The sequence below is a fragment of the Apodemus sylvaticus genome, chromosome X, assembly GCF_947179515.1.
Source record: "Apodemus sylvaticus chromosome X, mApoSyl1.1, whole genome shotgun sequence".
NCBI lineage: Eukaryota > Metazoa > Chordata > Mammalia > Rodentia > Muridae > Apodemus > Apodemus sylvaticus.
This window is the reverse complement of record NC_067495.1, coordinates 28,301,892-28,373,980: the sequence shown is the minus strand read 5'-3', so window position 1 is coordinate 28,373,980 and position 72,089 is coordinate 28,301,892. Positions and strand designations below refer to the sequence as shown.

Sequence of the window (72,089 nt, the reverse complement as noted above, 5' to 3'; positions counted from 1 at the left end):
AGAAGTTGAGGCCTGGCACCATGAGCCAGGGTTTGAGACTGAAGAGAGTCTAGTAGATACTGCTGCTGAAGGCATAGCTCAGTTGCAACAGAGACCACCACATTTTAGAGATGCTAGTATCATTGTTAGAGACAGCAGCTGCTGTGGATTGAAGCTGGCCTGAACCTAGGAGGTGAACTTTGAGTGGTGACAATGGTAGTAGAGCTGGAGAAAGGGAACCCTTTGAAGCCCAGGAGATGGTGATTTCCAGATATTTGGCATGAAGCGTTATACTATTGGACTTTGGTCCTGCTTTGATTTGAATCTAACTCTGCCCAGGTTCTTCCCGAATTCAGTAAGATAGTATATAATGTTAAAACAAACAAACAAACAAACAAACAAACAAACAAAAACAGGAGCTCTCAATTGTGAGACTTTGGAATTTTACAGAGACCTTGAAATTTTGGACAGACTTTGGATATTTTAGAAAGACTTTAGAATTTTAGAGATACTTAGAACTTTGAAAAGGACTTTGCATGTTTTGAAGAGACTATATTTTTAAAGTGTTTGGAGTTTTAAAGACTGTGGGGCTTTGGAATGTTTTATATTGTGATATTAATATTCCTATGAGAACTTGGGGTATAAACAAGAAATGAAGGGTTATAGCCTTATAGTAATGTGTTAATGTGACAAATTAACAAAAGGTCAGTTGTCCTAGTTGTTGTTTTTAACATGGTATAAGCTATAATTATCTGGGTAAAGGAACTTCAATTGAGGCAATGCCTCATCAGATTGCCTAAAGGTAAGGCATTTTCTCTATTAATGGTTGATGTCAATGGTCCCAGCCCATGAGAGGGGAGATGATGCTACTCCTGGGCAGATGGTTCTGACTTGTATAAGAAAGTAGGCTGAGCAATCCACTATGCAGAACTCTGCCATGGCCTCTGCCTGCCTCTAGGTTCCTGCTCTGATTGAGTTTCTACTGACTTCCCTCAGTGATTAACTGTTATCTGGAAGTGAAAGATAAAACAATTTGGGGGGAGGAGTTTGTTTTAAGGATGCTTACAATGTGGGTAAGCAGATATAAAAGTAGGAAAATGGTAATAATTTAGTCATGGTACAAGAACAGTCCACTGGAAGAGCCTAATTTAGCCTAGATCTCTGCTCTGGAGGACCAACCTTTTACTTTCTGCCTGATGAAGAAATAGAAATACAGGGTCCTAGAGAAGTTGAGACTATAGGGAACTCTTGGACCTTTTAACCAACATCTCATTTTTGAATGTAGCCCTTGGGAGTTAAGCTTTTTGTTTGACATGTTTTAGAAGGACATTTGTAGATCTTGGGGCTGGTTGATGTGTGTGATCAAAGTGGAAGGAATCAGAAATGATGATAAACTCCAGAGATTTGGGACTGAGGACATCTTGACAGCCTTTAGAAGGCAAAGCACAGAAAACAAAGCAGTGAAGGATCTTAAGGGACAGTGATACTTATTTTGAACATAATCAGGTTGGACATCAGTGTAGGATTGGATTTTATTATTGAGTACCTGCAGAATTGAGAGAAACTTTCATGTTGTCTTAAAATATGCAACAAGGAAGATGTTTTAAGACACCATGACACCTAGAGATCATTAAGGGACTTTTTGCCTTTCTTCTTCTGACAGAATTCAGATAGAATCTAACTCGCTTTAGTTCTTGGCTTGTGAGATATTTCTCTTTTTTAAGTGTCAAAGCAGAATAGTATCCTCCCACTTTAAGGACACAGCAAAGAAAGAGAGATATAGTAGAGGTGTTTCCTCCAGGCCTGACAGCAACATTGGCTATTGTGGAGGCAAAATTCCTATGCTGACCTCCAGAATACTTTGGTCCAGCAGTAAAATCATATAGCAGTAGCTAGATGCATGGTAATAGTAATGGGACTTCCTAGTATTCCTGCAAAGGAGGAAAGGGGACAATCCCAAGGCCCTTTCCTGAGATTCCATTTACCACTTTACTACTTCCTTCTGTTTCCCAAATACGTATTGTCTTGAAGGGATACTAGAGAATACAGGAGATGAATAGTTGACTTAAGGGTGAGACTTCATCTAAGCAGATTTTTGAGAGGTTGTCACTCGTGCTAGAGTAGGACTTTTTAATTATGTAGCTGATTCTGGGTCACTCAAACTCCTGTAAGTGATCTCAGTCAGTTCCTTGGTTCACCAACACGAGCTTGGATGAAATTGTTTCTTTAGCTTATTAATGACCTATCTGAAGCTTGGTCACACATCCTTAGGAAAAGAGACACAATAAAAGGGTTGGCTGGAATCAGGAATTTGTTTGTGAGCAGATAGGTACAGTAGGCCTCTAAACAATCTGCTCTGATTTAAAGAAAATTGGGGTGACAGGGTCTAATCAGAAGGCCAGTACTTCCTTTGAAGTCAGGTTAATAGTCAGGTAGCCATGTGGGTGCAGGGAATTGAATCCTGGTCCTCTAGAAGAGCTCTTAATTACAGAGAGAGCCTTCTCTCCAGCCTCCAGATACAAGGTTGTTTGCTTGAATTTAATTGTCTTTTATTTATTCACTTTACCCGCTCACTGTGCCCTTCCCGGTCACCCCCGCCCACAATCCTTCCCTCATCCTTTCCTCCCATTCTCCTCTGAGTGAGCAGGGGTCTCCTGGGTATTCCCCCACCCTAGCACTTCAAGTTTCTTTGAGGCTAGGTGATCCCTCTCCTACAAGGCAGCCAAGCTAGAAGAACATATCCCATGTACAGGCAACAGCTTTTAGAATAACCCCTGCTCCAGTTGTTCGGGACCCACATGAAGTCCAAGCTGCACAGTGGCTACATATGTGCGAGGAGGCCTAGGTCTTGCCCATGTATGCTTTTTGGTTCATGGTTCAGACTCTGAGAACCCCAAGGATCTGTGATAGTTGACTCTGTTGGTCTTCCTGTGGAGTTCCTATCCCCTTCAGGGCCTGCAATCCTTCCTCCTATTCTTCCCTAAGAATCCCTAAGCTCCATCAACAGATACATGCTTTTATTATTGTTTCCTCAAAAGGTTCTCATGGGAACTTTGGATATGTATCTCAATTAGCTGCTATCTTAGGGTCAAGAGATACCCCTGACCAAGGCAATTCTTATAAAGGAAAACATTTAACTGGGGCTGGCTTAGAGTTTCAGATGTCTAATCTAGTATCATTATGGTGGAAAGCAGGCAGCCTGCGGGCACACTTGGTGCTGGAGGAGTTGAGAGTTCTATATCTTGACCTGCAAGCAGCAGAAATGGACTGGGTACCACACTGGTATACCACGGGCATGCATGACCTCAAAGTCCTACCTCCACAGGGACATACTTCCTCAATAAGGCCACACCTAATAGTGCCAGTCCCTGAGCCAAACATTCACACACACGAGTCTATGGGGGCCATGTCTATTCAAACCACCACAGCTTCTATTAGAGAAAAGTGGATTTTGAGAGCAAAGTGTGACTTGGGTTCAGTAGACAATAACCATTGTACATTGGCATCATTTACATTCCACAGGAAAGAAAAATACTGATAAGTCAATAGCTACCAGATGTATGATGTTCAACACATATTTCTTCATGGTAAGTGATATTCTTGGGTAGAGTGACCATGAATTTAATATACATAGGAACTTGTAACTTACATTGATAGTCATGTGCTGTTTGAAATCACCAAGAGGCTGGCACTTGAAGTAGGGTTGCCACCGTCCATTTCAAACCCAAGCATGTTTGTTTCAAAGTGTCCTCCAAAGTCCCTCTTCAAGGGTTGGACAGCCTCTTCCTAACACTGTGACAGGGAGGAGAGAACAGTAAAACAGGCCCAACTGTGTTCTTGAGAAAAGCCAGAAGGTCCAGCATCTCCAACAAAGGTCACTATTATTTTATCCCGTGATATAACAGCACTTATCATGGAAATAAGAAACTAGAAGCCCATCAATGGGAAGCTCAATCATGGAGACACTAATCTGTTGGAAACTCCACCTGACTTCCTCAGCTCCCTCCCTTGGTTTCTGCTGGATGTTGCCCAGTGCCTGATTCGTTGATGTTATCTCTATGTGGTCCTATTCTTTCACTTGGAAACCTCACCCGAGGGGACATTTTGTTCTGGGAACTCCAGATGACTGTCTCAATGGGGCTTCTCCAGTAAATTTCTGCTGGATATTTGTAGTCCTTGATTTGGTGGTGCTACATTTTACTTGTGCTCTCATTTACTTGACTCTCCTAGATGTTTGTTTGTTGTTTGTTGTTGTTGTTTTTGAGACAGGGACTCTCTTTGTAGCCTTGACTGTCCTGGAACTCTTTACAAACAAGGTAGCCTTGAAATATTAAAGATCCTCCTTCCATTGCTTCTCAAGTTCTGGGATTAAAGGCACTCACCATCATGGTCCAGTTTCTACTGGATGCTTTACATATCCATTTGGTAATGTCTTACCATCGATCAGTTGTTTGCTACTTATTCTTTTATTTTTGCATGTTATATACTACATAAATTTATTCATTCCAAACTTAAAATAGAGCTATCCTAGATCATTTCCTGGAACCACAAAGAAGGAAAGTGGTCAAAAATTTATTAAAAAGCTAATTTGGATTCAATAGCTCTGAGGTAGGGTGTGCTTTTTAATCAGTTCCTAGGTGATGGTTCCTAAAGCATACACCAGCTTCCACTGTCCAGGGTGAACACCTAAAACTTGACTATCCCTAGTAAAGAAAGCACTGGTTAGAACTATTGCACCCCTTTGAAAAGCCCAGAAGGTCTTGGAGAAGTTAAAGTTGTCCTGACTTCAATTCTAAAAAAGGGTTGTAGTTTCAGAAATTCATTTTTTATAATAGAAGGCACAGTTCTGTCCATATGCAAAGGATAGGTGTTATGCTTTTGTGTTTTTTCCTTGAGAAATTATCCCATCTTTCTTGGAGTAGACACGATGGCTTGTCAGTGTTGAACCTAATGAATAAGCTTGATGTGTTACAATGTAGTCCTGTACAGATTTGCCTTTCTCCAGCTAAAAGGGACTGATGAAACTTTGCCCGCTTCATCTACAGCATCTCCAAACCCATTAGTTTTCATTTTCCAAAACCCCAATGACTAAGTGAAGCATAAATTGTGACACTTTTCTTTAACTTCTTCATTTGTAAAATTAGGGGCTATATATATGGCATTCTCTGAGGTGTCCTCCAATGTTAATATTCCATGCTCCTGAGAGAGTATTACCCTATCCATATTATAATCTGTGGATTAGTAAAATTTTCTTTTCTGACATGGTAGTAGAATGGTTACAAAGAGTTCAGAGTTTCTTTTTCTTTTCTTTTTAAATGTATTCTTTCCTCTTATATTACATCCCAATTACAGTTTCCCTTCTCTCCCATCCCCCAATTTCTCCCCTTCACACCCCCTTACCCCCATTCACCCTCCTCATGCCCCCTCAGAAAAGAGCAGGTCTTCCAGTGATCAACAAAATCTGGCATAACAAGCTATAATAAAACTAGGCACATAATCTCACATCAAGGCTGAATGAGGAAACCCAGTAGGAGGAAAAGGGTCCTAAAGGCAGGGAAAAGAGTCAGAGAAAACCCCTACTCCCACTGTTACAAGAGTGGCCCCCTGTTCTGGAAAGACTCAGTGAAGCAGTATTTGGCAAAACCAAAACGGGGAAGTAGGAAGGGGTGGGTGGGAGGACAGGGGAAGAGAAGGAGGCTTGCGGGACTTTCGGGGAGTGGGGGGTTAGAAAAGGGGAAATCATTTGAAATGTAAATAAAAAATATATCGAATTAAAAAAAAAAAAAAGAACACTGAGCTACACAACCATAACTGGTTTAAAGTAGTCAGACCCATACAGGCTCCCTGGTCTCTTTGAGCCCTCCTATTTTCCCTTCAATAGATTTTTTGGATCATGTTCTCATGGTGTCTCTGACCCCTCTGGTTCTTGAAATCCTTCCTCTCCCTCCTCTGATCTCTACCTATTATTTGGCTGTAGGATTCTGCATTTTTTCCCATCAGTTGCTGAATGAAATCTCTCTGATCTCTCTGATGACTATTATGATAAACTCTGGTTCCAAGACATCTGCAGACATGAAAAATTATAGGTTAGAATTTTTGTGGCTGGGTTGGTGTTCCAATCCTTCCACTCGAGCCCTTGCCTGGTTACAGAGGATGGCCAGTTCAGGCTCCCTGTCCTCATTACTAGGTGTCTTCACTAGTGTTAGTTCATAGAATCCACAGAGTTTCCATTGCTTTGGATGAAGCCCTGAGTGATTAAAGTGGAACAATCTTACTTTCAGTTAACATTGCATTGTCTGAATATTCCAAAAGATTTTAGCTTGGCTACCTTCCTGTATAACCCATAGAACCCACAGATTCTAGCACTCCTTTAGGTACAGTTATGATATGGAAGTATTGACACTTCCATAAAGCGTTTACAACTTAATTGTGGACTGTACACACTACAAATCAAGAGGGTGGAGTGCGTGGCAATCGAATGTGGGAGATGAAGATGAATTCCTTCATCCTTTCAAATGAATTTAAAGGCCACACTCTGGAAGACGCTTGGCATGGTGACCAATGTTTCCTTCAAGACATTTGCTGACTACAACTGATAGGCAACCCCTAGAATGACCTCTGTTCAGCAAGGCTCGGGGCTTGGGTATTTATACCCACTGTGAGTGTGCCATTGCTCTGCAGTCAACCTTCATGCAACAGCCATTTTCTGTTACCAAGAACATAGATTTATTCCATCTGTAGAGGTCCAAGATCAAGGACGCAGGACTGTTGATCATTTTTTGTCTTTTTTGTTTGTATGTTTGTTATTGTGTGCGTGTGTTTGTTTTGAAACATAATCACACTCTGTAGTCCTGGCTGACCTGGAACTCATTAAGAAGCTGAGGCTGACCTCAAATTTTCAATTAGCTTCTTGTCTCTGACTTTCAAGTGCTGACATTACATGCATTCTTGTGCCACCAAAACCAGATGACTTTCTTTACGACATGTCAAGAGCAGGTATAGTGTGTGTGTGTGTGTTTGTTTTCCTTTTATATTCTGTTTTAAATTTTATTTTTAAATGTTCCTATAGATTTATACTATACACAAAGCATATTGCCTCCAATCATGCCCTCCTTGTTCTTACCCCTCCCTCCTCTCTTTTGTTCTTCTTGTATCCCTAGACCCTTTCACTTCCACTTTCATTTTACATATACATACATGTTTTTGTATACGACTTAAAAACCAGAAACTGCAAATGAGAGAAAATATATGATAGTTTGCTTTCTGATTTCTTTCCCTCTTTCTATAAAGCCATAAGGATTTAATCATGGAGGCCTTATTTAATTCTCATCATCTGAAGGGCCCACCTCTAAATATCATAGTTGGATTAAATTTGATCCTCTTGTTACCTCACACCAGGAACTGCAGCTCAAGAATGAAGCCCTGGGAGATAATCAAACCATATCCAGCCATAGCTATTGTTGACTCTTTTAAATATTTCAAAAGACTTTATTGCTGTGGAAGCCATTGTAGACACACATTTCATGTGAATTGGTGACAAAAGATGAAAGAATTAGGTTTTTGATTATTGGCTCTGTATAAGTGAATGAAATAGTCATGAACTGCATGTTAGATAGCCTCATTATCTTTTGAAATACCACCTTATCTGTTCATTTTTCTACATAACCAGCTATTGGCTAGATGGAAAGAAAGAAGAGTAAAATCCAGGAGGGCAATATGTTAACTATGTTGGATCTTTAGCTAGATTTCCTCCCTTTGATTCACAAGGATACCCCTGCCCACCCCCACACACTTCAATTGTAATCTCTTGCATACTTTTACATATTCATTATTCAAAATAATAGGAGACATTCTCATCACATTTGCTTTTTCTTTTTAATGTAGGTTTTAAAATATTATTTGAGAATTTTGCATAACAATTTTTGACTGCTTTCATTCCCCTCTCAACTTTTCCAAGATCTGCACCCCTAAGATAAATTTGTGTTCTTTTAAAAATAAATCCCATAAAGTCCAGTTTAGGCTGACTAAATATTCTTAGATGTGTGGTCTTCCACTGGAATTCTTTAGTGGAATCACCAGGGGCTATACTCCTGGAGAAAACTGGCTCTCCTTCTTCTAGCAGTTAATAAGTGCCAGTACCTCCTTGGTAGGACTTCATGACCACCTCCCCTCTCCATGTTTTGGTCTGGTTTAAGACATAAATTTGAAGAGTTCTTCAATCCCATATTATCTGGGATAATTCTAGAAAGCTAAGATCCTTAAAACTGAGCATCCAAGTCTTAAGGAGATCAATTTGGAATAATTGTCACAATTATAAAGGCATCCAATCTTTGTTTCTGTAAGTCTATATTCTAGACTTTTTCCTACACAAACCCTTGTACATGCATGAAATTTCACTTATGTTTGTTATTTATCATGTGATTGAGATGATAGCAAAATATTGTTCATGACACTGGGTAAACAAATGTGACTGGGCTATGTAGGTGTAATGAAGGATGAGGAACCATTTTAGGCACTGGTGGAGAAAGAACTGCAAGATATGGTGTGTCATGTGTAGACAAGTGGACACAGCAACCAATAGGATACCATTTCTGTATACTGAGGATGGAAAAATTGAAAACATTTTGTTATTTCTCTGTATATATATATATATATATATATATATATATATATATATATATATATATATATATATATATATATATATGTGTGTGTGTGTGTGTGTGTGTGTGTGTGTGTGTGTGTGTGTGTGTAAACACTGCAGGGAACATACAACAAAGAAACTAGTAACAGCTCAACAATGATCACCAACTTCAGGGTTTGGGAGATAGATGTTGAGCATAATAAAGAAAAAGTACATTGATAGTTGGATAACTTTGCACTGGGTACCATTTTCCATGCATTTAGAGTTCTGAACCATGAGACAGAGATTGGGGAGCATCAGAGCAAACCAATGTCCTCTAGACATGAGGGGACCACTGTACTCACAAATTCATAGCAGTGGTGATTGCCAAATAAGACCTATATAAGGCCAAGACATTTGAGCATGGAAGGGGTAAAGGTTCGCAAGCTCCCACCCTTAACTGAAGAGCTATAGACACTTGATGGTTTCTGGGAGAGGAAGAATTGATTTTCTTTAAGGGTGTAATTCCTGGTAGGTCAATCATATTCTACCAGATGTTCAGGAGTATATTGACAACACAAGTTAGGACTCAAGTTATTTAAATGAAGGAAGAAGAGAAGGAAGGAGGAGGAACAGAAGAGAAGAAAAAGAAAACTATATGGAGCTGTGGGTGCATAGGGAGGTCAGAGTGGGTCTGTGAGGAGTTAGGGGATGGGTAAAGGGAGAATAAGATCAAATTGCATTAGTGAAATCCTCAAAGAATTAATAAAACACATTTTAAAAATGTTAAGTGTATAAGTAAAAATGCATTAAAATTCCAGTTATGGGAAATTACCTGGATTGCTTATTGTCCAATGCAGTGTTCAATCTCAATAAAATATTTTAAACTCTGTATTTTGCAACAAATCAGCCTGATTGATTCTGATATAAGGCAGAGGAGTCAACAACCTATAGGACAAGGCTGGTGAGATGGTTCAGCAGGTAAAAGATACTTGCTACTAAGCCTTAGAACTGAATTTGGTCACCAAGACTCACATGGTAGAAGAAGGAGCTGACTCCCACAAGTTGTTGTTTGGTTTTCTGCATGCCTTGGTATATATGATCCCCTAAATTGATAATGATGATGATAATAACCTTTATTAGTTATAATAAAAGGGACTCAGAGCCATAGAGTGCAGTCATGCAACAACTATTTTTATTGAACTTTGGATACATGCATTAGTCCAGTTCATAAATTATACGTTATCATGTCACAAAATAAAAGCAACTACTTATCTTCCTACCACTTTGAACGTTGTTTTCTACACTGGAGTTGAGATACTGTCACAGAGAGCACATATGATGGGAAAGTAGGATTGGAAAGATTTCTGGAAAAAGTCCAAATCAATCACAGAGCATACTTTGTACCGAGCAAGTTTCACCCGGCCACACAGTTACACACATTCAAAGTTAAAAGAATCAGTCTGTCATGTTGTGTCGCGAACTTCTTCAACATGATTCATTAATCCAAAGAGTCCAGACAAAACCAAACTATGACATTATTTACATTAAGTCCGACACCTGGAACTCATTCTGAGTTATTTAACCCGGAGTGTATTTTTCAAAGCAATAAATATTTATGCTAATATTAACAAGTACAATTATAATTTACATAACATGTGCCTAGTATTTAAAACAAAACATAAAATAATACTAAAGAAGCTTGTGCTATGTAGTTACACAACTCACTGGATTGTGTCATCTCAAACCCTGTATGTCATGGTCATAAGCCTATCAATGTCAATAGCTAAGGCCAACATAAAGAAAACTTTGAATTCTACAGTGTGTCTTTAATATTGAGGTCCTGAGTTACACTGAAAAAAAATTCAAGCTTGTCTGGGAGCTAATGAAGTCTTGACTATATGAAGTTTTATCATCCATTAAAACGATTTTCTTAAGAAACCATAAAGTTATGAAAGTCTCACTATGTTATATTATTCTGGGAGTGAATTTTGTATTTGGGGAAATATAAATCTTCTCTCCTAGAAATGTGGTGTTCAGAGAAAGCAGAGAGACTGTGGATTCTGGGATTCCAGCAGGGCACCCAGAGCTAGGCATCTTGACTACTGATTCATATCTGAGTTCCTGGCCAAGTCCCTTAGTCCACAAAGTATTTTTCTATTAGAGGCCATTCATGTAACTGATATTCCCAGGCTCCTAGAAATCAACTATTGCCATATCTTATTTATTTAGTGAGAAGATGGAGAGGGAGTGAGTGGCTCTAAATCTTTCCTGATCCCTCCTCTCCAGTGAGTCCTGATATCAAAGAAGGCCAGATTGTGAATACTTGGGTCCTCTTCTCTGACTTTATCCATTGTTATTTGATGTTGAGTTGGGTTTTGTTGCTATTTTGAGACAAAGACTCATTATGTAGCCCTGGATGGCCTAGAACTTACAACAGTTCTTGTGTCCCAGTCTCTTGAGTGCTGGGATTACAAACATGTGATTTAGTTAGAGATTACAACTAAAGTATATCTCTGGGTTGGGATGAGTGTGTAACCTCGGGGACTTCCCTGATCTACTGATTTGTACTGCATCTCAGCTTTGGCCTTCAGTGAGTCCTTTACCTGTATGTTTTGATCACCTTTGAGTCTATCACTAGTTCGGGCCTTTGGGCAATATCTAGAGTAGCAAGATAATTTTATATCAAGTCCTGTGAACTTCATTTCTCATATAGCCTGGATTTGGGAAGTAATACTGGGTGGAAGAAAAATTCTGGCCTATATGTGTATTTTGCTGTTTGACTCTTCCATGTAATCTTAGTAATGGTCTTAAGTAATGGTCTTGAACCAGGGCAGCAGTTCATCTATAAATGCTTGTTGACATTACCTTCCTTGCCTTCTAGCACATTCAAAGCCACAGGACTTCATTCAGATTCTGGAAAAATGTTACACATTTCATAACCGTTATTTCCCCCATGCATCTTGTCCTGCATGGGGGAGGTCAGAACATGGGAAGTTATTCCCACTTCTATTCAGCCCAGAAAACCTTACTAACTCCTTTGTTCCAAGTTAAGTAGACTCTGTCCTGGAAACCAGGGAAATAGTGATTGTCATTTTCACTAAAGCATAGTTAGTTCAGATTAGACCAAAGGGGAATCAGATTAAGTTGCAGTATGGAATAAAATAGCTTTCTTGTAGGTCAAATGTGGTCTGATTTTGACAGCTCACGTTTCAGTCCCATGGTTCCATGGGCATTTTAATTCAGTGCTAGATGGTCACAAGCAAGTGAATTTAATACTTCTAAATTCCCATAGTAAAGGAGGTAAATGGGCTCTTTTGGCCAGTGGGAAAACCTACAGTTTAATGAGGTAATGAGTGTGAGAATACTTTATAGACCATGAACATGAGGTAAATGTAATATTCTTTTGAATTAATCATGGATTGCAATAGTATAATCCAAGGTTTTTAAATTGAACACATGTGCAACCTTGAAACTTTATGAAGGTATTTGAACTCCATCCAGTGCATTTCTAACATAAGAGGAAACTTTGTTCTTTGTGTGCTGTTTGTTGACTGCTCTAGATAGATAGTCATCTGGGGCGTACACATGATCCTCCTTTATCTAAGTAAAGGATATCTTTGAAAGCTCAAATGATAATATTGTAAAACTTTTTATTATCTGTGTGTGTGTGTGTGTGTGTGTGTGTGTGTGTGTGTGTGTGTGTGTGCTGGACAGGGTAGTTATATGTGGGGCATGCATGTGCCATGGAGCATGTGTGGAGGTCAGAACATAACTCTCAGAATAGTTTTCATTTTTGACCACATGGGTTCTTCAGGTGGAACCCAACATGTCTGGGTTGGTGGTAAGTGCCTTTACCAGTTGGGCTATCTCACTGATCCTGAAGGCCAAAGTTATAGTAAGAATGGAGCAGTGTTTAAACACACTGTGTCTGTATGCTGTGGTAGAGGGGTGGCTGGGAGAAATGGCAATCTGGACATAGAAGAGAGCAGAACCTAGGGAAGGTTGCATTTTCCTGGCTAGCGTGTGTGCACATGCACATGGAGAAAGAGAGAGAAGAGTGAGAGAAGTTGGTCCCATAAAAGGAAAAAATGTCTGCTTTCTTTCAGCTCTTAGTTCATCACATGAAAATGGGGCCACGGGTAGATGAATTTTGTAAAATAGTCTCTGTTCTTTCCAGAATGCCAAGGCTAATTCTAATCCATTCTCTCACAACAACTTCCTCCTTGTTTGGATGGGAAGAGAGAAGATGGCAGGAAAGTTCCTCCTCTGTTTTACCAAGATTCAAGGTACACTGTTCATTCAATTCTCATACAGTCAGGTCCTTCCTCAGGGCAACTGTTTCTATCTGGATTCTGGGGAAAGCAACTAAGTCACCTTTTAGCCAATGGATGAGGGTGCCATTCAACATATCGTTCTCCAAACAAAGATAATCTCTTTTCCTAGAAGCCATCTGACATATGATGGGGCTTGGAAACCAATAACTAACTGCTCCTTTTGGCGGAAACAAGAACTTTATAACCCAAGTTCTCCCATGTCCTGTAGTCAAGCTCATTTATTTCTGTTCAGTGTGTACTTTCATAACAAGATGAGGTTGCTTTATCTGTAGCAGCTTCTGAAACAGTTTCCCTATGGGCTATCCATCCTCCAAGCTGAAGAACCAAATTATTAGTGGGGCAAAGAGGCCTTGCTAATGAGGCAGAAAGCTAGATTCAGTGGGGAAGTAAGAGCAGCCAGAAGAACTGGGTTGAACCATCCACGTTTATGGGGAATCATAAAATCATCAGCAGGGAGGGGCTTTGTCTGCACTAAGCAGGGAGGATCATCTTGCTGTAGAATATCACTCCCAATGGCAGTTGGACCTTCCCTGCCAGCAGCAGTCCTTCCTTGCTGGGGAGACTGCTTTGTTTATTGCTTAATCTATCACTGTTGAGCTGCCTGCCTCAGGGAGTCTCAATTTAAGATAGATTGAAAGGTAGTATCTGTCAATTGAATAAACACAGATGGTTTTCCACAGCAAAAATTGATTTTTTTTTCCTTCGCCAAAGACATAAGTGCTAAACGTGATTATCTTTGGAAGCCAGGCATGAAATGTCTCGATTCCAGCCCCTATGTGTTCTGCCCAGGCAAAGAAGGGGCGGCACATGGGTCTCAGGTTTATCATCTGATTTTGGTTTCTTGATTTTAAAATAAAATTTTTGCTTCCATAGAGAAGAGATGGACCAATTACGATTTTCCTAATAAGAAGATCTAGCTCAACCCATTATTTAATCCACTATATGTTTTATTAGTTTTGGTTACTGGCTGGCAAAACCTCCCACCAACTCTTTCATTTACAACTCACAAGGAAGTAACAAGATCCGCTTTAGGACACACAGCAATATCTAGACCTTGATCTTCTCACTGTTTGTCTAGTAGCCAGTAAAGAGACACATTGTCTGTGCCCCAATGTTGACTGAAGGAGACAGGAAGCTGAATCCTGATTCTAAATTGTCTCTAGACCACAGGTATAGCAGAGATGCTAAAACTACTACCTTAATTTCCATATGCCAGAATTTTAGACATCCAGAATGCTATGTTAGCAACTGTCTAGGCAATAAGCCATTTGCATTCAGGTTTTTGAAGGTTTGAGGCAAAAGAACAAAATTGGGACACAGTTATTTCAAGAGAGCAGGCATGTGAAAGCTGAAGAAGAATGAAGAGCAAGAATTCCCTTTGTCTAGTGAGAAGACAGGACCACGCCTTTTCTTATGTATCCTTCAGCTCTAATTATAAAACACTGCAGGCTCATGGAACTTTATCAATGTGAATGATGCCAAGAAGGCCCTGAGTAGCAGAACAACCTAGCTTCTTTCATTCTTCCATCTGCATAGGAGGAATGGTTGAGGGGGTTCTCCAAAAATTTACCTTGTAAGAGAAGCAGAAGTGTATTAACCGTTCCAGAGGTGGGCCACACACATGCTCTCAAGGCATAACTGGAGGAGATGAGGAGACTCAGAGAAGCAAGAGTAGGGACTTAGCTCTCTCTTCTCACTCGTGAAAAAAGGAGCCTAGATGGGGAAGCCAGATAGCCAAAGTCATATAGCTAAAAGCAGGATAGTAACACATCTTGGTTCTTTACCTCCACTGTCTGAAAGTGGAATGTAGTTAGGGACTACCAGGAAAGCTAGTGTTTATAGTATGTAAGAGCACAGAGAAAGCAGGAGTGGAGAGGTTTCGTTCCAACTGTAACCACAGATCCTTTCACTGCCTTGGTCCTAATGCCTAAAGCTCCACAAGCTGCCAGTACTTCTCCACATCAAGCCACAGAAGGCTTTCTCATATGTGCTAGAAGCTTGCTGTTTATATACCATCCAGGTGGAGAAAGCGTGAACTAAAATTGCCTTAGGATTTAAGGGATACATACTAGGAAACATTTGTACAACTTGAATTTAGATTCAAGTGGGCCCTCATATTCACAGTCTGTCAGAATTGGCCCACATTTGAGTTCAGAAACAGTGAAAGCAGGATTCTTCAAATAAGACAGTCCCACCTGTACTACAGAGCCATTTCTATGACTTTAGAAAGAGATGGATCTATTAGTCCAGTCTTTTATTTTTCTGCATGTGGGCTATTTCACACATTTTTAAGTTGAAACAAATAAGTACCCTTTTTGGTCAGTTCAACAATGTGAGATTTCTGTGGCACTTTTTTACACATGTTCAGACACAAGGTCATATTAGTAAAATTATATTAATTTTCTTTGCACACTTTAGGGAACTATACATTCAATATAAACAGGATTTTATTTGTACAGAAAAAATTCTCTTTCTTGTATTGAAGCTACTGTTTTACTACATCAAGGACAGGTAACCCTAAGCAAATGCACTTGATTTAAAACATGTATATCAAGAATAAATGCCATCCTTTATACATTTGTAATAGTTACTGCTTTGATAAAATGAGCATTTTTCCCACAAAAAGATCTCTCTTCTATGGTAGAACGACACTATAATGACCAAAATTGAGTTAACAAGGATCAGAATTTCTATGAAATGGGAAATCTGAGCATAAGCCATTGCTCCATAGCCATACATGGATCTACGTTTGGCTGTATTTAGACTAACATTTTCTATTGAATGTTTCTTCTGTGTCCTCAGCAACATCTTTGAAAAAGTCAATATTTAGCGGTTTGTTTTATATTACACTGGCTTCCAATGTTATAAATGGAGTCCATTCCTCACACATGGAACTCTTTTTTAGAGTTGGCTTTTCATTTTAGGAATGTAAATAAAAGTTGTCCCTGGGTTTACATATTATAGATATTTCTGGCAAAAAAAAGAGCCAAGCCATGTTTTGAAAGCAATCAGCTTCTGTTTAAAGAAAATAACTCACAGAGCAGATACCCAATGCATGGTTTCTCTGCTCTCTTTGTTCATATAATTTCGAAGACTTAATTGACCATGCTTGCCTAGCAGGGCTCGGCTCTTTGAATAATAATTTCCAATTTGTTCCTTGTTTTTAAGGGAAGATTTGATCTCCATCAGAAAATGAAACCTGATGGCTTCCTTTGGTGATTGATGGAGATTGATGCATTTGGACATCTCTCCCACCCATCTGTATCACTCATCCCCCTGAAGACTCTTCAGAAGGTGTAGAGACAACAATAATTCCAGGGCTCCTGGACATCCATAGAACAATACCAGGAGTTCCTTAAGAGGCAAAATTGAAGGTTAGTCTAGACATACCCTTCATGACAGATATTTCCGTTGATGAGACTAAAGGTAGCTGAGGGGTTGGTGCTCTTGAAGGAGGTCATGCAGGTGGTACTTCTGCCTGTGCTGTGGGATCTATTCATCAGGCCAGGCTGACAGCAGAGGAGTTGAGTGTTGAACTGCTTCCTGAAGCTCTTGCTCAGCAGATAAAGGGCAAAGGGGTTCACACAGGAGTTGGTGAAGGCCAGGAGGCGGGCGCAGATGCTGGTGACAAAGTGGAGCATGGAGGTGTCCACCTCAGAGTAGTGGTAGGAACGGTACAGGTAGATGACGTGGTTGGGGAGCCAGCAGAAGGCAAAGAGGCCTACAAACACCAGTACTGTCTTGGCAAGCCGCTTCCGGGATTCAATCTGAACAGGAAGAAAGTCAGAAAGGGGGTAGTGTTAAAGGTATGAAGACAGACAGGGAAATGGGTGAGGGAGCAGGGCCACAGAAAGTGTAATTGGAGATGATGATAATAAGAGAGAGAGGGGAAGAGACAGAGATAAACACACACACACACACACACACACACACAGAGAGAGAGAGAGAGAGAGAGAGAGAGAGAGAGAGAGAGAGATATGGGGGAAGGAAGCAAACAAGAATCAGAAACACACAGATTGACAAGGCTGGAAGCAGAAACCTGTGAGGCAAAATAGTTAAAACATGCTGTGGAGAACAGATCTTTAAACAAAGTTGATTACATGCTTGAACGGACCTCACAATGAAATTCTAGTAAGTGCCCTCTTTTTCCTCCAGAGCGCATTGGGGTAGTTTATCAGCTGTTCTCCTTCATGCCTTTCTTTGCTCTACAGTTAATTATTTCTTATCCCCTCTGATGCTCAAAACAGCAGCCAGCTTTATTCTTCCTCATTGGCCAAGCTGAGATAAGTCTGTATTATTATTTTTTAAATCTCTAGCTATTTCTGAACCACACAGTGAGGAAGGTGATTGCACAAAGTGGAATGAACATCTCTTTTTGCACTTTACTCCCTTTGTGACATCCATCGGGGCGGGGGGGACTTCTTTCTCATTAAACAATTTGGGGTACAGTGGGTATTTGCTTACCAAAAAGCATTTCAAATAGGCAGCCAATTGTATCGTCAACTGCCATTTCTACTTGGTAGGAAAAGAACTTTGAATAGGGAGTCCTCTAAATGGGGTCAGCTATTCATTTCCATGGAGTTGGAGGTCTTTTTGTTCTACCATTTAATATATCAAAGATCTACATATAGGCCCTGCGGGGTGGTAGGGGGGGATGCAAAATGAACTGCCTGGGGTTGGAGAGCTGGCTTGTAGAGGGCCTGAGTTCAGTTCCCAGCACCCACGTGGGTGTAAGGTTAGTCTCATGGGATTTGGTGCCCTCTTCTGACTTCTGTGGGCACCGGTCTTATTGGTGGTATACATAAAATTAAAATACATACATCTTTTAAAAATTAAAAATACTGCTGAGGAAAGAAAGCCAGAGAGCCCCTAGTTTCTACTCTGTCTCTCTAGGATAAAATTGCAGAGGTTTATGGAAGATAGAGGGAAGAGTAATATATTGGGGTATGCTGCATGCTGTGACACACTCTCATAATTTTCCGATAGCATTACAAAATAGAAGCTATTGCTGGTATAACAATGATAAAAAAAATTAAGGCCTCAAGAGAAGAAATCAAATCTGGATTCAAGCCATCATTCTGCAAACCTTTTTCCCCATTGATACACATTCCTCATACATAGAGATGAATTTCATGAAGACACTATTGTTCAAGCGTGCTATGTCCTTTGACAGCAGTTGCCCCTTTATAACTCCCCCCAGCATGAGCCTTTCCTAACCAGATTCTTTCACCTAGTCTCATTTTTCTGCTCCCTCCGTTTATCTGTGTGCTAATTCTCTTCCTGCACAATGTGTTCAGATTAAAAGAAGCAGCTATAGAGAGCATTGGAGTCCCTCAAAATATTTTCCTTTTCACAGCTCTGGGGAACTGAACCCAGGGCCTTATGTATGCTAGGCAAGTGTCCTATCACTGAAGCAAACCTTAATGAAGAAGCAGCATTCGCCAGCTAGGATGCCAAAGTCAAGAGATGTGGTTACTTCTACACCATACGTGCCACTAAGATTCAAAATTAATGCAAGGGGCCAAGTTCCTAAGGAGGAAAACAAATCCATAGGAAGTACCCACCTGCTTCTTGACGTGTATATTGCCTTCCACGGGAAGATTGTAGGCGCTCTGAATCAGATTTCGGGCAATGAAGTAGTAGTAGACAGAGATGATCACGAGTGGGATAACATAGAAAACCAGAAAGGATGCCATGGAGTGGATTTTAGGATGCAGCTCATTGGAGTGTGGGTAGGGGGCACAACTAATGAAGGTTTGGTTGGTGTCTTTCACATGGAAGGGGTGGAGGTCAGAAAACACAGCCTCCGGGATGGCCAGCAGCATAGAGACGATCCAGATCAAGGCAGCTTTGAGACAGATCTTCATCAGGGCATGGGATGCCTGGATATCCATTGGCCGGACAATGGCTTTGTACCTGGGGCAGCACAAAAGAGAATGATTCTCTGTAAGGTGTTACACATCATTATGGATGGTAGCAGAGCTGGGACCAGGGTGTAGCAAGTTAGAAGGCTGAGGTGCAAAATTTCAGGAGGTACTCACCCTTAAGTTCCTGAAAGTGTTTACTCTGAAGTCTCATGACGCCCAAAGTGAGTGCCTTCTGATATTTGGCACCCTGAGTGTGTCCCTTGCCTCATTCTGGTTGCTCTATAATGGATGCCTTAAGAAGCAACATTCTGTTCTTTATCTTTTCTCCCTTATGTCTCTCCTTTCTCTTTTTAGTTTAGAGGTTTAAATCATTTTATGTACATTTCCCCTATTTTCTTTGTTTAAATTCTTATATAATGCAAATGATATTATTTTCTTTCTTCCCTTCCCCCCTTCCCTGTAGCCCTCTCATGCATGCATGCTTGCACACATGCAAACGCCCACACACATGCACATACCCATACATTTAAATATATAAGAGAATGTGCTCAGTCCATTTAGTGTTACTTATATGCATAAAATTTGAGAGCTGACCACTTGGCATTGAATAACCAATTAGATGAAGTCTTTCCTGGGGAAGTCTACCTTCCTCTCCCATGAGATTTCCTCTTTAAAAATTGTACTTATTTATTTATTGTATACAATATTATATTTCAAAATATGTATGATTATACAAAGACTAGGTTGAGTAATTAGCATATCCATTATTTCACATAGTTACTTGGTTTTGCTTCTGTGAAGCCAATTAAAAATGACTCAGTGATTTTCAAGCATATGATACATTGTTAACAACTGCAGTCACTGTGCAGCACAATTCTCCCTGTCTTTTGATTTTATGAGTTCTTCTCAGAAAAGCTGATGTTCCTTTAATTTTTCTTAATAAATTGCAGAAATGAATAACAAAGCAAATTGCTACCTAAAGAGAGATATGAAGACAAGGAGCTTGTTTTTAATTTTGTAAAATCTTCATTTTGAATATTCATATCCAGTTCTAGGAATCTGAAGTCATTCGATGTTTTCAATATTTCTCTTCTTTCTTCCAAAGAATGGGAGTGAAAAGGCCATTGAGAATACTATACCCTGAAGGAGGCCAGTAATTAACAAACTAATCTTTGCTTCACCCTCTTACCCTATTCATTCCGTCCTAGACCCCTACTGCTTTGTGAGGTACCTGGACTTCTTCTGCCTTGGCTTACTCTGGGAAACAGACATAGGCCTGAAGTCAAAGGTACAAAGGTTTATTGGGGGTGGATACCTGAGCTAAACTAGCTGATGGACTATTTACTCAGGTACTAAAGAGTTTCTTTTTCTCTTAAACATTTATCCAGAAACTATAGCTAGTTAATGATTGATGATGAAAAGAAAAGGTTTTACTGTCAAAGAAATTATCAGAGCAGCTGTGCTTGAACTCTGGAAAAGATAAATAGAGTAGACAGACTGGAAGGAAGAGAATGAAGCAGACAGAGCAGAAACAGAGATGATGTGGTCATGTGTCATGGAGGGTCCTTGTGTTCTGATCTGTGAGCTACTTTTGAACATCCAGTCTCATGTTACAATCGGGAATATTTCTTTCATGAGCTTTTTTCTTGAGTTACGTTTAGTGGCATCCATTCTTAATGACCAAAAGAGACTAAAATAGTCATTTGAAGTTGTCACCATATTTCCAGGATTACTTTCCATGTGTCATTTCCAAACCCTTAAAAGAGTAGACTGCCTCTTTAAATTGTACTCCAGGGATAGGTACCCAAGTGCTTATGTTTCTATTGCATCTCTGTTTCCCTCTTTCTCTTCAGGCTCTATTCCACAGTCTCCATACATGTGAACCCAATCCTTCTGTATCCCAGCTTAAGTGGCATCTTGAAGATTTTTCAGACTTATCAATGCCTTAAAACATCCCATTCTCGCCAGGCAGTGGTGGCGCATGCCTTTAATCCCAGCACTGGGGAGGCAGAGGCAGGTGGATTTCTGAGTTCAAGACCAACCTGGTCTATAGAGTGAGTTCCAGGACAGCCAGGGCTTCACAGAGAAACCCTGTCTCGAAAAACAAAAACAAAACAAAACAAAACAAAACAAAAACATCCCATTCTTTCTCACAATCTATCTAAACTTTTGATGGGGCTATCAGCTCTTGTCATTTTAAAATAACTATGCACGGTCTTTAGTTAATTGCCTAAGATCCATGTTACTGAGGAGTAACCCAAGACCTTACTACTGTAAGTTGAACTCTGTATAGAGTCCTAGATTTCTTTTTACTTTTCATTTTGAGACAATCTGTATAAATTTCCTAGGTTTGTCTTGAACATTCTGTGTAGCTCAGATAGGCTTTGAATCTTGCAGCTATCCTGTTTCTGCCTTTTGAGTAATTTGGATTATGGGCTGCACCACCCAGCCAGACTTGAATTTATTGTTTGCTAATTTTTCATTGGTATGACTTTTCTACTTGATTTTTTAAAATCAGATACCCGAGGTCTGAAGATTCTGGATTTTTCTCTTCATTTCTTTCTGAATCATGTAAAATGCCTTAAGTCCCTTTTACATGTTTAAGAGGGTGCTCAGCAAACACTTGCAATTGGTTGACAAAACATATCTTGCAGGGAAGTCTCTTAGTCCCACATTCTCACAAGTGTGTGTGTGTGTGTGTGTGTGTGTTTCACTATTATACACACATTGTAAGAGTCATTTTTCTATAGATGGGCAAATTTCTTTGCTGTTAGTGCGAGGCACAAGACATTTCTTTTCACTTCTAAAAACACCTGGGCTTCATTTTTCTGGTGTCAGCATTGGAATGGGTGAAGGATGGTCTTCACAAAGTTAATGGGTCAAAGACACAAACTGATTGGTTCCTATGTCCAAGATTAGAAAGCTTTGTCCACAGAGAGGCATGACATTTATTCAAATTGTCTTTTGTTTCATTATTTTATTCAAATAGTTCAGGCCTTGCTTGTCTATAATAATCTGCTGTAGTCAGGAGGAATTGTTAAATATCAACCCTTTAAAACTCCTAATACAAACCAAATGCTCATTCTACAGAGAAGATTGGTCTAGAAGAAAACAAAATGAACAAACTAATCTCTGAGCTAACTGACACATTGCAAGCATTTAAATGAGAATCCTACCGGTGAATTTTGACAAAACTCCTAAAGCCTGGATTTATTTTCCCTTGAGAATAGCACCTATAATCCCCTTGAAGAAATGTGAGGCTGCCATTAAGCTGACCTGTAAGATGCCTGTAACCCAGAGGACAGAGTAATGGAATCTTTAAAAAAAGTTTTTCCTAGGATATATTCTGATAATGCATTTCCTTCTCCCAACTCCTCCAGATCCTCCTCACATCCCCCTCTGAGCCATTTCTCAGCAAACAGCTTGGTGGTCCTTGTAGCAGATTCAACTGTTATGTTTTTGCATATGTGACATATTACAGTCAACCTTTCCTAATTTTTCTCCAGGTTAGTCACTCTGAAAATTCTTTTCATCCCATCTTAATATACTCCAGTTTCTTCTGACTTATAACATAGACTTGTGATCAAAGCAGAATTCCCAGGGACATGGATAGATGGAGGGAAGGGTTGAAAAAAAAAGAAAAGGACACAAAGAAGCAAATTGGAGAAAACTAGAGAAGGAATCAGGAAATCGGAAGAAATGTTGGAATGTGACTAGAAATGGAAAAAAAGGAAGGAGGAGGAGAAAGAACTAAACCTTAGTCTGACTTTTTAATATGACTCTATTGTTACATCATGCCCTTACCAATGTATTCATCTGGACATTGTCAATGTGCCTCTGTTGTCATCAGAGAAGTAAGTAATTGAAGGGAACTGTACACTTAGGGGAAAAGTACCCGTGCCCTTTTCTCAAGATTTTTTTTTTAAGAATGGGCAAGGTTGTCACTCAGAAAGTAGTGCCTCTCAGTGAAACATGACTCCACTATGTGAAATGCATACTTTACGAGCATGCTATAGGCACTAGGAGCACATGGCTGAAGATCCTGAACACTTGCAGAGTTGATAAAATTGTACACCTTGGTTTCCTATCCAAGGCTTGGTAGAAGTGATATGAACAAAGAAAAGTTGAGCATAGGGTTGAGGTGAATCTTTCTTCTCTATTGTAAAAGTACCAAAGAAGATTTTCATTTACATTAAATAAAAGATGATAAGTGAAATGACATGAGGAGCTATTCATCTTCAAATACACAGTAAAGGCACCCCCATTGTGCTAGTTGGCAATACTACTCAGTACCAAAAAATAGGAACATGTACCTGTGTTGTTTTATAATATACATGTACAGTAAGAAAACATGTAAATTTATACCCACTTTAAAACATAGAAGCTCTCGAGGAAATGGTTAATTGTACATCTGAAGTAGAAAATGTGTAACATGAACCTCGAATACATTATAATGTCAGACAGAAAGGAAATGTTGAAGTATGAGAGATTTGTATGTATGGGCATAGAAAGCATATTGAAGAATCTTCCTAGGACAATTTTAGCAAGAACATTAGAGCAGTGGTTATACATAATTCACTGAATTTAAAGCTATTCCTAAATCTATACCATTTTTTATTATTTATTTTATAAAATGTGTATGTGTGCTCGTGCATAAGTTTATGTGCCCCATGTGCATTCGAGAGCCGGTAGAGACCAGAAGACAGTGGAAAGAGTCCCTGGAGCTGCAATTTACAGGCAGTTATGAGATACCAGACATGAGACCCAACTCAGGTTCTCTGTAAAAAGCATTGCCTGAATGAACCATCTTTCCAGCCTTTATTTTTAAAATTAATGAACAAAAGAAAAAAAGTCCAGCTAATAAAGCAGAAATATGTCTAGATGATGCCCATTTGTAACCATTTGTAATCATTGATTCAGGTGAAAGCTATAAAGCCATTCATTGGGTTAGAAGTTTGGGAGTGATGAGATATTCACACAAGGTGCTCACCAAGTTACAAATGGGACTTTTTCCTTTTTGATAGATAATCTGGAAGTTAACCTGCATTATATTAAATGCAAGAGTAATTTTTCCTTTAAACAGAGCAGGCACATGATCCAATGCTGAAGACACACTCTCAGAAGTCCAGATAAATACAATTAAAGTCCAATGCTTTAACTGTATTTAAAAGTTTGAAAAATATGACTGATCTAATTTTATCTTTACACCAATGCACACATGAAACTAAACCTTTGATTTGAAATCCTCCTGTCTTAGCCCCTGAAGTCATCAGATTGGTTATATGTATGATCAGTATTCTTGTCCAAAACATTTAACCAGACTCGGAATGTGGTAGGGGGAGACAAATCAATATTCTGGCACATTTTAGTAGATAATGTTCATTGCAACTATAGCTAGATGGTAAGAACCTACTGATAAAGAGACCACAATCATTGTTTGTAGATTATAGAGAAATAAAGCTTGAAATTTCCTCCATACTGCCTAGTTTTCTAGTGCCAGAGGTGCCAATGAAGGCCACTAGGGTAGAGTGGGGTGAGGGCAAAGTTTTAGTAGAATTAGCCAGCATTGAACCCTGTATGCCTACAGTATTAACCTGGCAGGCAAGATGCCCCCACCTGTCCAATAATGGAATGACTGTCACAGAGGTAACCAACCCTTCTATGGTTGGGTTTGAGGATTGTTCTACAGAAAAGACTCTTGCCTGGTACTATAAACCTGGTCAAAAGTTGGTGGTTGGGAAGATCATGGACCCTAGAGAATGAATTACTGTTTTAAATAGATGGGTCAAACTACCTTCTAAATATGTTTGAGGTTGGAGACATGGCTGTGTTGCTAAGAGCACTCGGTGCCCTTGCAGAGGACCAGGCTTGTTTTCTAGCACTCATATGTCAGCTTACAACAGTGTGTAACTCCAGGTCCAAGAAATCTGGTTCCTTGGGTACTTAGCACACATACAGTATACATGCATATAAAACACTCATAGACACAAAATAAAAATAAACAAACCATTAACCATGTATTTAAGCTTATATCCATAGATCAGCACTGCTCTCAGCCTTGATCAGAGAAACTTTTTGCTCAATGGGTTGCACTCCATGCAGAGATTCATAACTGATAAAAGTGTTCAGAATGAATGTTGGATGTTCAGCTCTAAATGGGTCATATATGTTAACCTTCATGTCCAAGTCTCAGGGGACATCTCAGAACAAAAGATCAAAATAATATAGGAACCAGATCATGGTAGAGAGTGCCATGAAATAATGACTTCTGGATATGAGACAGCTGTTGCACTCATGAATTCATAGCAGCTGTGGTGATTAGTGCACTATCAAGCCAGTCAAAATTTCAGAATGGTTGCTGGAGGAGATCATAAAGCCCTACTCCTAGCTGTGGAACTATTGGTTATTGCATTGGTGGATGATTTCAGAGGGAGTCATTTTATTGAGAGTGTGGGGACTGGTAGGCTTCTCATTCTCTAGTAGAGAGTCATATGCTCATGCATACATGAGAAGTTGTTTTTTTTTTTAAATAAGATAATAAGTGAAGTAGGAGGGAGATGTTTTGGGAAGGGCCCAAAGGGAGTTAAGGGAAATCTGGGGGTGGATACAATCAAGATGCACTGTATGTATTATAAAAGTGCCAAATAACAAATTTAAAATATTCTTAAAATATTAATGTTATTGTTACTAAAGAAATGGAGACTAAAGAAAATGGAGAGTTCTACATGAAGTTGATGAAATACATATAAGACATGTAATGTGTAAGTCTTTATTTGATCTGTAATTATTAAAAAGAAGCTATAAAGGACTTTTAAAGGACAATAGGGCAATTTTAATTATGGGTTTAGTATTAGATATTATTAAAGAATTATTTTTTTTAAATTCACATCTCATCATGATAGAGGACTTTTTTTTATTCGATATATTTTTATTTACATTTCAAATGATTTCCCCTTTTCTAGCCCCCCACTCCCCGAAAGTCTCATAAGCCCCCTTTTCTCCCCCTGTCCTCCCACCCACCCCTTCCCACTTCCCCGTTCTGGTTTTGCTGTCCAATATGATGAGATTGAGTATATAGAAGATTGTCCTCACTCTGAGGAAAAACAATGAAATGGCTTATGGGATTTTCCGGGGAGGGGGAACCAGGAAAGGGGACAACATTTGAAGTGTAAATAAAGAGTATACCTAATAAAAAAAAGCTCAAGATGTTTACTTTTCAAAGCTCAACAAAACAGAATACAAAAAAACCCCAACATAAGTACCCATGCTCATATTCACACATACTACATGGTAAAGGCAAAATCAAGGAAATAGTTATTCTTGAATATAATAGGGTATTTTAAAATAAAAAATTTTAAAAATGATTTAACATTAGAAAAAAGGGGTAAAATAATATGTGGTGGCTTGAATGAAGATGGCCCCCATAGGCTCTCATATTGAAAGGTTGTTCCACAGTTGGTAGAACTGTTTGGGAAGGATTACGAGGTGTGGCCTTTTGGAAGGTGTGTCACTGGGAGCAACCTTTGAGGTTTCAAAAGCCCACACCATTCCCAATTACCTCTCCTATTTGTTTCTTGTGGTTATTGTCTTAGCATGTAAGCTCTCCGCTATTGCTTCAGCACCATGCCTGCCTGCCTGCCTGCCTGCTGTCATACTCCCTGACTTGATGATCAAAACCTCATCCTCTGAAACTATAAACCTAATAACTCTTTCTTCTGTAAGTTGACTTGCCAATGATGTTTCTTCATAATAGAAAATTAACTAAGACATAATGTCATATATTTTACCTTATGTCATTAAAGGAAAAAGCCTTTGCCATATGCATAACAGTATTAAATTATAATTGAAATGTGATTGAATGTATCATATCATATCATACCTACACCAAGAGCAAGGAATAGTCACATTGTTCTCTTGGGTTTGTGACTTTAATATCATCTACAACCTGTGAGGTTTTGTTGTGTGCTTTTTTTTGTTTCATCAGGACTATTTTTAAGCCACTTGTTCATTTGGGGAGGCTAGTTTAATTAAAACTAGATTATATAAAATACACATCAGTTAATAATGGCTGGATATGAGTTGAGAGATTAGGAAAGAGTACAGCTGCCAGTGTGGATGAGGGCACTGTTTCTGATACCTGTAGGACACCTAGTAAGGGATACTGGGATAGAGCAAATAGAGAGTGAACCTCAGTTTGGACTCTAATATTTAATTCATCCTTCCATTTAAATAGAAGCCAATATAAATAAATGGTTTGATACTTCAGGCAGGTCTCAATTCCCTCTCCAGTGTATCCATTGTCCCATATAAAAGTTTCCAGAAGATGTAGTTAAGGCTTTAGTGGACTTCCTAGGAGTCTTCAGCAGAGATCTTCCCAGTTTTGGAAGAAGCAAGTTTTAAACCTAGGTTAAGGGAGTGGGTTATGGTCCATATTGTAAAATGTAATTGAAATTTTGATTTTACTCAAAGAGACCAAGAAACAAATTGTGTTTGTGGGCAGAACCCTCTTATACACTGTACAATTCTTAAGTCGTTTACCTGGGGGCTGCAATTTCTCAATCATGTCCTCTCCCAGTACACACCCAGTATATCCTACAGAGCATAGCTGGCTTTGGGGGTGAGGATGCCTCTTATTTGCTTCATCAAGCAATGGAAGTCAGTGTGTTTACCATCTACTATGGAAAGAAGGCTGTTTTCCAGCAAAGAATTTTTAAATTCCTCCATTATTTGGGGGCAAGGGCTTTAGGTAGCCATATCTCTACATATTTGCTTTCTCCTTCAAAGTCTTGCTTTGCATCCACCATGTGGGAATATTTTTTAAAAAATGTATATCTGTATTTGTGTGAATATCTGTGTATATGTTCATCTGTGTATATGCCATGTGGAGGACAGAGACTCACGTCTATGTCTCCCTCAGTAGCTTTCCACTTTACTTTTTGAGACAGAATCTCTCACTAAATCTGGAGCTTACTAATTGAGCTAGACTGGATGGCTAGGAAGCCCATGGGACCCTGGCTCTAAGTGTTGGAATTACAGGTATAGGGACCCATGCTTGGGGTCTTGGATACGGGTGCTGGGGATCTGACTCAGACTGAGCCACCTCCCCAGCTTCCATTAATATAGTTTTCTGGCAAATGATTAGTTTGCCTCTATAAGGAATCGGAACCAGTATAATAGCTGAAGCTTGTGAACTACTTACTATGGATTAGGCACTTCAGCTTTCGTTGACTGGGCTATGCTTTGATTAAATGATCATGTTTTGTCCATACAGCAATCGTGGAGGGCAGACACCAATATTACTGTTCTTTAACAGAAGAGTAAACTGAGGTTCAGTAACTTATCCAAGTCTACCAATGTTAAACAGTAACAAAGCTTGAGCCTATTCAAGATGACTCCTAAGGATATCACCAGGACAGGTAGCTTCCTAATCTGATGGTCCTGTGGTTGACCATGAAACCTGGGATTCCTGATATAGTCTCTCCCTCTCCCTCTCCCTCTCCCTCTCCCTCTCCCTCTCCCTCCCCTCTCTCTCTCTCACACACACACACACATACACACAAAGTCCTGAGGTTTAGAACGAACTCTGAGATCTCCTCTATATTTAGAAACACCAGGGCCAAAAAGGGTCATCTGAGTGAGAGCTTGGAGTGAGGTTTAAAAAGAAAAAGGCATTGGCATTAGTGAAGAACCAGAAGCCTACAAGCTAGGATACAGCTGGGATGATGCCAGGAATATTTCAGACAGAAAGATATTGATTCTGAGAGATGAGACTGAGCATATAGCCCAGTTGTGAAGCACCTGCCTAGCACATGCAAGGCCTTGAGTTCAGTTCCCCAAACTACAAAACAATGGTAACATAACCCTCTGATTCTAGGATGTGAGAGCTGCAAAATCTTAGGAATAAAGTGGAGAGAAGTAATCAGTTATCAGACATATTATAATGCTTTCTCATAAGGAATTGGGCACCAAGTGAACCTTGGGCCAAAAATGAGTTTCATCAAGATGATCTAATTCCAGAGTTCAATGCTAATCTTATAAGGGAGGCTGTCAGAAGGGGTATAAGCAGGCTGAAATATTGTCCTTGCCCTTGGTTATATTTAAAATGACAAAGGAAAGCAGTTATCCAGTTAAACTTCAATAGGTATGCAAGCATCTTGGCACAAGCTGTTCATGGACCATTTTTCAAAAACTTTATGGAGGGATGAACGTATATTTAGATCTTGTTACTCTTCTCAACAGTTTATGAGCCCCAAAGTTGGAAGAACATTTCCAGATTCCATTTGCACATTGAAGTCAGGCATAGTGAAATCAGTCTACCTTACAGCCTAGAAAATACTCAGAACAAGACAAACCCCAAAGACAAAGTTTGCCTGTGTTCTAGGGTAGAATAGATCACTTATTTTGGGTCATAGATTGTCTTCAAAACTAGTCATTCACCCCAAACAGATTCAGAGGGGGAAGATTTGGATTAAGTAAAGAGAAAGTCACCAGAAAGGCTGGGAGAAACAAGAAGGGAAAGACCAAGAGACAACTTGAGTATGTTGGGAGCATGTTTTAAAACCGTGCTAGCCAAGAACAAAGTGACAGCACTTTTCCACCAGTCCCTAACCCTCTTTGAGTCCTCCTTGGAGAACTGCATAGGTGCTACAATTTGTGGATGGCCTCAGCCTGCTGAAACCTCCCTTAGGTTCAGTGATTGGCTTTACTCTGAGAAAAGAATCCCAAGTCTCCCAGGGCACACCAGGGGACACAGCTACCACCTACAGCATAAAATCTTTTCCTCGTAGATTTAGTTTATCTAACATATTTAAACTGTGAAATATCAGAGACAGTGATCAGTTTTAAATATATTTCACATACTTGGGCTAAAATTAGAATTTCTAAATTACCTTAATAAAGTGTCTTACAACTCTTTTCGAAAACAAGATGCATTGAAGGTCAAAAATACCATCATGGCATATGACTCATTTTATCTAATTATAAAAGTTAAAACAGCAATATATTTAAATACAGTTTGATGAGAAGTTTAAGAAGTAGTAAGGGGGTGACTGAGCTTTGTAACTTCTTAGGTTGGCATTGGTGGTACTGGGGAGGTCTTATTATGTAAGGAAGAAGCTTAAGGCAAGGACAGGGACAAGATGAGGCCCAGGAACCCTAGACAATACTTCCTTCATTAGCAATTTATTTTGTTGTTGGTGGTGGGTTTTTTTTTTTTTTTGGCTGTTTTGTCATTTAGTGAAAACTCACATTGCACATACTGTGTGCTTGGCACAATTCTCAATTGGTTTCAAGAATTAACCCAAGAAAGAAGCACTCTATTGACACTAAATGATTAAAAAGGTCCCTAATTTGAATTTTACAATGTAAGAGGTAGATAATCTTGAAATGTTTTCTGCCATTAAAATCTAAATCTAACTTTAATGCATTTATGCCTGTATCTATTACCATCCTCAGTCAAATGACTTTGGACATCATGCTTGAGAAAGAAAGAGCATAATATTCGACAAAATACATTTCAATAGTTAGTTACTCTTATGCTTAAAAAATCCTTATTACACTAGAAGGCTGTAAGAACCTTTCTGCTTTTCTCTCTCCCTTCACCTCATTCTCTCTGTCTGTTTGTCTTTCTCTCACTGTCTATGTGTCTCTTTGTGTCTCTATCTCTGTCTTTGTCTCTGTCTCTGTCTGTCTCTCTGTCTTTCTCTGTCTCTCTCCCCTCACCCCTCCTTCTCTCTCACAACTCTCACAAATGAAAGAACCAACAGAGTGGTTAACTTTCCCAAGGCTACATTAACAAATGGCAGAGCTAGAATCCGGGCTGAGGCCATCTGGCTCCTGAGACCAGGCTCAGATCTGAAGATTTTAGAGGCTCCATTTATTTCTTTGGGTTCCATCCCCAGTCCTCCCCTCCAAAAACCACACACATAGAGCAAGAACCAATTGATAGAGTTGCCTTAAATTAGTAAGGAGATCAAGGAAGGTGTGTGAGAAACAGTAAGCTAATTGGAAGAACGTTTTTACTTAAAACAATACAGTACAAGAGACTTAAGAGCTCAGCATAAACCAATTAGAGAGTGAAGAATCCTACAAATAAAACAAGAATCACTCAGCAGTCATATACATGATGTTTTGATATAATTCTTCCCAATGTCTTTTTTCTTTGCCTTCTTTTACAGGATTAAAGGTCGGCTTTTTTTTTTTTTTTTGTATCTTTTAGCATCAGTATGTCATGTAAACATTTTCTGATATCACACAGATAGATGCCTCTCCAAACATCAGGTTGTACTCTGCAGACATTAGCAAGCCTCTCGCCAGTGCATTTTTTTTTTCAAGAAAGTCTGGTATTCTCTAGGGAAGAGAGTCATTACTTCTTCATGTCCCTCCACCAATTAGCTCAAATGGAGCAAAACACTACCAACTACCCAGAAAGCAAGCAGCACATCTTAAGTATCTACTTTTGCAGGATACTATACTTGCAGTGAGTTAATGTAAATGGATTCATAAACCTGGACACCTAGCAACTTTTTTCATATTCCATTCTGGAAACATTGATTCAAGCTGGCAAGATGGTTCAGTACCAAACCCAGACACTATTGTGGATGCCAACAAGTGCTTGCTGATAGGAACCTGATATAGCTGTCTACTGAGAGGCTCTGTCAGTGCCTGACAAATGCAGAAGTGGATGCTCACAGCCAACCATTGGACTGAGCACAAGGTCCCCAATGGAGGAGTTAGGGGAAGGACCCAAGGAGCTGAACAGGTTTGCAGCCCCATAAGAGGAACAACGATATAAACCAACCAGACCCCCAGAGCTCCCAGGGACTAAACCACCAACCAAAGCATACACATGGAGGGACCCATGACTCCAGTAGCACATGTAGCAGAGGATGGCCTTGTCAGACATCAATGAGAGGGGAGGCCCTTGGTCCTGTGAAGGCTCAATGCCTCAGTGTAGGGGAATGCTAGGACAGGGAAGTGGGAAGATGTTCAAAGTGACCCATTCTTCTCCTACCATACACTTAGCTAAATCATCCTCTCAAGGACTTACAGTCCAGATGCTTCCTATTACTCTGACCATTTCAAGTCTTCAAAATTTCCTAGGAATAACTAAGGAAGTGATTTAGTCAGTCCCAGTTCGCCCCCCCATTTATTTATTTATTTATTTATTTATTTATTTATTTACAACGTACTAAATTCGTTCCATAAGTTGGATGGAAAGACCTTGGAGGAAGCAGCACCATACACAATGGTGAAGAACGAAGGGAGAGGTGAGAAGCATGGTGTGTGCTGGAATCCAGCTAAGCTTTGTCTTCAAAAGCCTTTCCTTTTCTCTATTTAAACTGGTCACATCACAGACAACCAATAGCATGCAGGAGGAAATAGCTGGCTGAAAGACTTTGGCTTTGCTCTCCGTTTTACTGTTCTCTGATCATGTGCTGCAGATCCCCACATTACCATTTAAAAACATAGATGATAGAGGTTCTTAATAATCTGAGAAACTCAGGTGGTGTACGCTATAGCAGAGCCTCAAACCATTACAGTACCACAGAGATGTAGAACTCTCTCTCTCTCTCTCTCTCTCTCTCTCTCTCTCTCTCTCTCTCTCACTGTGTGTGTGTGTGTGTGTGTGTGTGTGTGTGTGTGTGTGTGTGTTCATGCTTGTGCCATGAGGCCAAAATACAATGTTGGGAGTTCTTCCTCAACTGCAGTCCACTTTGCTTGCTGAGAGAGCATCTCCCACTGACCTAGAGGACTTCATGTAGGCTAGGGCAGCTAGCTAGTGAGTAGCAGGGTCACTCTTAGCTCTGACTCCCTAGAGCTGGCATTACAACTGCATACCACCATGGGCAGTTTTTCATATATGATATGGAGATCAAACTCATGTTCACAAGACACTTGACCAATTGAATTATACCTCCCATCCCTAGATTTAGGGATTGTATATATATAATATTCCCTAGGACCTCTTTCCTGTATAACTGGAACAGAAGCGTGGATTTTCATAGGCACACTCCACTTAAACTAGAAACTCTCACTGTTAAATGACCATTGCAGAAAGTGTGCACACAAGTCTTCATCATGGACAGGAAACTATATAGGACTCATTGATCAAATCTGCTCTTCTGTCTCTTTTGGTATGGCCATGAACTACTAATTTTTTTTACATTTTAAATGGTTGGGAAAACTCCCAAAAAGACTAATATTTATGGGACTTATGAAAATTACACAGCATTCAAAGTTCAGCATCCATAAATAAAGTTTTACTGGCACATGGCCATGCCCATATGTTTACACATTATCTATAGCTGTTTTCATGCTACAAAGCAGAATTTAGTGGTTGCATTGGAGACCCTATGGTCTTCCAATCTTCAAATGTTTATCATCTGGCCATTACAGAAATGTTTGCCAAGCTCTGGCCTATGTGCACTGAATATGGGAGCACAGCTAATGTTCCTGTGTTCTTTGCTTGTCCCTCTCAAAGCTGTTCATTTCATCTTTAAATAGAAGTAAGCCTGCCTTCCATCACACAACACTGCTATTAGCCTTATTACTTCATAATAATAAAGACAATAGGCCACTGAGCCCGGCCATTGGGCTTCTAGTACCAAACTATCACTGTTCATCACGCTTAATCAATTTAGCAGCACACTGAAGTACTAAGCTGGTATTTCAGGCTCTGCTTCACACTATGAATGCAAACGTCCCTGGTCAATGAGGATTTAAAATCTAACTAGAGAGGAAAAATGTGCCCCCCCAAAAAGCCCTTAATGAACATGGCAATGATTTCTGCATAGATCTTTGTGAAGAGCTCTTAGAGTTGATGGCAGTAGATCAATATATGAAGTGCTGCTACCACAATACAGACAAATGCATGCACCCTTCTAATTACAACTCTCTCTTCTATGAAACTATAGACCTGAAAGCAAAAGGTCATCAAGTATAATTTCTTTCACTTGAAGAAGACACCAAAACCAAGAGAAGACCCATTATCAGTTAGCTGAATCTCCCAAAGCCTAAGGCTCGGGATTCCCAATCAGTGATGATTTCCTATAACTGACCATTGTTTTAATTTTGAAATTATAATATAATTATGTTTCTCCATTGCCTTTTCTCCTTCTGAACTCGCTCATATCCCCTCCTTTCTTCTTCAAATTCATGGCTTTTTTCATTAATTTTTATTTCATGCACATATTTTAATATTGGATAAGATATATATTGGATAGGAATATAAAATATAATATCCTAAATATAACCTGTTCAGTTATATAATGTTCTGGTGATACAAACTTGTATAGATGTTGTTTTTAAGGCTGACCATTTAGCACTAGACAACCAATTGGTGTACTCTTCCTTCCCTGGGTAGACTACCTCTCCAACTTCCAGATTTCCTCAGCTGCCTATAGTCCTTTGTGTAGGGCTGAAGCCTCAAAGTCTTTTCTCTTTCCACTTTGGCATGCCTCCTGGTGTCCTCCTTGTTCAGTTCATACTTAGGCAGTCATGTTGGGAAGACTTTATGGGTGTAGCTTCTGATAGTACTAGGAGACACAATCTCATAGCAAACTTCCTAATCCTATGGTTCTTGCAATCTTTCTGCCCCCTCTTCCACAATGTTCCTTGAGCCTTAGATGGTACAATTGTTTTGTATAAAATCTACATTTTGGTTATGTGTGGCTTTCTGTAATGGATTCAATCAGGAAAGAAAAGTTTCCTTGATGAGGGGTAAAGACTATACTAATCTGTAGGTATAAGGACAAATGCTCATAGATTGTTGCTATGGATTAGGCTAGTGTAGTAAATTAGTGATTCTCCTCCTATAACCATGATTTAGTAGCACTGAGTAGTTAGCTAGTCTCCAGTACCAGGCATGGTTTCCCTCTTGTTAAGTGAGTCTTAAGTCCAATTCGAGAGCTGTTGGCCATTGCCAAGGTATATATGCTACTACTGCACCTTCAGTATTAATGTGCTATGATAGTTGTTGAGTAGGATTGTTGGTTGCCTCCTTCTTTTGGATGCTAGCATGGTGCCTTCTAGTGCTATGAAAAGCCAGTCCCCAGAGAAGGGACAAAAGCATTGCTCTTTATAGACCCTCATATCTTCCCTTAAAGCACAAGTAAAGGATGCTTAAATACTGACTATGTTATATGCATCCTATGATACAGGCCTCCTTCAAACTATCATTTCAACCTTCAATTCCATTTCTGTTGACAATCTTGGAAAGAAATTTGGCTCCAATTCTTCCATAATGTGTTTGATCATCTAATGTAATAATAAGCAATATCTAATTAGATAATTATGCAATAATGAGATTCCTTTAAAAGTTAGTTTGGTCATGTACTAAGCTCAACTCCAAGTGGATCAAGGACCTCCACATAAAACCAGACACACTGAAACTAATAGAAAAGAAACTGGGGAAGACCCTTGAGGTCATGGGCACAGGGGAAAAGTTCCTGAACAGAACACCAATAGCGTATGCTCTAAGATCAAGAATTGACAAATGGGATCTCATAAAACTACAAAGTTCTGTAAGGCAAAGGACATTGTCAATTGGACAAAACAGCAAGCAACAAACTGGGAAAAGATCTTCACCAACCCTACATTCGATAGAGGGCAATATCCAATATATACAAAGAACTCAAGAAGGTAGACTCCAGAGAGTCAAATAACCCTATTAAAAATGGGGTACAGAGCTAAACAAAGAATTTTCACCTGAAGAATTTCGAATGGCTGAGAAGCACCTTAAGAAATGTTCAACATCATTAATCATTAGAGAAATGCAAATCAAAACAACCCTGAGATTTCACCTCACACCAGTCAGAATGGCTAAGATTAAAAACTCAGGAGACAGAAGGTGCTGGAGAGGATGTGGAGAAAGAGGAACACTCCTCCACTGCTGGTGGGATTGCAAGCTGGTACAACCACTCTGGAAATCAGTCTGGTGGTTCCTCAGAAAATTGGGCATAACACTTCTTGAGGACCCTGTTATATCACTCCTGGGCATATACCCAGAGGATTCCCCAGCATGCAAAAAGGACACATGACCTAGCAGTCTTATTTATAATAGCCAGAAGCTGGAAAGAACCGAGATGTCCCTCAATGGAGAAATGGATACAGAAAATGTGGTATATTTAAACAATGGAATACTACTCAGCAATTAAAAACAATGCATTCATGAAAATTTTAGGCAAATGGTTGGAATTGGAAAATATCCTAAGTGAGGTAACCCAATCACAAAAGAATACACATGGAATGCAGTTACTGATAAGTGGATATTAATTAGCCCAGAAGCTCTGAATATTCAAGACATAATTAACATATCAAATGATTCCTAAGAAGAAGGAAGGAGAGGGCCCTGATCCTGGAAAGGCTTGATGCAGCATTGTAGGGGAATACCAGGACAGAGAAATGGGAGGGGGTGATTGGGGAATGGGCAGAGGGAAGAGGGCTTATGAGACTTATGGGGAGGGGGGAACTGGGAAAGGAGAAATCATTTGGAATGTAAACAAAGAATATAGGAAAAAAAAAGTTAGTTTGGATCACCATATTTTAGAAAGCATTCCCAAGGCCTAAAGAGATGTCTCAGTGGTTAAGTGTTCATGCTGTTCTTATAGAAGACCTGTGTTCAGTTTCTGGCACAAAAAAAAAAATGGAACAGAATCAAACAAAATTAGCAAAGGGCAAAAGAAAACTTTGAAAAACTTTTACATGCTCTATACTTCTAATTATATGCAGACAGTATAAAGAAACAAGTGAGTCACATAGACATGCTATTATCACAGCAAGTCCTTCTGATTGAAAAAAAATGTCATTCTGTGCAAAATTCTTGCATTTCCTCTATTCTTTAACATAATCTTCAGTAGTTTTCACTGCCCAATTAGCCTGAGGAGAATGTAAGAGACAAGGACAGAGGTGATAAAAACAGATAAGGATAGAAAAAGAGGAAGACAAGTTAGAGGGGAAAATAATAAAGAAATAAAACTAAAAATAGATTTTCCACAGAAGCCAGCTATGTCACTCCTAGGTGTTTACCCAAAGAACTCTAAGCTAATATATCACAAAGCTATGTGCACATTATTGCACTATTCAGAATAGCTCAAAGTGGCTCAAAGAAGTGTGTGTGTGTGTGTGTGTGTGTATCATATATATAAATTTTCAATCATAGAAATATAGTGATATTTTAAGTAGTATTCATTTCAGGAAAATAGGTCTTAGTTTCTTTTCCTGTTGCTGTAATAAAATAATCAAGCAAAACCTACTTAAAGGGGAGGAGTTTATATTGTCTTCCAGTTCTAGGTGGGAAAGTCACAGTAATAAGAGCTTGAAGTGACTGGTCGCATTAAGCACACAGTCAGAAAGGACCAATGAATACATGTGTGCTGCTCCTCAGCTCCCTTTCTTTTTTTTTATTTTCTAAATTCTTTGTTTACATTCCCAACGCTTTCCCCTTTCCCAATTCCCCCTCCCCATATGTCCCATAAGCCTTCTGTCCACCAATTCTCCAATCACCTCCCCCCCTTTTCTCTGTCCTGGTACTCCCCTACAATGCTGGATCAGGCCTTTCCAAGATCAGGGCCTTCTCCTTACTTCTTTATGGGAGTTATTTGTTATGCTACTTGTGTCTTGGGTATTCATAGCTTCTGGGCTAGTTAATATCCTCTTATCAGTGACTGTATTCCATGTATATTCTTTTGTGATTGGGTTACCTCACTTAGAATGATATTTTCTCAGCTCCCTTTCTTATAAAGCTCAGGATACTTTGGCACTATCCATAGTGGGGAGGCCTTCCCACTTCAATTAATATAGTATGAGAATCCTTCCCAGACCTTCTCAGAGACCCTTCTCCAAGCTCATTCAAGATCGTATTGACAATTCAAACCAACCATCACATGGATTAAACAAATTAAATTAGTGTTGCAAAGATACCGTGTGCTTTCTCTAGATTTTTTATTAAAGATAACATAAAATCATGCCTGTATGTATAATATGAAAGAAGTAGGGAAAGAAAAGGGACTATGAGAAGAAATGGGAGGGGAGATGAAGAAAGGAGTCGAGTATTGTAGGGAATTTGCTCAGCATATAATTCGTATGAAGCTGTTTTAATGTAACCCACTACTTAGTGTGTACACTAAGGATACACAGTGCTTTTAAAAAATCAAACTCAGACTGGGTAAAATGTAGAGAATAAGTGTTCATATGGTGGCCAGCTGTTGGTACATCTACAACTCAACTCCATACACACCTCAGGCTCAAGGAATGTTTTGGAAGAGGAGGTGGAAACATTGCAAGATGCAGAGGACCAGGACAGCACTATGAGACAGTGTCTTCTAAACATGAGGAGCTGCCAAGAGAAAGGATTCATTTTCTCCAGGGACAAGCTCCTGAACTGTTATCCTATTCCAAGTGCTGACCTTAAACACATCTACATAGGGGCAATACTAATTCAACTCAGTAAGATAATGTAAAGTATATATGTGTGTGTGTATCATATGTATACATGCACATGTATGCCACGATGAAATTATAGAAAGAGGTCATAAATCTGAGAAGAAGTTGGGGGCTATGGGAGAAACTGAAGGAGAGAAAGGGATGGCCAGAAACGATATAAATATAGTATATGTATGAAATTCTCAAAAATATTAAATAATGAAATTTGAAGAAACACATCTGAGGACTATTCTGGTTCTTTTCTCCCCATGAAATTTCGACCATTATAAACTCATTGTGTAGCTAAATATCAGTTCCAAGCCCTGCTCACTGGACTGAGAGTTCTGGCCTAGTTTCAGGATCCCTGAGGCTTTGATGAGCCTGCTCCCTCAGCAGTAGGCACTACTGCAGACCTCTGCTAAGATTTTGGACTGTCTCACTTTGAAATGAGCCAGAACTCAGTCCTCTAATGCTAAGTTGCTGAGACTCTGAATGCTGATGTCACAGGATCACCTAGGTGGCTGGAAACTCCTTGTTAGCAGAGCTGGGCTGGTTGCCCCTTCAAGGGCAGCAGAGAAGGTCTTTCAGAGAGGTGGTGGAAGATTTTCCACTTCTGGTGGGGCCAAACTAGCTTGTGGCCGGGCAGAGAGCTTCAGAAACAAAATGTTCGAAAAATCTCTTTGAAAAAAATGTCAGAGGCATACCACAGAGATAACAATGTGAGATGCTCAAATCCTGGAGAGAAATGAAGTGCAGACAGGAGGCTGGCATTCAGCTTCACATTTTCCCCTTGAGTCCTTTACAAATTTCAAGCAGCTTTAGGGTGAAGATAAATAATAAGTGGAGTCCACAGAGGCTAAGTTGAGATGGCCAGAAAGGTAAACTTCAGCAGAAGAGAAAAACTGGAAACAGACCAGGCTATGTCTTGGATATGAAGTGTCCCCAAACACAGACTAACTCTCGCAGATGCCAAAGCTCAGCTTCCAATCTGCTCGGTTTCCAAAGAAGTCTAATACAATACTACCTTCCAGTTTCAAGCAAGAAGAAAGAGTAGTAGTTTCCGAAAGGTATTATCATCCAAAACCTCAACTTGCCCATGCCTTTTTATACAAAAAAAATTAGGCATTCAAACAAAAATTACGTGGTCTGGTAGGAGACAAAATAAGTGGCCATAAAATAAAGAGGAAAATTTCCAATAGAAATAGATTGGCAGGCATTCCAGAGGTTAGTGTTTGCCACACAGATATATTTTTTAAAGATGCATTTGCGTATTACTTATGTGTAGCTTGCATGAGTTTATGTGCACACATGTGAGCGCAGAAGCACCAGGAAGTCAGAAGAGGGTGTCAGACTCCCTGGAACTGAATTTATAAACAGTCATGAACCATCATGTGGGTACTCCTCACCACCAAGACATCTCATCTGGCCACACAGAAAGTTTATATATATATATATATATATATATATATATATATATATATATATATATATATATATATATATAATCTGTTTGTGAAGCAAATAGAAATTCTAGAGTGACAATAGAGAAATGGGAAAGCATATCTATAAGTCATGACAAAATTGTGACATTAAAATGTGTTTAAAACAATTTTTTTATCTCCATCACTCCAAAATAAATAAAAAAAAAACCCATGCAAATGAAAAATGACATTTCCTTTAGGACCAGAGCTGTTATGAAATTGCTAGCCTTAGGAACAGTGAAAGTGGCAGACTTTAAAAATGCAAACTTGGCATGTGTTACACTATACATAAGTAAAATATAAGAGAGAAAGGAAAGGAATTTATGTTTGAAATTGTAATGATTACAAAGTTCCCCAAGTTGACTAAAACCTTCAGGCTATAGATTGAAGAAACACTATAAACCCTCAACATGGGAAAGAAGGAAGCAAAGAAAGAGAAAAAGGAAGGAAGGAAGAAAAGGTCTATAAGCAACACAGTAATATGACTCAAAGTCAAGGGGAAAGATAAAAAGTTGTTGGATCAGAAATACAACAAGGACAACACAATGTTGTTAAAGGAACTCTTAAGAAAACTGTAACGTCACAGAAGAATTCAGAGGATGATGAATGACAGCTACAAAGTGTCAAAAGATAGAAACCCTCCTTTCATAATTTTGAAAATAGTCTCCAAAATAAGCACAAAATAAGACGGTGTCAAACAGAAACCGAGAGGAATCGTTGCTATTGGACTTAGGAATTTATATTTAGGAACACTATAGGGAATTCTTTGGACAGGAGGAAAATGGTCTTTGGTGAAAAGCCATAGAGATGCAGACAAGAGTGAAGAATACAGGAAAGACAAGATAAATTGAAATCTAGACTTAAACCTTACATAACTATGTGAGTAAACAGAAAGAATGTACAAATAACACGAATGGTGTGGTGTAGGTTATACAAACACTGAGAGAATTAAACTATAGAACAGGCAGGGGTCAGCAAGACTAGATAAGACCACCACTAGATAAAAGAGCTTGTAGCAAAGCCTGGTGACCCGAGTTCAATCCCAAAATCTCACATAAAGGTGGAAGATGAGAGCCACATATGCACCAGGACACACAAAATAGCCACCCCCATCTCCAGATACATTAAAAAGAAAAGTGGAAGGAGGAATTTTAGTATATGTGCTGCCGAAGTGAGCACAAGGAAGGAGGAATTTTAAATGAAATTGAAGTATCCTTACAGGCCTATATTGTAAGGAAATTCTAATTTGTAGTAGAGTCTAGTAAGAGTCAAGGGCACACATTGTAAACTTTAGAGATGTACCTAAATGAGTATCAAGAAGAATTTCTATATGAACATATTCATGGGAGAGTAAAATTGAATAATTAAAATATTAAATTAACTTTAGATTTGTCTTAGGGCTACTATTGCTATGATAAAACATCATGACCAATATAGCCACTTGAGGAGAAAGAATTTATTTCACTCACAGTTACACATCATTACACAGTTCATCATTGAATGAAGCCAGGACAGGAACCTAGAGGTGGGAGCTGATGCAGAGACCATGGAGGGATGTTGTTTACTGGCTTGCTCCTTATGGCTTGCTTGGCCTGCTTTCTTATAGAACCTGGGACCACCAGCTCAGGGAAGACACCATACACAATGGGCTGGGCCCTCCCCTATTTGTCAACAATTTTTAAAAAGAATGCCCTACAGGCCTGCTACAGCCCAATGTAAGAGAAGCATTATTGACATTCCCTCCTCTTAGATGACTCTAGCTTGTGTCAAGCAGACATAAAAACTAGACAGTACAGAAGGTAAGAAAAGAGTAAATTATAGATCAGGTGGGACCAATAAAAATTCAAGTAATAGGGTAAGATATTTGATTTAGCTATATAAGTAGAACTGAATTTACCAATGTGTTTGCAAATTGGCCTGTGACCAGATTACAAATATCAATTCACTTGTGTTATGCATAATCAACAAAATACCAAGACTGGTAAAGAGAACAAAGGGCTCATAGTAGGTGCCACCATTCACCAAAAGAGTGCTTAAGATTACCCAAGACACAATAAAATGGAACTGCTGTCAATGATAGCAACCTACATGGGAAACAAATTTTGGTAGTGGTTGCGGCAGTTTGTATGCCTGCCTAAAAATATCATGAAATTTGGTTGTCATCCAAACAGTGTCAAATGGTAGGACCTTCGGGGTTGACGATTCACTACACTACAAAGAGATGGGAAAGAACACTGGGAAGTGAAGAATAATTATCTGTCATGTATGTATGTATGTATGTATGTATGTAAATGTGTGTGTATCTATCATCTTTTTAACATCAATCTATGTATCATCTACCTTTTTAACATGAGATAAAGTGTGACAGTTTATCTTTTTCCCCCTCTCCCCCTCCCCTGCCCCACTATCCTGTCTAGTTCCCCTTCTCAGTAAATTGTAATAAAATTTCAGAGTGTTGTGTGCCTCACACACATTTTTTTCTTTCATACCATGTCACTGTGCAGCAGTGGAACCCTCACTGCCCATTGGTATTTCTTGGATGTCACATCCTCAGTAATAATGAGCTAAATACATTCTTATCTTTTATAGTTTATTCAGTCTGTACTATTCTATTGTAACAAGAGAAACAAGATAAAGCCAATAGTTTTCTAAAACTTTATAATTCTAAATGTTTATATACAGCAGGCTTAATTCACTTGGATGGAAACCTTTTTATTTTATTTTTTTTACCATTTTTATTTACTTTACATCCCAATGGCTGCCCCTTCCAGGCTCCCCATTCCCAAAATCATTTCCTCTTCTCCCCCTCTCCTTCTCCTCTGTAAGGTTGGAAGTTCCCTCTGAGGTAGGTATCCCCCACCCTGGCACATCATGTCTCTGTAGGATTAGGCAGATCATCTCCCACTAAGGCTAGACAAGGCAGCTCAGTTGGGGAACCTATTCTATAGTCAGGATACAGCTTTTGGGATAGCCCCCACTACAGTTGTTCAGGACCCACATGAAGATGGATATGCACACCTGCTACATATGTGCAGGAGGCCTAGGGCCAGCCCATGAATGCTCCTCTGTTCATGGCTCAATTTCTAAGAGCCCCCAAGGTCCAGGGCTAGTTGACTCTCTTGGTCTTCCTGTGGAGTTCTGATACCCTTCCAGGCCCAATGAAAATTTTTCTAACCCCTAGTAAAAAGCTGGATTTTAATTAACCATGATAAAACACAGCTGTATCCTTCTACTTTCTTAAAAAAAAAAACCTTCTCCTCATTTTAGTGCCAATTTTTCATTTTTCAAGGAAATGGCAAGCTATGGATTACCTTTTATTTTTTGAGAATTTAACACGAGTATTGTATTTACATCATTTCCATCTCTTCATCTCTCCCTCCAATTCCTCTAACTCTTCCCCCAAAATCTTTTTTTTTTACGTATCCAAAGTCAGTTCCCTTTATGAAATTGTTTTCACAGACCAGAAATACAAAATAAAAGTAGAAATAGGCCCCCAGTAGGAGCCACAGGCCTGACTTTGCACGGCCCCTGCTGCAGCAACCTCAACAAGCCAGGAAGCAGCCTCACTGCAGCCAGAATGTAGGAAAGTGGGTGAGGACTGGGATCCTTCAGTGCACTGTGAGCAGAAGATAGCACACTCCTACCCAGCCTCTCTCCAGATTGCAAGGAGCCTTCCTTACAAAGCAGCAGGGGTTAGGTGCTTCCCTCAAAGCCTCGGGGAAGTGGAAGCCACCCAGAGCAGTTACTCAGATGACACAGAATTCAAGGACTATGTGAGAGACTGGTACCGAAATGAGTGGGGAGCCTGGAGATGAGATGGCTAAGGGCAAGAATGTTCTTCCTCTACTCATCAGATCCTGAGGCAGAGTCCTCTGAGCTTGGAGGCGTACTGGCTAGTTCCTCTTCTTCAGAGTCCTCGCTCCACATCCTCTTCTTTTTGCTCTCGTTCTCGCCTGAAGAGCTTTCATTGCTGGACACAAACTCTTTGCTCTTGAAGCTGTCACTCAACTGTCTGGATGAAGACTTGGATGACGAGCCCCGGGAGGGAGTGGATTTTTTTCCATCTTTACTTTTACTTTCTTTTTCTTCTTAGACTTGTCCCTCTTAGACGAGTCCCCTCTTCCTCCTTCATACTCTTTCATGGCTTTCTCTTATTCCCTCTTCACATCCTCAGCCTTGCGGTCCCACTCCTCTTTCTTCTCTTTGGACATTCCCTTCCAGATTCCACCTGCCTTCTTGGAAAGATCTGTGATACTGATGCCAGGATGATCTGACTTGATCTTCTCTCGGCTCGCATCAAGCCACAACATGTACGCAGACATAGGCCTCTTCGGTGCATTTGGATCTTTACCCTTCTTCACCTCTGAAGACTTCCTGTGACTCTTTCGATCCTTGGCCATCTTGGCCCTTTTGAGATGTTTCTGCTTCTTCTCTTCAGGGTAATGGTCACCCTCATTGCTGGAGGAGCAGGCAGAGGCATTGCTGTCAAACTCCTCTGCCACATCTTCTTCTTCACCAGGATTGAAGGACTCATCAGTCTCTCCTCCTGAGTCATCACTGCTGTCATTAGCATTCTTCTCAGGGATCTTGCCCTCCTCCTTCATTCTTTCCAAATAGGCATCATGCTGGTCTTCGTCAGAGTTGGCATAATCGTCATAACCTGGGTTAATGCCCTCTTTCAGTTCTCTGTTCCTGACGTTGAGCTTTTTTGCATTGACAAAATCGAACAGCTTTCCATATTCCTCCCTCTCAATGCTGCTGAAGGTATTGAAAGTATTAAGGCTGCCGATTGCCTTGTTTGGTTTCAATCTCAAAGTTGAAGTAAAGAGTTGTTGTGGTGCCACTTGCAAAGTTGATAAAAGAGATCTCATCGAGCCAGGCGGTGGTGGCACACACCTTTAATCCCAGCACTCTGGGAGGCAGAGGCAGGCAGATTTCTGAGTTCGAGGCCAGCCTGATCTACAGTGTGAGCTCCAGGACAGCCAAGGCTACACAGAGAAACCCTGTCTCAAAAAAAAAAAAAAAAATCAAAGCGGATATGCACAGGGGACTTGTATATGTAAATGAAGCCTTGCTCCAGTGGGTACAGAAGTCCTGAGCGGGCCTAATAGGATCAGGTGATACACTGGGCCCCCGAGTGCCCTTGAAAATTGCCTGGGACCGTGATTTTATGGTTTACAAGTGCTCTCATGACCCTGCTGACCATCTCATAGAGGGATACTGACATGTTCCTATTGAGTTGTCATCCCTCAAAGTGCTTTTCTACTTCTTCCTCATTCATGTTGAGAGTCAAGGAGATGCCCTTATCCTTGAAGAAGAGGAGGGTCAGGAAGTGGCATTGAGTTTGCTCTGCTTGATGGGGGGATCCAGCCTGATAACAAAGAACATCTGTCTCTGATCCTTGTGGGGTAGCAGGAAGAGACAGAGAACCGTAGTATAGGGGATCTTATAGTCAAAGGTCTTGCCAAGCAAGTGTAGAAAGGTAGGGGAGATCCGGATATCATAACGACCGTGAGGAGTCAAACACTACAGCTCCTGGAAGAAGATGCAGATGGCATCTCCAGTGGCCTGGATGACATCTGCCTTTGACAGAACATTCTGGGCAAAGGCTTCCACGGGGTTCACACCATCTTCCTGCATGGGAGGGACATAGAAGCGTACCTCCATGAGAGACACTTCAGCGTCATCATTCTGGTGGAATTCCAGGGTCACCCCAATCTTGCCTGTTGTACACTGGGACACATTGCTTAGAAGTATCTCAAAGACTGGTTGATCACCAATGTCAAAGGAAAGCAGCTGTCCACCAAACTTCACCGTCCCCCAGGTCCAGCCCTTCACACAGCTCCTTCTCCATTAGCTCAAGGTGATAGTGAGTTTTGAAGAAGTCAGCGACTTTCTCAAACTCTGATTCACAGACACCATCGTACTTGTAGACATGCCCGTTCTTTGTGAGCAGTTTAAGACCATGGCCTAATGCTACCCAACGCCAGATGCCATCTGTTAACTCCCCAACCTGTATGTTGTCCACTTTGTCCATCTTGCTGTTCTTAAAGATGATACCCTGATGGCTCAATCGAAGCCTCCCATCATTCATGGACCCTTTCACCTCCTGGAAGATGTCGTTAAACTCCAATGTCTCTGCCATGTTCACCTGCCCGTGGTGGCCTGATCACACAGCCCTAGGCTGCACTAGAGAAAATGAACCCTTCTCTGGATGCTGGGCCCCAGTTCCTGGTTAGGTGTGTAGATGTTCAGCAGGGTGGGAATCTCTAATACCTGCAGCCTCGTGGTGGCACAGTGAGGGCTGTTAGGCACAGGGGGACATGGGGGAGGGGGTAGGGATGCGCGGTTTTCCACCCAGTTCTTTTCAGATCCATGACCTCTTCTTCTAGAGATATAATTTACACATAATACACATGTGTATATATAAATACAGCCTGCAGAGTCAATTTGTTACTCTTGTACATGTGTTTAATGCTGACAACTTGGGAATGGATAAGCTACCAGTGAACTCATCCTTGAGGAAGACTAAATCTAATTTCTTATAGAAATGATTATCATTCTGGGAGTGTGGGTCAGCTGTAGAGTGTATGTTTAGCATGCATGCATAAGGCCTTCAGTTGAATCTCCAGAACTTTTAAAAAAGCACAGCAAAGGAAATAAATATGTCCAAATGATGGATAAATTAAGAGGAGACAGATGAGAATGGAGCCAAAATATTTAAGAAAACAAACGTGGTAAAGAAGAGTCAGGAAGCTAGTTCGTAGATATTATGGTATCTTCCTGAATTTTATGACTATGGAATTTATTAAATCCATTCCATTTGTAACTCATTTGATTACCAACTCCATTTACGTTTTAAGTGATTTTAAATATTTGTTTATCTGCCTTCTGTTCAAACTTTCATTTGGTTTTTCTTTGTAAAAGCACTTGTTAAGTTTCCACAGAATTTAGTTCTTGTCATCTGTGGCTGGAACCATTGCTGTGGTAGTGTTATTCTGTGAATCATCAGAGGAAATGAACATGATTTGTAGATCACAATCAAGTATTCTAGGTTCATCCGGTATGAGCCATCTGAATGCATTCACTCCTTTATTCTTTCTTTCATGCATATTTCATTTCATCTATCCACCAAGGGTGTCTTGAGCACTCTGTACAGGCTATGATCTCATCTAGTTTCAGAGAATATATTATTGACTGAGGTAGATTTCTACTTTGTAGGTGTGCATGCACATGTGAGCAGAGGCCAGCAGTTTATATCCATGGCTCTTTATTTTATATTTTGAAACAGGGTCTTTCACTGAACTTAGAAGATGACAATTGAGGTTGAATGGCTAGCTAGCAAGCTTCTGTTATCTTCTATCTCTGCTTCCTCTGTGCTGAGATTACAGGCATGTCCTGGGGGTGAAACTCAGGTCCTCAGGCTAGTAAGACTAACACTTTGCCAACTCCCCAGGCCTCTAGACTCCTGTTTGTGTTATAAATAAACAGTATGACATAACAAAACAAATGAGCAAGGAAACTCTTGAGAAAATAATCATAGATCGTATGTACCCATGAGGACTGAAGACATATCTATACTAAAACTGTAAATGAGAAATTATGCCAGATATATTCATCATTATCCCAAGTGGAAAACAGCCCTACTGATCATGAACTGGAAGACAGATGAACAAACCAGGACACACCAGTGCCGTGAATACTACACAGCAAAATAGGAGTGAGTTATATAAGCATAACATGCAATACAGTGTGCTGAAAGGAACCAGGATGTATGTTACATATTCATGGGGAATCCTGGAAAAGATTAAGGTTCCAAAAGCTGAGATGGAGGGGAGGAGGACCCAAAAAAGGGACCATAGATCGAAATGGGACAAAAGAAATGACATGTATTTAGGCTGTGTTGGTGAAGGTGATGTGGTTGGGGATGGGAGTATCAATTCACCTTCTAATAAACCTAAAAAAAGAAAGAAACTGGTTGATAGGATCCCTCACTTTCTTAGACTGAGTGACCAAAGAAGGACTAGTAGAGGAGGCAACTACTGTGCAAAAGAAACCCTTTTGGATGTCCCTTTTTGCTCTTACTCAGAGGTGAAAAAGAGGAAAACTTCTGTTTCATTCTCAAAGTGTGTTCTTTAATTAAAGGAGAATTTATGCAACCACACACACCAGGAAGATTTATAAGTGCAAGAATGTAAATTTAGTCTATTTTTAAAGGATGTTATTGACAGGCACAGTTCAAAAGACCTCACCAGGGAGCCCTTCGTGAGACACAGCATGTTTCATGATGAAGCTTGCGCCTTTCTTCCCCTTCATGCATATTAAGTTGCCAGAATGATACTTAATTAATCACATAAAAGCCTGACACTTGAAAAACTAATGTGTGAGAGACATGGAAGTTCTTTGTTACCCTCTTCTCCTTTGCCACTGCATCCCAGTTGAGCGCGAGCCTGGCTGGGAAAGCCTACTTCCACAACACCTGGCCTCTGCTCATTCCCAGAAGCTGCTGGCAGCACTTCTGGGTCACTGTGACTGTGGGCAGACAGAAGGTGTATTTCCTTCCAGAGTGGCAGCATATGCCTCTGAAAAGCCAAACTAGACAGAACCTAGGATCTGGCAGCCCAAACGCCTCTGACTGAGGGATTTTATGGGACGATGCCCTATAGGGAACTAAATTGAGTCTTTTTTTATGTGAGGAAGAGATCTATCTCTTCAGAATCCAGAAAGCTAGGCATAGTAGCCCAAGAACCATTAAAGTGACCAGGGAAGGACCCCTTCCAAACTGATCTGCCCTGGGTCAATCAGCCACTGGTCTTTTAAAACCACCAGATTTTAAGTCTGGAGCTCCCTGTTATGAGAAAGGAAATGCAATCAGACAGTACTTTGAATGGGGCCATGTAATCGCATGTATGAGAACAGTGCTGTGTGTATAAGGGCAGAGGGTGCAAGTGGACAGAGAAGACAGAGACTGAAATTGAAGGTATTTGAATGTGAACCTGGAATGGGTAAGCCGTGGTAATCCCATGGTTCCAGTCAAAATCCTTGAAATCTCCCTTTTGGGATGGTGAGACTGTTATAATTTTTTCTAGAAAAATATTCTTTTCTTAGTGACAAAGACTCAACCTTACCTGTGGATACAGGAGGCTGCAGAAGGGTGAATGAGATAAACACTGGCTTTGCTAAAAGCCTACAATGGGTGGGCATGTGTGATGACTGTTTTGAGCCCCACTCACATGTTGGAAACCTTGTTAAAGTTGCTTGGGGTGGGGCCTAGGCTTCTGTTTCAAAGTCGCCTTTTAGTTCTGATGGTCATCTACATCAGACAGTTTGGTTCACCCTTCTACCAAGTTACCAAATAGAAAGGCTCACTTGGAAACTCACAATATGTACTAAATATATGCACTAATAACTTAAGCATTTGAACACACACCTAAAAGAAATGAAATTCTTATGTCAGCCAAAAGATGCAAAGGCCCAGCCCTAACCAAGAAGCTGTCTGTACTTGATAGCTGCTGACAGAGGGAAAATCAGTTTTCTTCAGTGGAGTGACACTTGGTATCAACCACATTCCAGGGTGGGACTTGGGCTCAGGAACAGTTGCCCAATACAAAACAGACCCCATGTTAACTTATTTTTTTGTGTGTGTTTGTTCATTTTTTTAAAAAAGAGAAGAAGGAATGTGGTGGTGGATATGGATGAGATATGATCAGGGAGGAGTTGGGGATGAGTATATCATCAAAATATATTGTATGAAATTCTAACCAAACAAACAAAACAAAATCCAGAAAAGGTTCTTAGCCCTAAATCAGAAATACATCAGTATTCGTCAGGATAACCGGAAGTCTTTTCCTCCAATGGGACCCTGCACACAATTGAAAAACCACTCCTAAACATGCCAACATGGATGAAAACCACAGAAATACACCAAGCGTAAGAAGGCAAACTCAAAGTTGTATTCACTGCATGTTTATATGCTTGAGAATTTCAATAAGTAATGTCTGATAAATAAAATCACAGTAACAGTTGCCTTTCTTTAGGAATATTAAGTAGAAATGGGCAAGGTACTATGACTCCTTAATATCCTCAATATTATAGTTACATTGTTACATAGACATTATTTAAAAATGATGAGCTGTTAACTTACTCTTTTTACTATGTTTATAGATGACACATTGTTGAAAAGTATAGAATTCACATTTACATTGTTAAGCCCATAAAACTGTAGCTTTCAAACATAAAATAAATAGAAAAGTACAGTTTTGTGTTATCAAACTGGCCGGACATCTATTCGCGTTGAAGTTAGTACGATGCACCACCTGTCATTCTGGTGATCCATCAGGCTTTGCAAGGCAAGGCCAATTACCCAAAGTTAGTGAGGACACACTGCAGCTGCAATGGCATTGAGCACAGAGCTGTCCCTGACTGCTGATGGCGAGCTCAGTCTGGTCTGAAACTCCAGGAAGAGGGTCCCTGCAGCTGCACTTTTCCATTCCATGCCCTCCCTTTCCATGCTGTTCGCCTCCCTGAGGAGACAGTAAACACCATCTGGACCACTGCATTCACCAGCCCGGAAACCCAAATCTCTTCTTCCTATCAAGAAAATTATGCTCAGCCTGACGTGCCCCCCCTCTCAGCCATAGAGCTTCTGCCAGCTCTCAAGTTTGCTGGCCCTGAATGAGCACCGAGAGTGTCTGTGGTCATTAGTACCTGGAAGGCAAATAGGCAGGGTGCAAGCAAAATGAGGGTGTGTGGAGAAACCCTGTCTGGTCCACACAATAACCTTGTTTTTGGACCATTACTTTTCAGTCTCTGAGAATATCCTCTGTGCTGAACAGTGTTCTTTAAGTAGCTTAGGATAAACACATAGTCACAAATACTGATAACACTATCTTTATTTGTCCATTACTTATGAAGACCAGCTCACCTGAGGACAATTTGTTCATTTATAGCAAGAGACTCAAACACCACAAGTAGTAAAATGTAGTCCCCTTTCTTCAGATTCTAAACTTTAAAGAATTGTAGCTATACTTTTTCCAGTATACACTCTGGTTCTATGTATCTTCAACATACACCATATAGTTGACTTAACAATTTATAATCCCTGGTCCACTAGACCTCTTTTTCTTAATTTAGCCATTTAGCATATGTTGTATCTGGTAGTGTAAATATTTCTGTGTTCAATCTTCAGAACATAAAATACAATCAGCAACATGTGTGAATATCCTTCAAATATATCTTTACTTGCTTGTTCAAGCATGAGTTTTCTTTTTGGTAGATACAGATATTTGATTTGATAAATACAGGTTTGAAGACTGTATCAATATAATATAATATAATATAATATAATATATATATATATATATATATATATATATATATATATATATATATATATATCACATGTGTGTTTTCCAGATGTACATTTTTCAGAATAACAGGGGACACTCAGCCTCACCAAGCTACAAAGACACTGTACATACAAGGACATTAATAAAGCTATTAAAATTAGAAGTCAACCGTGAACTTGCTTATCTGGGGTAAAGGGAGCAATCATATTTAAAGTCATTGAAGGGAGACTTAGAAAAATCAACACACAACTGTTCTGTTCAGTCACACCCCAAAATGAACTGTAAGAAAAGTTAAGACTGTCCGAGGAAGACAAAGTTCACAGAAATGGAGCCTATTTTGTTGTTGTTGTTGTTCTTTCTCAAAGGAGATTTTACAAAGGGTCAGTGGGAACTTCCCTGTTTTCTGAAAGATTCTGAATTGCTTCTAAGAAATATTAGCCAGAGGTTGAAACTGTAGGGTAGGATTGTCCTTACTGTTCAATTAATTTTTCAGAGAAAGAGAAGACAGGGAGAGGCAATGATTTTTCTTCAGAAAAAAATGTCCCTCAGTCTCAGGCTTAGAGATTTAATTCTCATTTGTCTCCTCCGCTCTCCACCACTCACTCATTTTTCTTTTCTTAAACTAATATGCCAAACTCCAGAAATAATTTCCAGAACAAAACCATGCCTGGAAGGGAATATGACTTTGAGTAAAAGTTCCCTTTCAGGCAGACAGCTCTCTCCTGTCACTCACTGAGTGGTCCACCACCCCAAGAGAGGATATAACTTCCAAGGAGTACTTACCTGTCAGCTGACAGGGCTGTAAGTGTGAAGACAGACACCCCCACTGAAGTAAGTTGTATAAAGGGGATCAGTTTGCAGCCAATCCTGCCAAATAGCCACCTGTCAGCCAGGTACTTGCTGGCATCCACAGGGGCACATGTTACCAGCAGCAGCAGGTCTCCCAGAGCCAGACTAGAGATGAACAGGTTTGGCACGTTTCGCATGGACTTGACCGTACAGAAGATCTTGATGAGAGTGATGTTGCCAATGAGGCCTATCACGATGATAAGGCCATAAACTGCAGGAATGACATAGATGATTCCCGGGTGAAACCAGTTGTCCATCTTGGGGAGATTCAGACTTTGATTGAAGGTGTCGTTGCAGGACAGGAAAGGGTCCACTTCCAAGTTCAGGTGGGAACAATTATTTGGAGGCATCTCAAGACTTCTCTCTCCAAAGGTGCCTTCAAGATGCTGCTTTGTAACTTCCGGTTTTTCAGTTAGGTGCTGAAGATAAGATCTGTGTGAGGCTCTTGATCTCCCTTTAAAAACACTCTGAATTCACACGCACACACACAGACAGACACATAGAAACACACACACACACTGGTATTCCAAACTCTAGCTCAGTATGTTGATGTTGGTTCTGTCCCAGCCTTCACACCACCAGCAAGCAATACATCTGTAAATTCACTAAGTTAACAAGCAAAAGAAACTCAGCCTGAAGAAAAGCTAAGAATCAAGCCCACTCTGCCTCAGCTCTTCCTACCTTAATCCTAGACTGAGTCTCTCTGGCAGCAGTTTACTAAGAACTTTTGGATTGCTATTTTCACACAGCATTTCCCGTCTTCCCTGATTTGTAGAACCTGAAGGTTTAAAGTGGGTAGAAAAAAACTGCACCAAGAAAGCCTCCAATCCTATAGGCAGGATGCTTTGGACGTCACTGGCTTCCCCAGCAAACAGCAGCTCTCCTGAGCTGCCGCTCTGAAGAGGAGCCAGGACCACGTATAGACAGCGAATGCCAGCCCCCTGCTGGACGCTTCAATCACTGCCCAGCTGCCTGCTTTCTCCAAATGAGAATCAGGCAGCAACTCCTAAGTGGCTTAACAGATAGACACCTTTGCCTTTTCATTTAAGCTGGGAGCACCTATAGTCGGCATTTAATACATGCTGTTCGCTACAAAGTCTAGGAATATCTCTGATACTATCTCCATGAGTTCAGATGTGACTCATGACCCTCTTGTTTCTAATCTATACTAATGTATTAAAATGGCACATCTGGGTCTGTGTGTGAGCTGTCCCAATTAGTTCCTTTGGAATAGGGACTGCTACAGAGAATTGCTTGCATGGGATCCACACCTTAACCCTGCAGCAACAGACTTCAGGAAAACCAGAAGTATGGTGTACATGTGCTCTTTCTCGAAAACTTCCCAAGCCTCTGTCTGGGATCCTTAACCATGGAGCCCGCTGCATGCTCAGCTCGCATAGCTCACTGAGATTTTCCAGACCCCCCCAAAAGCTTTATTTTCTTCTGATCCAAAAATCGTATGAGCTGGCTTTTTGGTGTAGCTTTTTGCATTTTTTTTTTTTAGCAAGCTTTCAGTTTCCTCTGAAGTATACAACAGTGGTAGATTCTCCCAAGAAACAGGAAACGGGAGATGGGGGGGGGGGACTGGTGAAAGATATGAGTTATGGTCAAAAGAGTGGTGAGAAAAGACTCTCTTGAAAATGCTATCAGAATGAGGCTTGACCTTTAGCTAGCACTAATAAATATATCATAAGGCTATACCTTCATGATGTCTATTGAGTCGCCCTTTTTGATATATGTCAGAAAGCTAGTTAATAATAGACAGTGCTAGGGAAAGTCTCGGGCTTCAAGACCCATAAGAAATAAAGAAACGTGTGCTTACCACTATGTCAAGGCTCACCAAGAAAACTTCCAAAGGCATTGATGTCGACGTTTTCTCATTTGATGGCCAGGTGGCTGCGGTACCACTTTTTGTAATATGAAAAGTTCCTGGTAGGCAGCAGTCAGAAGACTGATGATGCTACATGCTTGCATGTAGGAGGGTTTCTTAGTGGAGTCCAGCACTGCCAGGACTGAGTCAATAAACATGAGTCTAGTGCTGTCAATCAGTTGCTAGAAGTACAACTTATTGATGCAGGACATGAGCTTCAGTCCTGACCGACCCTCCCATTTATTACCTTGGCAGATTGCTTGGGCAAGTTATTTCCGCATCTTCAGGTTCAAGTTCTTTATTTGTGGAGCAGGGATAATTTATGAAGTTCAATAAAAACTATCCCTGGTAAGACTGAATAGTATTTATTCCATTTGATTAATTTTAGCTACTTATCACTATTACAATGATTACCATTTGGGGATTGAAGGGAAAAGATTTGCTTTGGAACAGCTCAGAGGACTGATTGATCTCAAATCAATAGACAGGAGTTCCACACACACCAGTGAATCATCAACTCCTCTGTTTACTTAAGAGAAATGTACAGCTGCCACGTACTACATACGTAAGAAGCTAGAGAGTGGCACCGATCGAGGTAATCGCTCGATAGATCCATTGCCTTTCTAGAAAGGAGTAACTGCCTTTTGTCCCCAGAAAAATGTGACACTTGACACTGAAGATTTCCTAGGTGTGTGCTAGGGCTTTCAAACAGAGAAAATGCAGCACATGCTTCGTGGCACAAAGAAAGCAGGGTAGCATTGAGCAAGAGAACCACTATAAGCCCCTTTATAAAGGTTACTCAAATTAGCAGAAACAGGGCGAGGAGAGAACAACATGAAACACAGCTGGAGGCAAATTGGATGAGACAGTGCTGAATCCCTTGTTGCTATGAAGTTCTGCCTGTAGAATCTGAGTACACAAAGAGGACTTGTGGGCATTATTTCTCCCCATCTGTTCATCCGTGTGCTGAGTCAGTCTCACTTCTTAAGTCCAATTAGGCTACTAGTGTTTCTTCCCATGTAACTTAAGCAGATATGGACAGGTGTTGATTTCTCAAAGCTGCCATTAGCATTGTGATTTCCACAGCCATATAGAAATGTTCTAATGGTAGTTTAAGAGTAAATGTATTAAAATTCTTGGTAAGGCACATATATATTGAATTAATTAGTGACTATGTCCAGAACAAAGAAAGATAGGGAGAAGGAGGGGGAGGAAGAGAGGGAAAGGGAAAGAGAGAGGAGGGAGGTAGAGAAACTAAGACAGAAAGAGACCAAAATAAAGTAAAGGACATTGGATCCACTGGGGAAGACTTTTATTTAAGATTTTAGGTTGGCATTATCCTATAAGACCCAAATCTTTAAAAAAAGAAAAAGTGATCCTAGAAAGATAGTTCAGAGGTTAAGAGTGTATACTACTCTTCAAGAGGACTTGGTTTCAGTTCCTAGGACCCACATCCCACAATCTCCAGCTCTAGGGGTAATCCAATGTCTCTGGCCTCTGCAAATATCTGCACCCACAAACATGTACCCACACAGAGATATACACATACACATATGTTCTCAAATAAGCAAGATGGTCAGGGGCACTTCATAAGAATACAACTTCTGAGTTCCTACCCTATATTACTAACTTTAAATCATCAATGTCAGAACCCAGTAATGATTCTTTTGCATTAGGTCCCTAGGGGGTTCTAGTGTTTTGCCACACTGGTGACTAATAAGGCAAACAGTATAGGCTATAGGGATCATGTCAGAGTGACAATCCATATTCTATCCCTTCTGATGAGGAAGGAAGGGAACATGTATAAGCTGCTATGGGTTCCTGCTACCCAAGACTAAATCTGTAAGCCAGCAGCATGACCTCAGAGTTTACTAGAAATATAGAGTCCTGGGCACGTGGTGTTGCTCAGCCTGTAGAGGCATTTGCTTAGGCCTAGTAACCTGACTTCAATCTGTGAACCCCACAAGATGTCAGGAGAGAACTGACTCCAGAGAGTTGTCCTCTGACCTCCATGCTGTGTGGCATGTACATGCCTGTGCGTGCTCACACACATAAGAAATTAAATAAATAAATACAATTTTAGAAATGCGGAATCCTAGGCACTACTCTAGTCCTCCTAATAAGTTGCATTTAAAAGAACTAACCTCAAGTTAAAGTCTATGATACAGGGATGTTGGCATTAAGAATATCTGGGAACAATGGTTAAAATAACAGAATAGGAACAGGAAACTAGGCACATGGGGATAGAGGAGACTAGAGGCTCACACTTAGCCTGAAACCTGCAACTGGACTACCTTAAATTTAACTAAGAACTACTGAAGCTCTGCAGCTCAGTATGGTAATGTGAGCCTGTAGTCCTAATGCATAGGAGTCTGAGACAGGAGGATCAAGAGTTCCAGACTACAAAACAAATAGACACAAAATTAAAATGCTGCACTGGGGCTTTTTCATATCCCTGATAATGGCTATGAGTTATTCCAGTGTCTTAGGCTACAACAGTACATCCAGGGGCAAGACTCTAATTACAGAAATCCACCTGCCTCTGCCTTCTGAGTTCTGAGAAACACAGTCTGTGTCTGTTCATCCATAGGATGGTGGGGTTTTTTCCCTTTCTTTTAGGGCTATCATTCTGAGAATAAAAAGGCAAGGACAGGATGGAAGTCAATCCAGAAGGAAATTGTGAGCCTGCTCTTATGCAAACTGAATTCACTATAGGAACAAAGAAGACCCTGGAAATGAGAGATGAAGATTGTATGTAATGAAGGGAACTGTGAACCAGAAGGCTGGATGCCAAATAGTCCAAACATTGGATGAAAGAGTCGGGAGTAGAGTGATATTCAGCTTTGATGACAAGGTGATGTGCTGAGGGTGGGTGGGCACTGGACGTGGTTTCCATGTGAGAGCTGTAACAGCAGAAGAGAGGAACTGCGTAGAGGACTGCAGTAACTCTTGTTTGAAAAGAATCAGAGATGTCAAATTTTAGTGCTGCAGCAGGAACAGACAAGGCAGATGAGTCTATCCAGATCTTACAATGCTGGGATTGTTTCAAGTTCCCTTTTCTTTTCTCAATACTTTTGAATTTTCATGGGCTGGGAAACTTCCATGAAAGATGAGGGGAGTGTTTCCAAAGAGACAAGTGTCAGTTTGAGCCTGAGGAAGATGCAGAAACAGATGCCGATGGTCAGAGAAAGCCTGAAGTGGAAGACCATATTCTTTTTTCTTCTTTTTTTAAATTTCATTCGATATATTTTTTATTTACATTTCAAATAATTTCCTCTTTTCTGGTCCCCCACTCCCCGAAAGTCCTGCAAGCCCCCTTCCCTCCCCCTGTCCTCCCACCCACCCCTTCCCACTTCCCTGTTCTGGTTTTGCCTTATACTGCTACACTGAGTCTTTCCAGAACCAGGGGCCACTCCTCTGTTCTTCTTGTACCTCATTTGATGTGTGGATTATGTTTTGGGTATTCCAGTTTTCCAGGTTAATATCCACTTATTAGTGAGTGCATGCCATGATTGATCTTTTGAGTCTGGGTTACCTCACTTAGTATGATGTTCTCTAGCTCCATCCATTTGCCTAAGAATTTCATGAATTCATTGTTTCTAATGGCTGAATAGTACTCCATTGTGTATATATACCACATTTTTGCATCCATTCTTCTGTTGAGGGATACATGGGTTCTCCACTATGCTCATAGCAGCCCTATTTATAATAGCCAGAAGCTGGAAAGAACCCAGGAAGAACCATATTCTTAACCCACCTCAAAGTTAAAGGAATGTCCAATGTTGTGGCATTTGAGTCCACCTGTTCTCAATAAGTGTGATGGATGACCTTGACTGTTGAACTTGATGGGCTTAGTATCACCTTGGAAACAAATCCCTGAACATATCTATGAGGGATTTTTGTGATTGGGTTCATTGAGATGGGAAGGTCCACCCTAAATGTGGGCAGTCCTAGTCTATGGGCAGAGTCCTGAAATAAATATAAAGAAGGCGAAGTAATCACAAGAATTCTTGGCTCACATTTCCTGACTGATGATGCCCTGTGCCCTCAAGCTCCTCAAACTGTAACCTCTCCTTCATGCTGGACTATTCCTAGGAACTGGGAGTCAAAATAAATGCTTCCTTTAATAAGCTGTTTTTGTCAGGGATTTAGTAATAGCAATGTGACAAGCAACACGGAATGTATCTACTTAGGAAACCAGAATTAATTTTCTTTCTTTTGGATATGAGCTGTACTCAGTGTCTTGATCCTAACAAGTAAAATGATGAAGTAGGCAGTGTAAAACTCCCAACATAGATGGTAAACAAGCCATCAAATCACACTGTCTTCATTGGGGGCCATTCTCTCTGGAGGAAAGTAGCTGCCATGTTATGAGGGCACTTGCTATGGCTTGAATGTGAACTGTCCTCCAACAGTTCCATACAGTTGAATACTTGGCCAAAGATAGTAATGCTTTGGGGTGACAGTCATGGGTCCTTTGGAACATGGGACTTTGCTGGATGATGTAGTCTGACAACGGGGAGCTTTAAAGGACATCCTGCCTCTAATTGTGATCTACCAAGAAGATGTAACAAGCAGATACAAGGTCCCACAGCCTCAGACCAAGCCCCCCACCATCATGATGGAAGGTACCCTCTAAATCATAAGCCCAAATAAGCCTCTCTTCCTTGAAGTTTCTCCTCTCAGACATTTTGTCACAGGTGTTAACAAAGTAACTCATACAACATTGAAATAGCCTTATTGATAGGCCTACTTGAGGAGGAACTGAAATAGCTGTGTGTCATTTTAGGAGTGGGACCCTCTAGAGCAGCGCTTCTCTATGCTTCAAATGCTGTGACAACTCTTTAATGCCATTCCTTGTTTTGTGGTGACCCAAAACCTAAAAGTTATTTTCATTGCTATTTCCTAACTGTAATTTTACTATTGATATGAGTCACAATGTACATATCTGGTAGGCTGATAGTCTTAGGTGACCCTTGTAAAAAAGTCCTTTAACCCCCAAAGGGGCCATAACTCACAAGTTGAGAAACAATGATCTAGAGCCAAAGCTTTGGCTGATACATGACAGCAGCTTCATGACAGCCCCCGATTCAGAGCCACACAACCCAGAGCACTTCCAAATTCTTGACCACCAGAAACTGTGAGTTAATAAATGTTTGTTATTGTTAAACCACTGGTTGATGGTAATTTGTTACATAACAATGGAATACACTTAGAGAATACAATGGATGGACAAGAAGAAGATAGACAAAGCATTAAAAAAAGAAAAAAGAAACAAAGGACCACAAGAGGCAAGTGCTATAGCTTAAGTTGAGTATTTAGGCAGGGTGTTCATTGACATAAAAATCTGATCAAGTCTAGAGAACTTTTGCAGACTCTAATCCATTTGTCATCCAAGAATACCAAAGTTTCATATCTGGATAAGATATATGTATTGGGAAGGTAGTTAAAATGAACTGAACTTAGCTGCTCAGCCACCATATATCTGGAAATTAGACAATTTATATGCCATCTCTATATCTGCTCAGTGAGCTTGGGCAAGTCAAATCAATTCAATGAACATTATTTGTTACTGAAGTGTTTTGTGCTGTGGTTTTCCATCTGTGAAATACAGGGACATTTTCCCGTTGCCTTTGCTCCAGGATACCACGCGGCATCAGTCTCAACCAGTAACAGTATATATGCAAGAGAGGTACCATTCTAAGATCAGCCATTTCTTCCCAATCCCCATCCCCCACAAATAATGTTAAATGCCCTGAAAGGCATCAATGAGTTATTTCTGCCTATCCATAATCAATGTCTGGAATAACTTTAGACTTACAGAAAAGTTACAAAGTTAGGGCAAAGATTGCAAATGTATCCATCACCCAACTCCCCATAGTGTTAACATCTTACAAAACTAAGAGATTTGCATTGGTACAATACTATTGCACAAACTATAGACTTCTTTCAGACTTCTTGTCCTTCTATTAACATCTTCAATTTCAGGGTCCAATCCAAGATACTCCATGGTAGTTAATCGCTATGATTCATTAGGTCAGTGGTATATCTGTGACAGTTTCTCAAACTTTCCTTGTCACCTCCCCTCTCTCCATGAGTGCTCATTATTAAAGATTGAACCCAGTTTTTCCTTTAAAATATTTTTAGCAGGTTGGCCTTAAATTTACTCTCTAGCTCACACAGACCTCAAATGTGTGACCTAGTTTGATCTTAACACTATTTTAAGGATTAAGTTTCAAGTATTTTGTAGAATTTGCTTCCATTTTGGTTTTCTTAACACTTCATTATTAGACTGGGAGATGAATTCTGGAGAAAAAAAGCCATCAAAATCTTATCAGCAAGTTGTGTTAATTGCTTCTATAAACAAGGAGCATCATTGATGGCACAGAAGAATAAGAAGAGGAAGAGGAGGAGAAGGAGGAGGAGAAGGAACTTGCTATCTCCCACTTCTATGTCCCAAAATTCTGAAAAGAACCATTTGCTACATAAATAAACACAAAGAAAAAAAAACACATGGTCATTTCATTAGATGCTGAAAAAGCATTTGACAAAATTCAGCATCCTTTCATGCTAAAAGTCTTGTTAAGAACAGGAATTAAAGGCCCATAACTAAACATAGTAAAAGCAATATACAGCAAACCAGTAGCCAACATCAAACTAAATGGAGAGAAACTTGAAGCAATCCCACTAAAATCAGGGACTAGACAAGGCTGCCCCCTCTTTCCATATCTTTTCAATATAGCACTTGAGGTATTAGCTAGAGCAATTAGACAACATAAGGAGGTCAAAGGGATACAAATTGGAAAGGCAGAAGTCAAATTATCACTATTTGCAGATGATATGATAGTATACTTAAGTGACCCAAAAATCTCCACCAGAGAACTCCTACAGCTGATAAACAACTTCAGCAAAGTGGCAGGTTATAAAACCAATTCAAGCAAATCAGTAGCCTTCCTATACTCAAAAGATAAGCTGGCTGAGAAAGAAATTAGAGAAAGGCCACCCTTCACAATAGCCACAAACAATATAAAGTAACTCTAACCAAACAAGTGAAAGATCTGTATGACAAGAATTTCAGGTCTCTGAAGAAGGAAATTGAAGAAGACCTCAGAAAATGGAAAAAAATCTTCCATGTTCATAGATTGGCAGGATTAATATAGTTAAAATGGCCATCTTGCCAAAAGCAATGTACAGATTCAACGCAATCCCCATCAAAATCCCAACTCAGTTCTTCATAGAGTTGGAAAGAGCAATTCTCAAATTCATCTGGAATAACAAAAAACCCAGGATAGCTAAAACTATTCTCAACAGTAAAAGAACCTCTGGGGGAATCAGTATCCCAGACCTCAAGCAATACTACAGAGCAATAGTGCTAAAAACTGCATGGTATTGGCACAGTGACAGGCAAGCGGACCAATGGAATAGAATTGAAGACCCAGAAATGAATCCACACACCTATGGTCACTTGATCTTCGACAAAGGAGCAGAAAATATCCAGTGGAAAAAATAGCCTTTTCAACAAATGGTGCTGGTTCAACTGGATGTCAGCATGCAGAACAATGTGAATTGATCCAGTCTTTTTTTTTTCCTAAATTCTTTGTTTACATTCCAAATGCTTTCCCCTTTCCTGGTTCCCCCCTCCCCATATGTCCCATAGGCCCTCTTCTCTCTACCCATTCTCCAATCACGCCCTCCGTTTTCTGTCTTGGTACTCCCCTACAATGCTGGATCAAGCCTATCCAGGATCAGGACCCTCTCCTTACTTCTTCATGGGAGTCATTTGATATGCTGTGTCTTGGGTATTCAGGGCTTCTGGGCTAATTAATATCCACTTATCAGTGAATGCATTCCATGTGTATTCTTTTGTGATTGGGTTATCTCACTTAGGATGATATTTTCAGTAGTAAGCTCAACTCCAAGTGGATCAAGGACCTCCACATAAAGCCAGACACACTGAAACTAATAGAAAAGAAACTGGGGAAGACCCTTGAGGACATGGGCACAGTAGGAAAAGTTCCTGAACAGAACACCAATAGCTTATGCTCTAAGATCAAGAATTGACAAGTGGGACCTCAAAGTTTCTTTAAGGCAAAGGACACTGTCAAAAGGACAAAAGAGCAACCAACAAATTGGGAAAAAAATCTCCATCAACCCTACATCCGACAGAGGGCTAACATCCAATATATACAAAGAACTCAAGAAGTTAGACCCCAGAGAACCAAATAACTCTATTAAAAATGGGGTACAGAGCTAAACAAAGAATTTTCACCTGAAGAAATTCGAATTGCTGAGAAGCACCTTAAGAAATGTTCAACATCAATAGTCATTAGGGAAATGCAAATCAAAACAACCCTGAGATTTCACCTAACACCAGTCAGAATGGCTAAGGTTAAAAACTCAGGAGACATCAGGTGTTGGTGAGGATGTGGAGAAAGAGGAACACTTTTCCACTGCTGGTGGGATTATAAGATGGTACAACCACTCCTGAAATCAGTCTGGCGGTTCCTCAGAAAACTGGGCATGACACTTCCAAAGGACCCTGTTATACCACTCCTGGGCATATACCCAGAGGATTCCCTGGCATGCAATAAGGACACATGCTCCATTATGTTCATAGCAGCCTTATTTATATTAGCCAGAAGCTGGAAAGAACTCAGATGTCCCTCAATGAAGGAATGGATGCAGAAAATGTGGTATATTTACACAATGAAATACTACCCAGCAATTAAAAACAATGAATTCATGAAATTTTTAGGCAAATGGTTGGAACTGGAAAATATCATCCTAAGTGAGGTAACCCAATCACAAAAGAATACACATGGAATGCATTCACCAATAAGTGGATAATAATTAGCCCAGAAGCTCTGAATACCCAAGACACAATTAGCACATCAAATGATTCTCATGAAGAAGGAAGGAGAGGGTCCTGGTCCTGGAAAGTCTTGATCCAGCATTGTAGGGGGTTACCAGGACAGAGAAATGGGAGAGGGGTATTTGGGGAATATGTGGCGAGAAGAGGGCTTTATGGGACAGATGGGGAGGGGGGAACCTGGAAAGGAGAAAGCATTTGGAATGTAAACAAAGAATATAGAAAATAAAAAGATAAATGTTCCACATCCTTAGTTATCATGGAAATGCAAATCAAAACAACTCTGAGATTTCACCTCACACCAGTCAGAATGGCTAAGGTTAAAAACTCAGGAGACATCAGGTATTGGCTAGGATGTGGAGAAAGAGGAACACTCTTCCACTGCTGGTGGGTTGTAAGGTGGTACAACCACTTTGGAAATCAGTCTGGCGGTTCCTCAGAGAACTGGACATGACACTTCCAGAGGACCCTGCTATACCTCTCCTGGGAATATACCCAGAGGATTCCCCAGCATGTAATAAAGACACATGCTCCATTATGTTCATAGCAGCCTTATTTATAATAGCCAGTAGCTGTAAAGAACCCAGATGTCCCTCAATGGAGGAATGGATACAGAAAATGTGGTATATTTAGACAATGGAATGCTACTCAGCAATTAAAAACAATGCATTCATGAAAATTTTAGGCAAATGGTTGGATCTAGAAAATATCAAACTAAGTGAGGTAACCCAATCACAAAAGAATACACATGGAATGCAATCTCTGATAAGTGGATATTAATTAGTCCAGAAGCTCTGAATACCCAAGACACAATTAGCATAACAAATGACTCCCATGAAGAAGTAAGGAGAAGGTCCTGATCCTGGAAAGGCTTGATCTAGAGTTAGAGGGGAGTACCAGGACAGAGAAAAATGAGAGAAGTGATTGGAGAATGGGTGTAGAGAAGGCTTATGGGACATATGGGGAGGGGTGAACTGGGAAAGGGGAAATCAGTTGGAATGTAAACAAAGAATATAGAAAATAAAATATATAATAATAATAATAATAATAATAAAACAACTCAGGAGACAGCAGGGTTTGGCGAGGATGTGGAGAAAGAGGAACACTCCTCTACTGCTGGTGGGATTGCAAGCTGGTACAACTACTCTGGAAATCAGTTTGGCAGTTCCTCAGAAAACTGGGCATGACACTTCCTGAGGACCCTGCTATACCACTCCTGGGCATATACCCAGAGGATTCCCCAGCAAGTAATAAGGATACATGCTCCACCATGTTCATAGTAGCCCTATTTATAATTGTCAGAAGTTGGAAAGAACCTAGGTGTCCTTCAACCGAGGAATGGATACAAAAAATGCAGTATATCTACACAATGGAGTACTACTCAGCCATTAGAAACAACGAATTCATGAAATTCTTAGACAAATGGATGGAGCTGGAGACCATCATCCTAAGTGAGGTAATCCAGTCTCAAAAGAACACTCATGGTACGCACTCACTGATAAGCGGATATTAACCTAGAAGCTTAGAATACCAAGACACAATCCACATATCAAATGATGTCCAAGAGGAAGGAAGGAGAGGCCCCTGCTTCTGGAAAGGCTCAGTGCAGCAGTGTAGGGGAATACCAGAACAGGGAAGTGGGAAGGGGTGGATGGAGGAATGGGGGGGGGGGAAGAGAGCTTATCAGACTTTTGGGGAGGGGGCATCAAAGAAAGGGAAAATCATTTGAAATGCAAATAAAGAATATATGCAATAAAAGGGTAAAAAGAGATTTAAAAGAAAAACAAAATGAAAAAAATCAAAACAAAAAAAGGACTAAATTCAAATTCTTGTTTAGGCAGGTTTCTTCTGAAGGCTCTTGGAAGAACTGGACCCAGTATTCCCTTGGCTTATGTCCATACTACTCCATTCTCTGTTTCTGTCATCACATTGCCTTTTCTTCTTTATAAGCAAGTCTTCCTTTCTGCCTTCAACTGATAAGGACCCTTATGCGACATTGGCCCCACCGAGATAATCCAGTATAATCTCTACGTCTTAAAAATATTAATTAATTCTTAATAAAAATTCTTTGTCTACAAAGTTTGTTTGTCATGTGAAGGGATATATTCATACTTGGTGTAGGACCAGGTTTTAGATACTGTTGGGAGCCATTATTAAGTCCACAACAGGGTATTTGATACTCATGTCATTCCTCAGTGACAATATTAAACTTGACCATTTGGTTAAAGTAGTGCCTGGTAGGATTTTCCATTGTGAAGTGATATTTAGAGTAATCCATTTCTCTTAATTACTAGAAATGTGATTTTAATTATATTATGTAGCCATTCAGTGCTACGTATAAGAAATGTCATGCTACCTACCAGGTTCAGTTCTACATCCTGGGAATACAAAACTCATCAAGCAGTGGGCCCTGCTCCCAAGTAGTTAATTGATTTCTGAGGAAAACATTTTAAATGTCCTTTAAAAATTATCTCATTAGTCAGCATAAACAAGCATGCCCTTTAAACAATCTGGAATTTGATTCAGTAAAGAACTTCTGTTGTTTGATGGGTTTCAAGTTATTTGAAGGTAGTGATAAGGGCCCAGAAAGATGGCGTATAATACTCATGAAGAAGACTAGAAATCAGTTCCCAAGCACCCACGTCAGCTGGCTCATACCCATCTGTAACTCAGGTTGTAGCGATCTATACTGTCTTTTGGCTTTTTCTGGAGTAACAGCAATGAATGGGAACAAAAGTGGGTGTGGTGTTACACGCTCTTAGTCTTTTTATTTGCAAGGATGAGGCAGGAGGATCAGGAACTTGAGGCTATCCTGGTCTACATAAGAAGATTATATCATAAAATAATAAATAGGTAGATAAAATAATGAAAGAAAGTATCATCATTATAGTTTTTGAAGTATTATTGAACATACTGTATCTCCCACTTTTATATGCTTTTTTTGGATTCCCTTCTCAAATATAGACTATACTTTCACAGAAAAACAGTTAAAAATTCTAAAGTGTTTCTTCTAAGAAAAAAATATTTTTTATTTTTGTTTGTGGCAGGTTTTAATGAGCCGGGCTGTGCCTCCAAATGCTAGGTGCTCATGGAACTGAAGAGAGTCCAAATCTCACATTTCACCCTCCCCATCTAGCCTCTAAAATAACATGTTCTTCTTGGAGGAAGATGCTAGAAAAGGCTTACCCATAGATTTTTTTCTCTCCAAATGCCAGTATGGCACTTCAAACTCAAAGTGGTTCCATGGGAACTCTCACTCAATATAAAACTGCTGTTACTTTTACTGCTTGAAGGAAGTTCACCTTAAATTAACTCTAAGTCATATCTGAAATATACTTCCCATAGTAGCTTTCTCAAGTCAAATACTCTTGACACAGGGCACCTAAGAAACACATGGGAATTCATCAGTTACATACTACAGGATTCGTACTTCTCTATGCCCATCATTTGCAGTAGAGGCATCCTATTCCAATGGTCTTTGAACTACCTGCCTTTGTTTATGTCATTTTAAAATAATACTCTATTAATCCTTTGATAATTTCATACAGGGTATTCTGATCACATTTATCTCATCTCCTACATCTACCCTCTCTACCCTCATCTCCCTATTTACCCAACGTTGAGTTTTCTTTTATTAAAAAAAATAATATATCGAGTCCAATTTGTGTTGTCCAGCTGCTCTTGGGAGTGGGCAAGCTGCCCTGGATTGTGGTGCAGCTACTAGGTGTCAGCCTATTAAGACAACAGATTCCCTCACCTCGCAGCTGTCAGATGCCAACAGCCCCTCAGTTTGTGATAGGTTCTCATGCCCACCTCTGCTCCATCTTGGAATTTTATCTGACTCGAGCTTGTGGACATCTTGTCAAGGTGTTGCAATCCCTGTGATTTCTTAAGTGTAACTACCCAGTTGTGATCAGAAAACAGTTTCCTTGAAGCTGATCACCATCTGTGGCTCTTACAATCTTTCTGCCCCACCCCCTCTCCTTGAAGAGCCCATGGAGGTGGGTAATATACAAAATCCATTTAATTCTGAGCAGGCCACAGTTCCTTATTCTCTTCAATTGATCAGTCAAGGCTCATTCTTTTTAAAACTCTCTATGCTTCTAAGTTTTTGTACACAAAGGGGATTTGAAGAATATTGTGATTTGGTTTTCTTTCTGACACCCTCTTTGCAAGATTCAAAGGAAATAACAAATAAAAAAGAATTTGAATTTGAATAAACAAAAATGTATAAATTCTTAGACAATTTCAAGTGACTATGTTGTCGAGAATTATCACTTTTGAGACATTATAATAATTTTGATTGTTTTTAAAAAGCCATTATTTTTATTGTTTAATTAATAAACAATTTTTCAATCCTTTTTGTTTAAAGCAGGCCTCGGTACACTTTTTCTTAAGGGACAAAATGAAGGATATTTTCGATTTTGTAAAGCTTTAAGCTGACTCTGGGAAAGAGCCAAGAGATCATAGGAAAATGAACAAGTGTGGCTGCATTCCAGGAAACTATTTATAAGATGACATGCTGGCCCACAGAGACTTGCTGAATTATATATGGCCAAAATGGTGTGATAATCAGGACTTGTTTCAACATCATGTGGGAAGTGGAGAAATTCACGTGGACAAAACTCAAACAGGAGTAGTTTGACAGTCCCATAAGACTGGTTGTACCTAGGGTTCACACTCTGCCTGTTTCATGTATGTGCTTGAAACCGTCTGTTATAAATATGCTTTTCCAAATCAGTGGCCTTCCTATACTCAAAGGATAAGCAGGCTGAGAAAGAAATTAGGGAAATGACCCCCTTCACAATAGCCACAAACAGTATAAAGTATCTTGGGGTGACTCTTACCAAACATGTGAAAGATCTGTATGACAAGAACTTCAAGACTCTGAAGAAGGAAATGGAAGAAGACCTCAAAAAATGGGAAAACCTCCCATGCTCATGGATCGGTAGAATCAATATAGTTAAAATGGCCATTTTGCCTAAAGCACTATACAGATTCAATGCAATACCCATCAAAATCCCAACTCAATTCTTCACAGAGTTAGAAAGAGCAATTATCAAATTCATCTGGAACAACAAAAAACCCAGGATAGCTAAAACTATTCTCAGCAACAAAAGAAAATCTGGGGGAATCAGTATCCCTGACCTCAAGCAATACTACAGAGCAATAGTGTTAAAAACTGCATGGTATTGGTACAGTGACAGGCAGGAGGATCAATGGAACAGGATTGAAGATCCAGAAATGAACCCACACACCTATGGCCACTTGATCCTCGACAAAGAGGCTGAAAACATCCAATGGAAAAAAGATAGCCTTTTCAACAAATGGTGCTGGTTCAACTGGAGGTCAGCATGCAGAAGAATGCGAATTGATCCATCCTTGTCTCCTTGTACTAAGCTCAAATCCAAATGGATCAAGGACCTCCACATAAAGCCAGACACTCTGAAGCTAATAGAAAAGAAACTGGGGAAGACCCTTGAGGACATCGGTACAGGGAGAAAGTTTCTGAACAGAACACCAATAGCGTATGCTCTAAGAGCAAGAATTGACAAATGGGACCTCATAAGGTTACAGAGTTTCTGTAAGGCAAAGGACACCATCAAGAGGACAGATCGGCAACCAACAAATTGGGAAAAGATCTTCACCAATCCTACATCAGATAGAGGGCTAATATCCAATATATACAAAGAACTCAAGAAGTTAGACTCCAGAAAACCGAACAACCCTATTAAAAATGGGGTACAGAGTTAAACAAAGAATTCTCACCTGAAGAACGTCGGATGGCGGAGAAGCATCTTAAAAAAATGCTCAACTTCATTAGTCATTAGGGAAATGCAAATCAAAACAACCCTAAGATTTCATCTTACACCAGTCAGAATGGCTAAGATTAAAAATTCAGGAGACAGCAGGTGTTGGAGAGGATGTGGAGAAAGAGGAACACTCCTCCACTGCTGGTGGGGTTGCAAATTGGTACAACCACTCTGGAAATCAGTCTGGCGGTTCCTCCGAAAACTGGGCACCTCACTTCCAGAAGATCCTGCTATACCACTCCTGGGCATATACCCAGAGGATTCCCCACCATGTAATAAGGATACATGCTCTACTATGTTCATAGCAGCCCTATTTATAATTGCCAGATGCTGGAAAGAACCCAGGTATCCCTCAACAGAAGAGTGGATGCAAAAAATGTGGTATATCTACACAATGGAGTACTATTCAGCCATTAGAAACAATGAATTCATGAAATTCTTAGGCAAATGGATGGAGCTAGAGAACATCATACTAAGTGAGGTAACCCAGACTCAAAAGGTGAATCATGGTATGCACTCACTAATAAGTGGTTATTAACCTAGAAAACTGGAATACCCAAAACATAATCCACACATCAAATGAGATACAAGAAGAAAGCAGGAGTGGTCCCTGGTTCTGGAAAGACTCAGTGAAACAGTATTTGGCAAAACCAGAACGGGGAACTGGGAAGGGGTGAGAGGGAGGACAGGGGAAGAGAAGGGGGCTTACGGGACTTTCGGGGAGTGGGGGGGGCTAGAAAAGGGGAAATCATTTGAAATGTAAATAAATTATATCGAATAAAAAAATAACAATTAAAAAAAAAGAAAAAAAATAAATATGCTTTTCCAGTGTCAGGAATGTAATTCATTGTGAACATGGCTTATAGTGCTGTCCACAGAACTCATCTCATGATGTGTTCTGCTGAGTAGGAAGAGTGGAACTTCCACCAAAGAGTAAGCCACCAGTTCACCCTTTAGGTGTTCCCCATCAGTCAATCTTGAGAATAACGCGGCATGTGCATCATGTGATTTTATAGTGACTACAAGTTGTTAGCCTGAGGAAATGCCTCATAGAGGCATTGAAATTTTTCCATTTTTACTGTCTTCCTACCCAATCCTGTCCCATCTCACTCTGTGGCCATTATATTTTATTTGAGTCATGTTCTTACTGTATATCACTTGACTGGCCTTTTAGCCCAGGCTAACCTTGAGCTCATGGTAATCCTACTTCATCCTCCAAGATTGCTTACACTAGCATGCCTGGTTCCATTTGAGGTATATTTCAGATCTGTTTGTGTTCCATACAAGCCAAATTAACTAGCTAGGTAATAGCTAGTGTAAGATCTATGAAAAGAGGACAGACAGAGAACACAGTCCTAGAAATAACCAACATCAGTTCTCTTCTGGAGTCCTTAAAAGCATCCAATGCTGTAAGGCTATCTGCACTTGTCTTCCAGGAGAGGAGATGGGGGAGGAGAACCAATATGGCTGCACTCCCATGGCTGCTAAGTCTGGTCTTAACACTGAGAGCTCAACCATCAGTTCCCACTTCTTTTCATGGTACAAAGGGTAGAAATAGAAAGATAGCAACGACTCAGAGTTCTCCTGGGAAATTGTATGAACAAAAAAGAATAAACGGGAAAAAGATATGCTGAGATACAAGTTAGTAGAAACCACGGATAAAGAATTGGGGAGCCTGAACAACTGGAGAGAGGGCTATCCCAAAAGCTGTTGCCTGTCTGTGTGATATGTTCTTCTAGCTGGGCTGCCTTGTCTGGCTTCAGTGGGAGAGGATGTTCCTCACAGAGACTTGAAGTGCCAGGGTAGTGGGATAACCAGGGGGCCCCCACCCTCTCAGAGAAGAAGGGGAGGGGGAAGGGGAAGAAATGTGGGAAGGGGTTACCAGGAGAGGGTCAGTGAATGGGATGTAAAGTGTGAATAAGTAATAGTAATAATAATAATGACAACAACAACAAAGAATTATGGAACCAAAACAGAAACAGAGCAAAACAAACAAGCAAACAAACAAACAAAAAAAGGATAAGATGGAGAATCCAGCAGCTGCTGCTTCGATTTCTTCTTCAGCAAAACCACATTTTTGTTCAGTTTCTCTTTTTGTGGGGATTTTACCTCTGGGGAAATAAACATGCTGCTCATTTCCAATCTCATGTCTACAGTCACATTTTTTTAATATCAAAGTAATTTAAGATAAAGAGTCAAAAGGCACAGAAACTCTCAGATTCCCAGTGGTGACAGGACTGCGGTTGTGCTTCCCTTTGCAATAAACAAGGTGAGACATCCTCCCGGAAACACATAGCAAATTATGCTATTCTTTGACGGAAAGGAAATGCTGCTTGCTTTCTGAATGACTCATAATAACAGGCTCTAATTCCCAGCTCACAGCAAAGAAGCTTCTCCTAAGACTACAGCAAGGTCTGATACTGAACTGTTCATTTTCCTTCACTATCCCCTCACTTCCTGTCCTAACCAAACTCCTGCTTCCACTTGCCAATAGTGAGAAGCTACATTTCCAAAATTAGCAGCCAGTCTGCTGTGGTGGGCTTACTCCTCACCATAGCTATTTAGCTCTATCCATTCTGGCCCAAAGATATAGCTCAATGCCAATTCCATCCACGTCCTCTAAACCAGACTGTGCTTTTCCTCTTTCTTAACCTCTCCTTTTTCCATGGTTATGATCCACTGAAGGCTTCTTTGAGTTTTGTACCACTGGACCAATTATTAAAGCACATCCTCTTTCTTAATCAAGGTCTGAAAATGTGGGAAACTTGGATTTGAGAAGGAACTAGTGAGACTGTCCCCCAACTCAGGCTGTAAGGCCAACCTAAGAGTGAGATCTCTTTTTATCTGGAACAAAGAAAACCAGGTTTCCAGGCATACGAGGCTAATAGGGAAAAAAAAGTGAGTAACTATGCAGGTTACAGCAGATGATAGTGTTTGTGTTTTTCCCTAGTATTTTGTTTAAGATTCAGTGACTTCAAATGACTGGGGAAGTAAAACACAATTAATATTCTTAAAAACTTCCAAATGAAAAAAACTGTTGAGCTGAAAATAATCAGGTCAGAGAAAGAACAAGAAGAGGCTTTTGTTACTAGGCAATCCAGAAACAATACAAACTGTACTTTGGAAGAAAAATGTCTTCTACCCCTTCCTAGAAATCAGGACACTCTCCTTCCTCCGAGATGGAACTGATACTTTGCTGAATGCAGGTGCACTCACCTCTTTTAAAACATGTGGTGTGTGTGTGTGTGTGTGTGTGTGTGTGTGTGTGTGTGTGTGTGTGTGTGTGTGTGTGTGACAGAGAGAGTGGGGGTGGCCTAGAAGAAGTCACTTAGAGCTAAAGTTACAGATGGATGTTAGCCACCTGATGTGGGTGCGGAGAACCAAAATTGGGTCCCCTGCATGAGTAGCAAGCAGCCTTAACTGCTGAGCCATTACTTTAGCTTCTGCTTGCCTTCATTTGTTCCTTTGTTCCTTCCTTCATTCCTTTCTTTCTTCCTTCCTTTATTCCCACAGGTTCTAAGGTAGTTGACTTTGAACTCTCTAAGTAGTTAAGCTATCAGTCAAAGACTCAGCATGGAAAGCATACCAAGACCTGGTCATCTCTGCTCTGTGTGGGCCTCTCCAAATGGAT

At 40.1% G+C, this 72,089-nt stretch overlaps 1 protein-coding gene and 1 pseudogene across 1 annotated transcript; both read right to left on the bottom strand.

Annotated features, from left to right (window-relative positions):
- Positions 1–16,007: 16,007 nt before the first annotated feature.
- Grpr (gastrin releasing peptide receptor) lies at positions 16,008–52,256 on the bottom strand. Its single transcript, XM_052171786.1, has 3 exons — positions 51,841–52,256; positions 18,504–18,855; positions 16,008–16,706 (listed from the first exon to the last, which is right to left on the bottom strand). The coding sequence occupies exons 1-3, from the start codon at positions 52,254–52,256 to the stop codon at positions 16,320–16,322; spliced, it is 1,155 nt and encodes a 384-aa protein (XP_052027746.1). The 3' UTR covers positions 16,008–16,319.
- LOC127675701 (FACT complex subunit SSRP1-like) lies at positions 43,534–45,987 on the bottom strand (annotated as a pseudogene).
- Positions 52,257–72,089: the final 19,833 nt, after the last annotated feature.

Bases quoted from the DNA above. Each gene is read 5' to 3' on its own strand.
- Grpr (XM_052171786.1), bottom strand. From the start codon at position 52,256: ATGCCTCCAAATAATTGTTCCCACCTGAACTTGGAAGTGGACCCTTTC. The intron at 18,856-51,840 runs GTAAGTACTCCT...GTGCTGCCCCAG, and splicing joins ACAGCCCTGTCAGCTGACAG to GTACAAAGCCATTGTCCGGC. The intron at 16,707-18,503 runs GTGGGTACTTCC...CTTCCTGTTCAG, and splicing joins ATATACACGTCAAGAAGCAG to ATTGAATCCCGGAAGCGGCT.